Source organism: Callorhinus ursinus, unplaced genomic scaffold (genome assembly GCF_003265705.2).
Source record: "Callorhinus ursinus isolate GAN/ISIS: 27379988/994484 unplaced genomic scaffold, GSC_fseal_2.0 scaffold20, whole genome shotgun sequence".
NCBI classification, from domain to species: domain Eukaryota; kingdom Metazoa; phylum Chordata; class Mammalia; order Carnivora; family Otariidae; genus Callorhinus; species Callorhinus ursinus.
This window is the reverse complement of record NW_027397082.1, coordinates 9,400,385-9,472,473: the sequence shown is the minus strand read 5'-3', so window position 1 is coordinate 9,472,473 and position 72,089 is coordinate 9,400,385. Positions and strand designations below refer to the sequence as shown.

Here is a 72,089-nt window from a genome sequence, read left to right as displayed (position 1 = left end):
ATTTGGTCCTTCAGTAAATATTCTGAAGTGCCTCCAATGCACCAGTCAGTGTCAAGTACTATAAGGGAACAAGAAGGAAATGACTTTGCTTTACAAAATAATAATAATAATAATAATAATAATAATAATAATAATAATAATAATAAACCATTTACAGATAACCCTTGCTGAGAGAGGAACAAACAGGGCGGTGGCCCAGACTTTGACCCAAAGTGAGTTAGTTTACCAATTTGCGGCTCAGCTCCCTCATCTGTGGTCTGAAGGTGTTCATCTTCCCCGTGTACCTCACCTTGAACAGGAGTAAGAGCCGAGGATATCAGGGAGGTGACGGAAGGAGGGCAGCATGGGATTTGTGATGCACCACTGACACACTGATGATGGTAAAGAGCATGATGGTGATGATAAAGAAGCTGGAGAAGGTGGCAGTCAATAAGATGAACACAAAAGTATCGTCTGGTCATGACGATTCCTCATGATCCATTCCATCATTGAACAAATAGATATTGGGAGCAGACTCCATGTTGGACACCATTCTTGCATTAAGGATACAGTAATAAGCAAAACAAAGTAACTGCCTTATTTTTTTATTGAGAGAAAAACTACACATAGATGAGTTTTAGGTAGTGAGACAAAAGTAAAATGAAGGGACAGAAAAGTATGAGCTGGCACTGACCATGGTGAGGACGATCTGGTCATCTGAAACCCCTAGCAAAATTTATAAACCTGTGAAGACTTCAAATCTGACAGGTAGGGTCCAGAAGGCCCCCTTCATTTTTATCCTCTGGTCCAAGCTTTGTCCCTCTAGGCAATGCATGGTGGGTGCCTTGCCGTGGTGTGGCATTTGTGTAGGCTCTGAGCCGGGTGCGAAGATCTTATGGATGAGAGTCCATGAAGCCTATCCTGAGCCCAAATGACTGAACGGTCTGAGCAAACAAAGACCTGGGTTGTTTCTTCCCCATAAAACATGTTTCTGAAGCTTGTCTTCCCTGCCTCCAAGAGTGATTTCTGTGTAAGTTTCAGAAGTCTGGCGCCTACTTCAGGCTGGCAACATCAATTTTCCTCATAAGAAATAACAACATTGTCATAATTGTCTTTGGCTTTAAAGCTTATGTTATTGTCCTGAGAAAACCCAAGTTGAAGGTGGGTGGAGAAAGGCTATTAAAGCCCTGGGTTCTTTCTGCACATACAAAGAGCATACAATGACTTCACTTGCCCCAGTTTTGGCAGCCAGGATCTGAATCAGCTTGGATAAGTTGGACCCTGAAGTAAACACCTGAATATCATGGGCGCAGAGAACAGAGAAACAGAGAAACTGCAGGAAAGCCCAGATACAATGAGCACATTCTGCAACATTTTAAAATTTGGTGTATGTCAAAGAAAAGGCTTCCTTGGACTGGAAGGTCACCAAAAGCAGGGGCTATGTTTTAGTCACATTTATATTCCTGACTTTTAGTACAGTTCCTGGCAAAGTAAACCAGCAAGCATTTAGTTGTTTGAATGTGGGATGGACTGAAAGTGAGCAACTGGGAGAATAAATGTACAGAAACTGGTGTGGACCAGAAGTGAAAGGAACAGACAAATGTGAAATCTAATCCAGCCTTCATCTTTACCAGCTGGAAGATCCTGGGCATGGTCTTGACCTTAAGCTTCATTTTTCTCATCTGGGAAGTGAGGATAATTATCATATTTACCTGGGAGAGCTATTGTGAGCATTATGGAGTGAGAAGCAGCATATAAAGTTCTTAAAGCTGTGCCTGAAATGTAGACGTGCTCAACCAGTGGTCAATATTATTTTTAAAGATTTTATTTATTTGACAGAGAGAGACACAGCGAGAGAGGGAACACAAGCAGGGGGAGCGGGAGAGGGAGAAGCAGGCTTCCAGCGGAGGAGGGAGCCCAATGTGGGGCTCGATCCCAAGACCCTGGGATCATGACCCAAGCCGAAGGCAGATGCTTAACGACTGAGCCACCCAGGTGCCCTCAATGGTCAGTATTAATAATCATAATAGTCACCATGATCATGATTATTGTCAGGAGAACAGTATTTTTCAGGACAAAAAAATGCATAATACAGATGTATTTTTGTAAAATGGCTAACCACGTAATTACTTAGCAAGGTTTTTGATCCCTCTACATTGTGTATCAGTCTCACCATCCCTGAAATATAAAGTGGTACACCTATATTTATTGATTACGTAATGTGTTCGAGGTGTTTGATGCTATGGGAGACATAAAGAATTTTAAAATGTGGGCTCTATCCTCAAGTTGCTTGTACTGCTTACGGAGTTAGAGAGACAGACATAAGACACAAACAAACAAACAAAAAAAAACCAAACAAGCTATGACATCAAGCAACCCAAGCTAAGTATGATAGGGGATCAGAGAAAGCAAGGATTACTCAGAGGTAGAATAATTAAAGATACTAGAGAAAATACAGCTCAATTCCACCTTTTTAAGAAGCTGATGTCCTTAAACTGGAAGATGGGTAGACAAAGCAATGAAAATGAAAATTAATAATAAACATTTTAATTAAAAAAACTTAGAAATTCTAAAATATCATTCTAAATAAACTTTAGATTATAGAGGAAATGAGCACTGCAGTTATAAACTTTTAGAGAATAGCTATTCTAAAAACTCCACATATCAAATTTATGAGATGTGGTCAAAACTGCACTCAAAGGAAATTACATTGTCATAAATACTTTTATTTTTATATACCAAAGAATAAATATAGAGGAAATAATTATTAAATTCAAAAGTTAGGAAATTAAAAAAATTCATAAGTAGGAGAAAAAAATAAAAAAGATGAATGAATTAGAAATTGAAGAGAGAATTGTTAATAAACAAAAATAAGGTGGTTCTATATAATAATCATATAACTTGAAGAAACGTATGCATCTTGAGGAAAAAGGAGAGAGAGAGAATAAGAGTGAGATGGTAAGGGGACAGGGTTATCTTCCTTTAGAAATAAAAGAGTTCATAACAGGCAAGATGGTGGAGGAGTAGGAGGCCTGGATTTTGTCTGGTCTCAGGAATTCAGCTGGATAGGGATCAAACCATTCTGAACACCTACGAACTCAACAGGAGATCGAAGAAGAGAATAGCAACAACTCTCTGAACAGAAAAGCGACCACATTCTAGAAGGTAGGATGTGCAGAGAAGTGAATCCGAGGCAATATTCGGGAGGATAGACGGCAGGGGAGGGGGCCTCTGTCGGCCACTCCTGGCAAGTGATAGAGCCGTGGAGCACAAAATCGGAACTTTTAGAAGTCGGCTCCACAGAGGGACATCACTCCAGTGGCTAAGCGGGGAGTGGAACCCTCGCGGGACAGTGTGGTCTCAGGACCCTCGGGGTCACAGAAAGATTGGGGATGCCTGAGTGCAGCAGAGCTCCCAGGTATCAGAGCGGGGAAGCCAGCTGCAGAGACGGAGCCAAGGCGCGGGCTCTCAGCTCAGGGTTGCTATAAACTGTGATCCGCAGCCCAGTCGGGCCACTGCTCCTCCAGCAGGGACCCAACAAGCAGCAGAGCTGGGGAGACTCGCCTTCCTCCCTGGGGAGGAGCGGCGCTGGAGCGCACCGCAGGGATCTGCTGGGTTTGGAGACTCCACATGGGGTTGGGTGCCAGAGATAGAAACACTCGGTCACAGGCCGGGTGAGCACGGAGTATGGCCGGAGACTGGGGAGATGGGAGTGACTGCTTTTCTCTGGGGGTGCACTGAGGAGTGGGGCCCTGAGTTCTTGGCTCCTCTGGGGAGGAGACTGGGAGGCCACCATTTTCACTCTCATCCTCCAAAGCTGTACCAAGAGCTTGCAGGGAAAAGCTCCCGAGAGCAAACCCGAGCAGATTACTTAGCCCAGACCCACAAGGGCGGGGCAGTTCTGCCTCCAGCAAAGACATTTGAGAACCATGGCAACAGGCCCCCCCCAGAAGATCAGCACGAACAGCCACCCAAGACCAAGTTTACCTATGAAGGAGAATGGCAGAACTCCAGCGCTAGGGGAATACTGCACATAGAATTCATGACTTTTTAACCATGATTCATTAGTCTTTCAAAGTTAATTTTTTAATGTTTCTTTTTATTTTTTCTTTTTCCCTTTTTCAACCAACATCTTATCAATCCCTTTTTTAAAAAACAATTTTATTTTTCATTTTTAGAGTCATATTCTATCCCTTCATGGTAGTCACCCTTATTTTTGGCATATATATATAAGTTGTTCTCTCTTTAAAATTTTGAGATACAGTTTCTTCTAACATATCAAAATACACCCTAAATCTCTAGTGTATGGCTTTGTTCTAGTCTCCTGCCAGATCACATTCTCTCCCCTTTTTTTTCTTTCTTTTTTTTTAATCCTCTTCTTTCTGTTTTCAAGCACCTTATCAATACCTTTTTAAAATTTTTTTATAATTTTCATCTTTACAGTAATATTCCATCCCTTCATTGTATCAACCCTTATTTTGTACATATATAAGTCTTTCTTCCTTTAAAATTTTAGGAGGCACTTTCTTCTAACAGACCAAAATACACCCAAAATCTAGTGTGTGGCACTGATCTATGCACTAGCCCGATCATATTTGATCATATTCTGTTTTTTTCTTTTGTTTTGTTCTGTTTTTGTTTGTTTTTATCTTTTTCTTTTTCCTTTTTTTCTCTTTTTTTTTCTTTCTTTCCCTTTCTTTTCCCCTGGTTTCAGGTCTTTTCTGATATGTTTTGAGTATATTTTCTGGGGACGTTGTTACCCTGTTAGCATTTTGTTCTCTCATTCATCTATTCCCCTCTGGACAAAATGACAAGATGAAAAAAAGCACCTCAACAAAAAGAACAAGAGGTAGTACCGCCAGCCAGGGACCTACTCAATATGGACATTAGTGCAATGTCGGACCTAGAGTTCAGAATCATGATTTTAAAGATACTAGCTGGGCTTGAAAAAAGCATGGAGGTTATTAGAAAAATCCTTCCTGGAGAAATAAAAGAACTAAAATCCAACCAAGTCGAAATCAAAAAGGCTATTAATGAGGTTCAAACAAAAATGAGGGCACTAACTGCTTGGATAAATGAAGCAGAAGAGAGAATTAGCGATATAGAAGACCAAACGATGGAAAATAAAGAAGCTGAGAAAAAGAGAGGTAAAAAACTACTGGATCACGAGGGCAGAATTCGAGAGATAAGCGATACGATAAGACAAAACAACATTAGAATAATTGGGATCCCAGAAGAAGAAGAAAGAGAGAGAGGGGCAGAAGGTATATTGGAGCAAATAATAGCAGAGAACTTCCCTAATGTGGGGAAGGAAACAGGCATGAAAATCCAGGAGGCACAGAAAACCCCTCTCAGAATCAATACAAATCGGTAAACACCCCGACATCTAATAGTAAAACTTACGAGTCTCAGAGACAAAGAGAAAATCTTGAAAGCAGCTCGGGAGAAGAGATATGTAACCTACAATGGTAGAAACATTAGGTTGCCAACAGACCTATCCTCAGAGACCTGGCAGGCCAGAAAGGACTGGCAGGATATCTTCAGAGCACTAAATGAGAAAAATGCAGCCAAGAATACTATATCCAGCTAGGCTGTCATTGAAAATAGAAGGAGAGATAAAAAACTTACAGGACACACAAAAACTAAAGGAATTTGCAAACACGAAACCAGCCCTACAAGAAATCTTGAAAGGGGTCCTCTAAGCAAAGAGAGAGCCTAAAAGCAGCATAGACCAGAAAGGAACACAGACAATATACAGTCACAGTCACATACAGGCAATACAATGGCACTAAATTCATACCTTTCAATAGATACCCTGAATGTAAATGGGCTAAATGCCCCAATCAAAAGACACAGGCTATCATATTGGATTAAAAAACAAGACCCGTTGATATGCTGTCTCCAAGAGACTCATTTGAGACACAAAGACACCCCCAGATTGAAAGTGAGGGGGTGGAAAACCATTTACCATGCTAATGGACACCAAAAGAAAGCTGGGGTGGCAATCCTTATATCAGACAAATTAGATTTTAAAACAAAGACTGTAATAAGAGATGAAGAAGGACACTATATCCTACTTAAAGGGTCTATCCAACAAGAAGATCTAACAATTGTAAATATCTATGCCCCTAACATGGGAACAGCCAATTATATAAGGCAATTAAAAACAAAAGCAAAGAAACACACTGACAACAATACAATAATAGTGGGGGACTTTAGCACCCCCCTGACTGAAATGGACAGATCATCTAAGCAAAAGATCAACAAGGAAATAAAGACCTTAAATGACACACTGGACCAATGGACTTCACAGACATATTCAGAACATTCCATCCCAAAGCAACAGAATACACATTCTTCTCTAGTGCCCATGGAACATTCTCCAGAATTGATCACATCCTAGGTCACAAATCAGGTCTCAACCACTACCAAGAGATTGGGATTATTCCCTGCATATGTTCAGACCACAATGCTTTGAAAATGGAGCTCAATCACAAGAGGAAAGTCGGAAAGAATTCAAATACATGGAGGCTAAAGAGCATCCTACTAAAGAATGAATGGGTCAACCAGGAAATTAAAGAAGAATTAAAAAAATTCATGGAAACCAATGAAAATGAAAACACAACTGTTCAACATCTTTGGGATACAGCAAAGGCAGTCCTAAGAGGAAACTATATAGCAATACAAGCATTTCTCAAGAAACAAGAAAGGTCTCAAATACACAAACTAACCATACACCTAAAGGAGCTAGAGAAAAAACAGCAAATAAAGCCTAAACCCAGCAGGAGAAGAGAAATAATAAAGATCAGAGCAGAAATCAAGGAAATAGAAACCAAAAGAACAGTAGAACGGATCAACGAAACTAGGAGCTGGTTCTTTGAGAGAATTAACAAGATTGATAAACCCCTGGCCAGACTGATCAAAAAGAAAAGAGAAATGACCCAAATCAACAAAATCATGAATGAAAGAGGAGAGATCACAAAACAACACCAAAGACATACAAACAATTATAAGAACATATTATGAGCAACTCTATGCCAGCAAATTAGATAACCTGGAAGAAATGGATGCATTTCTAGAGATGTATCAACTACCAAAATTGAACCAGAAAGAAATAGAAAACCTGAACAGACCTATAGCCACTAAGGAAATTGAAGCAGTCATCAAAAATCTCCCAACAAACAAAAGCCCAGGGCCAGATGGCTTCCCAGGGGAATTCTACCAAACATTTCAAGAAGAATTAATACTTATTCTCCTGAAACTGTCCCAAAAAATAGAAATGGAAGGAAAACTTCCAAACTCATTTTATGAGGCCACCATTACCTTGATCCCAAAAGCAGACAAAGACCCCATCAAAAAGGAGAATTACAGACCAATATCCTTGATGAACATGGATGCAAAAATTCTCACCAAAATACTAGCCAATAGGATCCAACAGTACATTAAAAGGATTATTCACCACGACCAAGTGGGATTTATCCCTGGGCTGCAAGGTTGGTTCAACATCCGCAAATCAATCAACGTGATACAATATATTAACAAAAGAGAGAACAAGAATCCTATGATCCTCTCAATAGATGCAGAAAAAGCATTTGACAAAGTACAGCATCCTTTCTTGATCAAAACTCTTCGGAGTATAGATAGAGGGTACATACCTCAATATCTTAAAAGCCATCTATGAAAAACCTACAGTGAATATCATTCTCAATGGGGAAAAGCTGAGAGCTTTTCCCCTAAGGTCAGGAACGCGCCAGGGATGTCCACTCTCACCACTGCTATTCAACATAGTATTAGAAGTCCTAGCCACAGCAATCAGACAACAAAAAGAAATCAAAGGCATCCAAATTGGCAAGGAGGAAGTCAAACTCTCACTCTTTGCAGATGATATGATACTGTATGTGGAAAACCCAAAAGACTCCACCCCAAAACTGCTAGAACTCATACAGGAATTCAGTAAAGTGGCAGGATATCAAATCAATGCACAAAAATCAGTGGCATTCCTATACACCAACAACAAGACAGAAGAGAGAGAAATTAAGGAGTCGATCCCATTTACAATTGCACCCAAAACCATAAGATACCTAGGAATAAATCTAAGCAAAGAGGCAAAGGATCTGTACTCAGAAAACTATAAAATACTCATGAAAGAAATTGAAGACACAAAGAAATGGAAAAACGTTCCATGCTCATGGATTGAAAGAACAAACTTTATGAAGATGTCAATGCTACCTAGAGCAATCTACACATTCAATGCAATCCCCATCAAAATACCATCCACTTTTCTCAAAGAAATGGAACAAATAATTCTAAAATTTGTATGGAACCAGAAGAGACCCCGAGTAGCCAGAGGAATGTTGGAAAAGAAAAGCAAAGCTGGCGGCATCACAATTCCGGACTTCCAGCTCTGTTACAAAGCTGTCATCATCAAGACAGTATGGTACTGGCACAAAAACAGACACATAGATCAATGGAACAGAATAGAGAGCCCAGAAATGGACCTTCAACTCTATGGTCAACTCATCTTCAACAAAGCAGGAAAGAATGTCCAATGGAAAAAAGACAGTCTCTTCCACAAATGGTGTTGGGAAAATTGGACAGCCACATGCAGAAGAATGAAACTGGACCATTTCCTTACACGACATACAAAAATAGACTCCAAATGGTTGAAAGACCTAAATGTGAGACAGGAGTCCATCAAAATCCCAAAGGAGAACACAGGCAGCAACCTCTTCGACCTCAGCCGCGGCAACTTCTTCCTAGAAACATCGCCAAAGGCAAGGGAAGCCAGGGCAAAAATGAACTATTGGGATTTCATCAAGATAAAATTTTTTGCACAGCAAAAGAAACAGTCCACACAACCAAAAGACAACTCACAGAATGGGAGAAGATATTTGCAAATGACATATCAGATAAAGGGCTAGTATCCAAAATCTGTAAAGAACTTATCAAACTCAACACCCAAAGAACAAATGATCCAATCAAGAAATGAGCAGAAGACATGAACAGACATTGTTCCAAAGAAGACATCCAAATGGCCAACAGACACATGAAAAAGTGCGCAACATTGCTCGGAATCAGGAAAATCCAAATCAAAACCTCAGTGAGATACCACCTCACACCAGTCAGAATGGCAAAAATTAACAAGTCAGGAAACGACAGATGTTGGTGGGGATGCAGAGAAAGGGGAACCCTCCTATACTGTTGGTGGGAATGCAAGCTGGTGCAACCACTCTGGAAAACAGTATGGAGGTTCCTCAAGAAGTTGAAAATAGAGCTACCATATGATCCAGCAATTGCACTACTGGGTATTTACCACAAAGATACAAATGTAGGGATCCGAAGTGGTACATACATCCCAATGTTTATAGCAGCAATGTCCACAATAGCCAAACTGTGGAAAGAGCCAAGATGTCCATCGACAGATGAATGGATAAAGAAGTGGTATATATACACAATGGAATATTATGCAGCCATCAAAAGGAATGAGATCTTGCCATTTGCAACGACATGGATGGAACTGGAGGGTGTTATGCTGAGTGAAATAAGTCATTCAGAGAAAGACATGTATCATATGACCTCACTGATATGAGGAATTCTTAATCTCAGGAAAGAAACTGAGGGTTGCTGGAGTGGGTGTGGGGTAGGAGGGATGGGGTGGCTGGGTGATAGTCATTGGGGTGCGAATGTGCTATGGTGAGCTCTGTGAATTGTGCAAGATTGTTGAATCACAGATCTGTACTTCTGAAACAAATAATGCAACATATGTTAAGAAAAAAGAAAAAGAAGAAGATAGCAGGAGGGGAAGAATGAAGGGGAGTAAGTCGGAGGGGGAGACGAACCATGAGAGACGATGGACTGTGAAAAACAAACTGAGGGTTCTAGAGGGGATGGGGGTGGGGGGATGGGTTAGCCTGGTAATGGGTATTAAAGAGGGCACGTTCTGCATGGAGCACTGGGTGTTATGCACAAACAATGAATCATGGAACACTACATCACAAACTAATGATGTTAATGTATGGTGATTAACATAACAATAAAAATTTAAAGAAAAAATTTCATAACATGTGGAGAAAATCTAAAATTATTTTTAAATGCCATTAAAATATTTGAATAAAACTGATAAAGTTTGTAGAGGATATAAATGATCAAAATTGACTTTATTAGAAAAAAGGAATTGGACAATAATCAGGGGAGCTTTTCTCTCACTTTCTCCAATTAAAAACAAAAGAAAACACCTCTATGATGTTTCATATAGCTACATGAATTTAACAGATGGATCCTTGAAGGAACAGACAATACCCATGTTCTTTTAACAATTTCATAAAAAAAAAAAGATGGAAAGAGGGGTGCATGGGTGGCTCAGTTGTTAAGGGTCTGCCTTCGGCTCAGGTCATGATCCCAGGGTCCTGGATCGAGGCCCGCATCGGGCTCCCTGCTTGGCGGGAAGCCTGGTTCTCCCTCTCCCACTCCCCCTGCTTGTGTTCCCTCTCTCGCTGAGTCTCTCTGTAAAAAAAAAAAAAAAAAAGGATGGAAAGATTCACAATATGTGGTGATTTTTTTTGAAGCTGGTATAACCCTAATAATCAAAATTGGATAAATATAACAAAAAAGGCACATCAGACTTTTTCCATTGCTGTTGTATCCAACCAACTCTCCTGGACCCTGGCCAATCAGATTAGCCCATCATATCTTCTGGAAGAAGTGAAATAATGTATGAATACAGAGGCAAGAAGAAAGAAGTTTTTGAGGTATGGGGGGAGGGTTAGGAGGCTCATTTGAATTGAACTATCTTCATCTAATCAGAACTCAAGAGAACAACTGAAAAAGTATTAGAATTAGTAAAAGCTTAGGAAACTGATTAGTTACAAACATACAAAACAGTTATCTTTCTTTATAACCAATTTTTAAAATATAATGGAAAAGTTTCCCAATAAAAATACAAAACAGTTTGGGATAAATGTAATAAAGAATACTTGGAACTTATATGAAAGAGACTATAAATATTTTCTTAAGGTTACATAAGGAAGTTTGAATACATGGAAAATTATACCTTGGTTCCTTGGTAAGAAGATCGAATATTATTATGTCAAGTGTACCCCCAAAAATTTATAGATTTTAATGCAGATCAATCAAAATCCCAACATGGTTATTTTCTTAAGATTATTCTTTTTATATTTAAGTAATCTCTACACCTAATGTGGGGCTCGAACTCACAACCCTGAGATCAAGAGTCACATAATCCACCAATTAAGCCAGCCAGGCACCCCAGCAACATGGTTATTTCTGAGTTGTCAAAGTGGTTATGAAGTTTATCTGAAAAAGACAAATAGATTAAGATAGCCAAGAAAATTTGAAAAAGAAAAGTGACAATGTTGTACTTGATGTATAATTTTTATTTTAATATATTGGAGTTAAATTTTACTATGTTAGTAGTTAAATGTATTTTTAAGTTAAAATGAGTTTTAAATGCCTGGAAAGATATTAAGCTAACATGATAATTATGAATACTTCTAGGTTGAGGTAGATATTTGCTTTTATTTTCTTCTCTCTACTTTCTCCATATTTTCTAAATTTTCAATTGTGGATATGTATTACTCTTATTATCAGAATAAAACTTAATTTCATTTTTTAAAAGATTTTATTTATTTATTTGACAGAGAGAGACACAGTGAGAGAGGGAACACAAGCAGGGGGAGTGGGAGAGGGAGAAACAGGCTTCCCTTGGAGCGGGGAGCCCGATGCGGGGCTCAATCCCAGGACCCTGGGATCAGGACCTGAGCGGAAGGCAGACGCTTAACGACTGAGCCACCCAGGCGCCCCCTTAATTTCATTTTTTAAAAAGATTTTATTTATTTATTTGACAGAGAAAGACACAGCGAGAGAGGGAATACAAGCAGGGGGAGTGGGCGAGGGAGAGGCAGTCTTCCCTTGGAGCAGGGAGCCCGATGCGGGGCTTGATCTCAGGACCCTGGGATCATGACCTGAGCTGAAGGCAGACGCTTAACAACTGAGCCACTCAGGCGCCCCCCCCTTGATTTCATTTTTAAAGGATCTATAGAACGCAGATAGAGAAGGGAGGCAGTCTAGCTTGTGGCAAATCTATGAAGAACTAGATGGGATATAAATATTAGCTCCATGGGATTGCATGGAATTTATATTCTTTTTTTTTTTTAAAGAATTTATCTATTTATTTGAGAAAGAGATAGAGATAGAGAGAGCACAAGTGGGGGGAGAAGCAGACTCCCTGTTGAGCAAGGATTCCACTCCCCCCACCTCCCCACCCCCCCCCCCCCCCCCCCGATGCTGGTCTTCATCCTAGGACCCTGGGATCATGACCTGAGCCAAAGGCAGATGCTTCACTGATTGAGCCACCCAGGCACCCAGAATGTACATTCTTAATTTGAATGTGTTTTATGTTTTTATGTTTTCTATTTGAATGTTTTTTTGGATATTTATAAATTAAGGATGGGCATTAGGGATGGGCATTTTTCTTCTGTCTCTTTCACTGCTGTATCTCCAGCATCTAGAACACTGTCTGATCCATTTTATGTACTCAAAAAATAATTAATAATCATTAAATGAATATATGTTAGGTGTGGTTGATATCTTAGTTTGGGTTCTTCCCAAACCAGGAGACAAGGACTTGGGTACAGGTAGGTAGTTTATTTGGGAGCTAAGTCCAAGAAGCAGGAGGGAGGGAGTAGGTAGAGTGAAATAGGAAAGTAAGGACAATCTAAGAATGAATTATCTAAAGTACACCTGTAAGTAACACAGGCCCAGTTCCTCTGGTACCCAATAAGAAACATATAGACATTTACATTTACCTGCTGGCTCCCATCACACATTGAGATCTGCACTGAGGGCACTGATTTATCTGAACTATAAATAGACTTCTGCAAGGTTGTAAGATCTCAAGGCAAAAGAAAAGAAAAAGAAAGAAAGAAAGAAAGAAAGAAAGAGAAAGAAAGAAAGAAAGAAAGAAAGAAAGAAAGAAAGAAAGAAAGAAAGAAAGAAAGAAAGAAGAGAAAGAAAGAAAAAAGAAGGGAAGGGAGAAAGAGAGAGAAGGGAAGGAGGGAGGGAAGGAAGGGAAGGAAGGGAAGGAGGGAAGGAGGGAAGGAGGGAAGGAAGGAAGGAAGGAAGGAAGGAAGGAAGGAAAAGAGAAAGAGAAAGAAAGAAAACCGAATCTCTTGAGCTTGAGGCAAGTCAGTCTTCATGAGGTGAGACTTAGTTCCCAGGAACTAGTCATCAGAGCAGAGGTTAGAATCAGAGGTGGACCAAGAGGTGGACTTGAGGTACCAGGTGTCTGCCACAGTTGATGAAGAGTATGATGAAGTCATATTGGAAAGGTAAGGCAGGTTGGCCTTTATTATATAGCAAAAGGAATGAGAAACAAACTCATGCTAGTCCCATTTAGAGAAAGCCAAGGAGAGAAAAACCAAAGTAAGTGGGAATAATAATGCTTTCTTTTACAACCAAATGGTTTTAACTACAACTTTGGGCATAGAGATCATACTTTAATGTCATCATTGTTCCCCATAGTTGTTTCCCCTATGTAACTTCCCTAAAGTAATTGACTTTAGCCCCTAACAGTGATATCCCACCCCGCTCAATGAACTTGCATTGTCCAACCAAAGGCTACTCATCTGAAAGAATAATTTCCCTCTCTTTTTAGAACCATTTTTTTTGTCCAACTATTTCCCAAACAGGCTAAACTTTGTTGATCTCTCTTGCTAAAGTGTTAAAAATCTCCGAACCTTTCTCTTTTAATTCATAATGTTCTTTTGGAGCCCTCTCATGCCCTTTTGAATAAAGGCTTATATTAATCATTCTCTGGTTGATCTTCCTCCAAAGAGTTTGGTGTAGTCAATTGGCTCAGGCTGAACTTATGCACAGGCTTGGTCATTCAGATAAGAATAGAGGGTATCAAAGACTCTTTGATGTCTCCCCTCCCTGGAGTTCCATGGCTGGTAAAATAAGTAAGTCCCATTCCTGATGAACAAGCACTCGGCTTCCTTTGCATTGAAGTGCTATGTAAGCTGTTATTTTAATTTTTTATTGTCTTTGGTATGGTCCTCTTTTTTTTATTTTATTATGTTATGTTAATCACTATACATTACATCATTAGTTTTTGATGTAGTGTTCCATGATTCATTGTTTGCGTATAACACCCAGTGCTCAATTCAGTATGTGCCCTCTTTAATACCTATCACCAGGCTAACCCATCCCCCTACCCCTCTCCCCTCTAGAACTCTCAGTTTGTTTCTCAGAGTCCATAGTCTCTCATGGTCCATCTCCATGGAATCTCTGATTCCCCCCCCTTCATTTTTCCCTTCCTGCTATCTTCTTTTTTTTTTTTAAACATATAATGTATTATTTGTTTCAGAGGTACAGGTCTGTGATTCAACAGTCTTACACAGTTCACAGTGCTCACCATAGCACACACCCTCCCCAATGTCTATCACCCAGCCACCCCATCCCTCCCACCCCCACCACTCCAGCAACCCTCAGTTTGTTTCCTGAGATTAAGAATTCCTCGTATCAGTGAGATCATATGATGCATGTCTTTCTCTGTTTGACTTATTTTGCTCAGCATGATACCCTCCAGTTCCATCCACGTTCTTGCAAATGGCAAGATTTCATTCTTTTTGATGGCTGCATAATATTCCATTGTATTATTTTGTTTTTGTTTTGTTTGTTTTTGTTTTAGTTTTTTTTTTTGTTTTTGGTATAGTCTTCTTGACTTGATTTATCTCACTGTAAAGTAAGCAGCCATCTTGCAGATTGATGGTATTAGGGACTGGGGTTGTAGGAAAGTGAAGAGACACACAGACGCACATATCTATTTGTATTTACTTGGGGAAATCAATAATAAATAAATAAACACAAACAGACACACAGACACACAGACACACACACACAGTTTGCCCTAGTGGTTTACAAAGTACCCTCTTATTTCTTAGAATTATTTAACTGTAACTTTAGAAACATCCAAATCACTCAGAACTCTGTTCTCAAATATGTGGATGATCTGTTATGTTCTCCACATTAAAAGTCTAACAGAATTGATCTCCTCTATTTGCTGACAGTGGTAGCATATGAGGGACACAATCTCTAAGGATTATATTCCATTTTGTCAAGCCCGAATACATTATTAGGCCATGACGTAATGCAAAATGGAAAGACTCTTTCCTCTCAATGACTGTAAGGTATTTGTGACTTTCCTGGGCCAATTATCAGCAGAAAACTTAAATAATTATTTGGTGTTACATGATAATTAGGAATTTGATTTGTAACATTTCCAAATTGGCTTCCCTTCTGTATAATTCAGTGAAGGATGATATACAAGATGAGTCCTTGTGCTGAAAAACACCTTTGAAACTATCTGCTGTAACACAAAAGACTCCTTTGGAGGCCTGCTAGCCTTGGTCTCACTAATTATCATTAACCTTTCTATTTGTACATTAAAGATCGAGATAAACCTTGGGGGTTTGACACAACAGTACAATGGACATCAGCGATCCATGTCACTTATTATTATCTATGTACCAGGAAACAAAGCCTGGTGCAGTGGCAGCAACCACAAATTTAACCGAAGCCTCTGCTGACTTAGGAGATACACTTAGCCACATGATCCCTCATGTTTCAGACCTTACTCTTGACTGAAAATACCCAGAATTTTTCTGCTTCCAGAATGATATCTTATTAGAGCCATCCCAAATCCATATATATTTCTCTCCATCATTGCAACACTCAACCCAACCACCCTCCTTCTATTCTCAAAGGAGATATAGTTTCATGACTGCCAAGCTCTTGCTCAGGAGTTTTTCTTGCCTTGCCTGACCTCCTTGAAACCCATTTAGAAAACAAAGACTCATAACTGTTTGTAAATGATCCTATTTAAGAACTCAAAAAGAAGGTTATAAAACTGGATATGCAGTCATAACCCATTCAAACTTGCTTGTATCCAATCCTTTCCCAGAAGATGATTCTGTACAAGTTGATGAACTTGTAGACCTTACTAGGGTCTGCCAGTTAACTAAAGACAAGAGGGTTTCTGTCTATATAGATAGTAGATATGCCTTGGGGGTAATTAATGATTTAGATATGATTTAGAAGCAACATGGCTTCTTAAATTCCCGTGTGTGATTATGGATATGCTTATGCCAATGTCTGTCTATCTATGTAGAGGGTTAAAGCTTCAATGCCGAAAGTAAAATAGTGTATCCATAAACAATATCAGATGGGGCTTCCTTCAATGACCAAGGACTTTCATAGCCCATGGACTGCAAAGTAAACTGCTGGCTGCACTGTCTCTGCTTGCTTTATATACTGAGAGGTTGAGGTATAAGAGAGGGGGCTGCATTATAATTAAAATCCTCTAATAATTGAAGTCTGCCCAATGAAAGAGGAGTTAGATTTATTCTGGAGCCTACAGAAGGCAGATCAGAAAGAGCTTATTGAAATTACCATGGAATGGAATTTGATTGATATAAAGAAAAAGCAAATAATTAACACTGATCAAACTTGAACACACTGTGATGGCAAGGGCCAACATTTCTGGGAACATTTCACCAGAAATTATATGTTCACCCCTAGAGAATGTTATAGAAGGGCATTCCTGCAAGTAACAGACATAGAACCAAATGTTCATAGCGTCCCTTCCAACTCTGAGACTGTAGGTTTCTACAAGGATCTAACCTAGGGACTCAACATGACTCTGTAAGTAGAAAATCTGGTTCTCGGCTCATGTGCATCTATTCTCATCTCTGCAGTTCAGTAATTTCAGATTAGTATCATGGGAATATTTATCAGATGGAACTCAGTAAATACCACAAATCTGAGCTTTTCTGTTTCAAAGAGTAGGTTTATCAGAATAACATTGGTTATCAGGGCAGGTGTAGTCTTATGGAAATCAATCTTCAAGTTGAAGATTGTCTGATAAAATGGCTGAGAGAGTGGTGATGTTTCTTTCTCCCCCAACTTGACAAAAGAAAAACACATCTCACACTATTCTAACTCTTACCAAGAACCATTGCCCCAGGGAGTAGAAACCTCTAGGGCACTAAACAAAGACACATTTTGAAACACTGTTATTGGTGTGGAGAAAGTGAATGACTAATAATTTAGAAATCCATCCTTTTATAAGATAGTTTCTAATAAACTTTGTTTTCAATAAAATTAAGGGACAGTTCAACCTGATCTATCAATAAATAGAGCATTAATAATTATTGTTAATGATAAATCTCTGTGATTTTTTGTATGTAACTCAGAAAGAGGGCAAAGAATTGAGTGGCATTGTTATAACAAATCTTAAATATGGCTTGTCATTATTAACATTTTAAAGACAAAGAGAGAGAAATAGAATGTTGAATCCTGCTTCATTCAAACAATGTTATTTGTTTAAAAATATTTTTCAGAATTTACAATATATTTGTTGTTTTGATTAATGTACAAAATAATAGTTTTAATGATATCTCACACACACACAAAAGTTAATGCTTACAACCTTATGCTCACAGGCAATAAAAAGTTACATATCCATTTATATGTAATACTTTTGATGCAGAAAAGCATAATAGGGTTTTCTATAAAACAGTTTCAGGCTTAAAATACATTACATTAGGATAAAATTCTGGTGGGAAGTGGAATGAAATTTAAATTCAAGGAGAAAAGGAACTGATGTAAAATTTTCAACTGTTAAAGAACTTATTCTTGTGTGTATGTGTGTGTTTTACACTGAGGATAGTGAATATCACATTGCTAAAGTAGTAAGAGTCCTCTGGATACATTTAAGATAACAGGGTAACAATTTTATTTTAAACTGTTAATACCGACCACACATGGGAAATGATATCCTTGTCAGTTTGGTGAGTGAGATGGTGGATGGGCATGTCTGCCCCGCTTCTGTAATAAATCACACAGCGCAGGGGACCATGATGAAAGCCATCCCTACCAACTTAGCAACACTTCTATGTGTTTGTACCTCACTTGGTGCAAAGGAGCCTCTCAGTAAGTCCTGGCTTGATGGATCAGTCTAGCTAAGGACCTCAGAGAGATGGAGTCCTTAGTTCAAAACACAATTGGAATACTCAGTGGCTGCAGCCAAAAATGTTGTCAGCCAGCCACGGGGTTCTTGTCTTCTTCCCTCTCTGCTGCAGCCTGGCAGGAAAAAGGCTTGAATGACACAGGAAGCAACAATTCAGATAATGCAGTATGAGAAAGCCTCAGAATTTTTCTGAATCCTGAACCTACGAGAATGAGATTCAACGCAGGGACTGGTATATTTGGTGTAGCTGGGGCTACTTAAGTGGCACTGGTATTTCTTCTGGAGAACTCGGAATGAGAGACCTGGATTTTCCAAGGCAAACCTTAGAAAACATATGGTGGGTTCAAGGTGTGGGGATGAGGGAAATCTCTTTGACTTGTTTCTCTTAATTTCCACTCTTATCCTAACTTCTCTCTGTAAAAAATAAAAAGAAAGGGTCATTTGCAGAAAAGAAGAGGAGCATTCTTGGTTTAATTTCTGTCTTCTTTCTGTTAGAAACTAGAATTTTGGTTTGCTTATCCTGGCCTTAATGTTTAGAGCAAGTTCCCACGAGGAGAAGACTGTGATTGTACAGGGCAGCCTGCAACCAGATGGGGAGTCTAATTCTGGGGGTTCGGTATCCATAAGTCTATGTGGCTACCTATCTGAGCCATGTCCTGCAATGCAGATTCATTGGCAATACAGCTGAGAGTTTGCTTTCCAACTATCTGCTTTTGTCACCTCTGACAGGGAAAGGGGGTCCCTAAAACCTCCAAATAAGGGTTCACCTATGGAATTAAAGTAAGAGGTAAACGTGGCTGGTCCAAAGATCATTTTTATCAGGACCTGGAAAGGATGCAGTTATCATCAAGATTTCCATACAAGAGAGGTCAATAAGATTAGAATGGGGAGAAAGAATGGAAAAATTTTGAAATGCTAAGCAGTGGAAGGCTTTCCCCCCACCTGTCTCTTTGTTTATCCACATGTTCCCCATCTCTGCAGGCCGGCAGTGTGGCATATGTTTTAAAACCTGACCTGACCTATCATGAGTCTTCCACTGTGAAATGGGACAAGATGACTGAGATCACAGGGTTGTTGGAACATAGTGGGGATTCCTCTCATCTGTTTATATACAAATACATGGCTTTAAGGACATAAATACAAATTACTGCTGATTGAGAAAACCTGGCCCATTGGCAACTGACTTTTTGAATTCACTGTTGTTCATCTCCCAGACTGGTAGGTTTGTGCCTCTAGTGATGTGGTCCAAAGCATGCATGTCTATCATCCTCTTTGAAATGTGTCCACCACTGTGGATACAGGAACTCTTATGAGCACACACCCCAGAGGATAAGTTCTAGCAGAACTTTAGACAGCTTTAGATCAGGAACTCTTTAGAGGCAGAAGCCATGACCTGATAAACGTGATACTTAGTGTCAGGAATCAGAACTCATGTGAGGGACTTCAGATTACTCCTGGTAGATTTGGATTGTTCATTTTTCATTTGTTCATTCACTCATTCACTCAACAAGTATTTACTGAGTGCCCACCATGCACCATGTGCTTATTATAAATTGTGGAAATAGTCATAAATTTCTCCCATCTTTGTATCTGCTTTCCCATCCTATAGCCCCTTTGCAATGTGACTTTGAAGCTTCTTCCATGAAAAGAAAAGAGAGTATTTCTCCACTCCTTTAATCTGGGCTTGGGTATTAGGCTTGATTTGGCCAATGGGGATATTAGCATGCAATGATGCAATCAGGGCCTTGAAAAGTGCTTGACCATTGGAGTTTACCCTCCCTGGTTGCTCTTGGGAACTCTTTGACCATCACCCTATGAATGAGTCCAGGCTTATCTGCCAGATGAAGAGCACACAGCTATCTCCATTCCTCTTGCTGACAATGAGCCAACCCCCAGATCTATGAGTGGACAAGTGACCATATGCTAACAGCAAACGCATAAATGAATCCAGTGGACACCATGATGAGCAGAGAAAAACTGTCTCATCAAAGTCGCTTCCAAATTGTTGTCCCACAGAATCATAAGTAAATAAATACATGGTTTGTTGTTTTAGGTCACTAAGTTTCAGAGATGGTTTGTTACACAGCAAGAGCTAACTGACCCAGTGCTGGAAATTCAACAGTAAATAAAGCAGAAAATGTCCTTGCTTTCATAAAATAACCTTTCCCTTGGGGGGGGGGGATGATAGATGATAGATAGATAGATAGATAGATAGATAGATAGATAGATAGAGAGTGGGAGGGAGGGAGGGAGGGAGGGAAGGAAGGAAGGAAGGAAGGAAGGAAGGAAGGAAGGAAGGAAGGAAGGAAGGAAATATCAGATATGGTAAGACAGAGAATTGAAATGGGGCAACGTAACAGCAAATGTCTGGAGAACTGCTTAAGATTGAGTAGTCAGGAAGGCATTTCTGAAAAAGTGATATTTAAGCTGAGATCTAAATGGCACAAAGGAGCAAGTCAAGACTCGAGGTAAGATATTTCTAGTCTGGTTTCTTTGAACAATCATGTTAGACAGAGACCTGATTTCCGGCATATATTGGGATGGTTTCTAGGTGAGTATAAGGCAATGGCTTTCAAGACAACTTCCTGGGACATTTTAGAATTTTCAAATCTGAAAATGCATGGTATCTTCGGTCTGCTGGGACAGAAGGGTCAGAGATGAGCAGAGAGGACACAATTCTCTTAGATGTGAGTGAATATCTTGCAAGAGAAGTCCCCAAAATCTTTGTGAAAAGTTTGTGCACTTGTTACTGGGACCTGGGGAATTTTCAAACTGACAAGTTTTTCCTGGCTGTAAAAGAAACTCCAAATATATACAGGAGGGGGGCCAAAGCATGTCATGAAAAGACAGCAAGATGGATGATGTGGACACTGCACAAGGTTCCTTTGCTCAGCATATGTGTTTTGAGAACTAAATTGAAACAGTTTCTTTCCTATAGCTCCAACATGCAGGATTTCAACCAAGTGCCCATTAATTCTCAGTCTGCCTCGTAACAGTGGCCCAGGCTATGAAGATGATACCCACCCTGTGTCCATGGACCTAAGGGGAAAGGTTAAAAGGAAAAATATGCAAGGAGAAATAGGGGTGCAGTGGAAAGAGTGTTGGGGTGCCTACCATATAGCTCCACACCAAGAAAGCAGATCAGGAAGCTTGTTCTAAAGAACAAGAATAATATTTATCAAAACGAATGACACCGACCTTCAGGTAGAATCCCAAATTGTAGCCTAGTTAATATATAGAACCCTCTGTGTGCCACTGATAAAAGAGAATCATGGAATAATGGTGGGAAATACTGAAAAAGCAAATACATGTATACATACAAATGCACAAATGAATTTTTTAGCAAGTCGATCAGTCTCTTCAGACATCTGTTGTATAGGACAAAATTAGAGTAAAATTTGCCATAATATAAAGGAAGGAGGAAAAGAAGGAAGAAAACGGAAACACAGAGAAGGAAGAGAAAGGGAAGGGAAGGGTAAGAAGCTACCAAGTTCAAGTTAAATGAGTATGCATGCGTGTTTTAAGGTTGGAGTGAAAAATAAAGACAGCAAACCATCAAGTTCTATTGGAGACAGACTGCTGTTCCAGGCTGGAAGACTTTTTGGATAATAACATCCAAAAGTTTTAGTAGTAAGCCCTTGCTTCTCCAGCAAGGGAAGGGTGGGCATGTGGGACGGTTGCCCTTTGATGCTGATGTCACCTTTACTTGACTGCAATTCCTGCTCATTCTTAAATGCCTAGAAAGGTCAGCCTTGAGAAGAAAACAAAATCAGCACTTTACCCCCATCAATTGTTTTAGGTTATTTTCACCTAAATTTGTTTAAAGTTAAAGTTGCATTAATTTGAAAGGCTTGGCACTGATGTGAACTTTAACATTCCTAGTTGTTAACTAGAGAGCCCTGCCAAAGTCAAACTTTTTTTCAAAGCAAAAGTCAAAGCGGTCAGTGTAAGAATATAGACAGACTAGGCACATAGTCTAGTCTTACTGAGAAATCTTTAAAATTGTTTCATGGTTTTGGCTGAGATGTACTGTCATGTGGAATTTGTGCAGTTAAAAACCTGAAAAGGGACAAAAAAACAAAAAAACAAAAAACAACAACAACAAAAACCACCATTCCTTCCTGCAGTTGGTTTTGAAGGATGTCAGGAAAGACCAGGGAGCGATGTCAGCTCTTACCACCATCAGTACAGAGAAGTGAAGGAAGCTCATCAAGGTCAGCAGCAGCTGAGTGGTGAGGAGGACACTGCACCAAGGCTTCCTGCCTTGAGTGTAAGCTCTTTCCAGTAGGCCCCTGCCCCCACCATGAGGAGGAAAGCTCTCTATATCCATGGCCTCAAGAAGAAGGCACTACCATGTGAATATCTAAGGACAAATTTCTTTTAAGGGTGATGGTTGCCTGTGGTCATGACAATGCTTTTCCAAGTTGAAAAAATGATGTCACCACAAGAAACAGCTCTTGTTTTCTTACCATTTGGAAGTCATGCTTGCTTAGGACTGATTTTTTAATGACCACATTAGCCTCTTATAACCATGATCATCAGACTCATTCTGCCCATGGAGTGGAGGCTCTGGCCAGCTGGGTGCCCTGAGTGAATACCAAGGACCCCAGGCCCACTGTGCAGTGTGGGGCCGTCTCCATGCAGACAGCATTAGCATGGACTAATGATCCTTCCCTGATACCCATCCACTGCCACATCCTCCTCCCTTCTCTTCTGTGGGAGACATGCAAATAACAACAGGCTATACTGAGATGGAGTGGAATTAGCAGGAGAGACTCAGCTTCCCTAAAAAGATGACAGTTCTACCAAGCCGCCCATCATACCAGCTTCAAAAGGTGCTGAGAAAGTCCCCTTTCCCCCAGTGATACAGGGGCTTGCACAGAGTGGGAGCTCAGTTATTATCTGTTGACTGAAGAGCTGGCTGGGAGGACTAAGAGCTTACAAACTAGGTAACTTCCCAGAGGGTCATGGAAAGGGGCTGGTTTGATGGATTCTGCAGGCAGGAATGAGGCACTGGCCCTGCATGCAAGTGGGTGTTATGTCCAGAGCAATGTACCGTGTATTTACTTCAATAAGACTCATTTGTTCAACAGTAAAATGGGAATACTGATATAACTACTTCACATGGGAATTTGGGGGGAGTAAGGGTTTAATGAGACAATGGATATGAAAATATCTTGCATATTTTCAGCACTCAGTGAGTGTTATTTCCAATTAATCAATGGCACATTGAGGCTCAGAACTGTGAATTAAGTTCCCCAGGATCACACAGCTAGCAAGAGGCACAGTCAAAATGGAATCCAGTTCTTCTGAATCCAGCACCCTTTCCACTAAAGCTCATTCCTTCTACCCCTCCAAGAACAGAAAGTATCAGAAATCTCCTGGGTACTTGTTTCTTTTGTAACCAGACACAGGGATATAGCTATTTCAAGATTAGGAGATAAAATACCTAAATGCTCTGAGATGGGAGGTTTGAGAAGAGGTAGAGCGGGGGTGGTGATGAGCCCAAGTTCTAGAGCTTGACTGGGTGGACACATGGGCCCTACCACTTCCAGCTCCGTGTGACATTCAGCAAATCACTTAATGTCTCTAAATCTCATTGTCCTTGAGGCTTTTTCTGTAAAATGGGGATGATGATAATAGTATTTACCTTATCATTGTAAAGATTAAAATATAAGATCTGTATGAAACACTTAGCATAGCACCTAGTTCACAGCAATAAGTCAGTAAATGCTATCTGTCATTACAGTCAAGGCTATGATTTCCAGCATATTCCAGCTGTGGGATGGGGCTGGTGATCGAATTCAGCTGATTACAGCAAGGTCTGGGATCAACCCAACTTTGCCTCTCATCCCTCCACTCAAGGCACACACACTATTATTTTTGTTTTTATCAAACTTGCAGAGCCAGTATCGGGGGATCCAATAACCAGGCCAGTGGGAAAGGGGTCATGAGTGAGGGTGGGACCATGATAGGCAGTCACCTGGAACTACGGCCAGGAACACATACTCACGCATGCATGTGCGTGCGCACACACGCACACACGCACACACGCACACACACACACACACACAGGAGTCTGGGCTGAAGAAGGCAAGGAACGTCTGAAATCAAAAAGTATGTATGGGAGCTAAGGCCAAGGTGGGGGAAAGACTCCACATATTTTTCTAGCTATCACCCTACTCCCTTCTGCCCATTAGAGCCAAACTTTTCAAAATTGTTGTCTACATTTGCTGTCTTTATTTCCTTATCTCCCAGCCACTCCTCCATCCACTTCAATCTGACCCCATCTGATACCAGTGCATCTCAGGCAATCTCCTTGTTTATAGTTTTAATTATGTTCTCTCTACCAATGACTCAAATTTATCTTTCTGATTCAGAGTTCTCTCCTAAACTGAAGACCTATATATCTGACTGACCACCTAATGCCTTTATTTCAAACTCAAAGTTGCTCCAATTTAAAAAAGGGTCTGAAACTGAACATGATTTTCTTACCCAAACCTGGCCTTCTTTTGATGTTCTCCGTAACACTGAAAGGTACTATAATTCATCCAGTTGTGCAAAGCCGAAATTCAGGGTCATTCTTCACTCTTCCACATCAATCTATCAACAATTCCTACGGAATTTATATTCCAATATCTTTCTAATCTAAACATTTATCTCTACCTCCAATGTCAATATTCAGTCTAAGTCTTTTTGCCTGAACATCTTTAATAGCCTTTTTTGAAATTTACTTTTTTTTAAATTTTTTATTTAAATTTAATTTAGTTAACATATAGTGTATCATTAGTTTCAGGGGTAGAATCTATTAATGGCCTTTTATTGATTTCCCTTAATCCCCTCTTGCCCTCCTTCTAATTCATTCTCCCCTTCTCTGAGACCAGAGTACTCTCTCCAGACCATCACTCTGATTACATGAGCCACTCAGCTCCTCCCCCCAACACTCAACACTTCAGTGGCTTCCCATGCTTCTAGGATAAAGTCATACACATGACCCAGAAGACTCTGCATGATCTTGCCCAACTCTGCGGTCTCATACTCTATCACCTTTCTTTGTAGTCTCTGCATTCTGGCCTCAAAGGTATTCTGTGCTGTTCTCTTTCCTGGAATGCTCTGTCCTCCCTCTACCTTCCCCCAGTTTACATCTGTTCATTCTTCAGGTTTTGCGGAAGTCTTTTCCAACTCTCTCAGGCAAGGTCAAGTGTGCCTGCTAAATGTTCTCATATGCCATTACATACATCTTCTTTAGTGTACTTAGCCAGTTTAAGTTTTCAGATATTTGTATGATTTATTAACTGGGTCTGCCTTTCTTCCAGATAATGGGAGCATATTTGTTCTGCTTATGATCTTCTCTCCAGTTCCCATCCCAGGGTTTGCACATCGTAGAGGTTTAATAAATACTGTTGAATGAAGGGAAAATGAGGTAGGATGATGAGAAGCTCCATGACTGTTAGAGAACCAGAGCTGAGAGAACCAAAGCTCCCTTTTGGGGTGTTGGCAGTATGGTACCAGACATCTCCATGTTCAAGGGTATAAAGTTGGGGAAAATTATAGTCGTTTCTAGGAAGAAGTGGATCAAACTGATAGCACCATCTTTGTTCCCAGCGGCCAAAACATCCCTACATGACACAAGCCAGGAAGCATGGCTGAGCATCTGAAGGGGTTAAAAAAAGAAAATTTGGAAGGGAATGCACGCAGATAGACGAAGCACAGGGGGAAGGCAAGAAAACACCAGAATGCATCTTGAGACATTCTCTTCCCAAAAGCCTTTTCCATACTGATTGAGTCTTCTCCCTGCAGCTTCTCTCTGACCTCACCCTTGTCAGTTTGAGTTTCTCCAGGGTTAGTTCCCTACAGTATCTGAGTCACTGTATTTTCATTTTGGTTTGATTTGGTTTTTGTCTTTGATACAAATGTCCTCCTTTTTCTTAAAAATACAAAAGATATCAGAAAATGGTCAAGGAGTTCTTTTGTTCTTTTCTTTCCTGGAGGGACAGACAAGAAACAACAATTGTCTTGTGGAACACAAGTTATGGGATTTGCCGCTAGATTTGCCTCTTGGGGAGGGAGGTATATCGACTGAAGGAGCAAATATTTGCCAAGAACTGGAAGAAACTCATACAGAAAAGCCAGAAAGTGTGGTGGTTCTGAGACACACAGCCTGGGTCTCATCCCAACCCTCACCTCCAGCCCTTTACTTGTTATGTGACCTTGGGCAGGTAAGTGAACTGCTTTGTGGCTCCAATTCATCTTTGTAAATGGAGCTGATACTGTTCTTATTGTATAGCATTGTGAGGATGAAGTGAGATTATGCATAAGACAATAAATGTTAGTTTTTAATCTTGTACAACATTATATTATAACATGCATTTGGGGAAGGTGTTATTCCTTAATGGGGCAGAATGTAATTTTAATATCTTTGAGGGAGATCAAATATTGGCAGTTACTGAATTCATCCTTTGGTGACTTTATGGTTTTCGGGGACAAGCTGGGAAGATCAATATCCATCTCTATGGGGTGTGTGAAGCCATACTTCTTTAATCAAGAATATTTTTTACAATGCCAAAAAGGATAGGTGGCAGTATCATTGGGATATAGATGATGTCATAGGATAAACATGGCAGCCCTTCCTGCAGAATCAACTTTAGTTCATGGTATGTAATTTGAAACACTTTAAATAAAATGCATAGATTCGAGAATTAAATGTGAAATTCTCATTTTTAAAAAAAGACAAAGGCTTCAAGGAAATTTCAAGGTAACTGGGGAGAACTTAGAGTTATGTTTCCAGACCTCCAAAGATAGAGTCTCATTCTTCTTTACTATTGAGGATATTTGGTGGAAAATTTTAGTTGGATCTACTTAAAAAATAGAAAGAGGATCATTAGGAATAAGAAAACTATCATCTGAGAAAGGAATTCAAGATGTTCAATTCTTTCAAAAATTGCTTTTCTCTTTGTGTTTTCATTTGGAGTCTTCCAAAGGAATTGAGAAAGAACAAGAGAAAAAAGTAAAGAAAAAAAATCAATTGCTTTAAATGATCCAACTAACTAGGGCTCAGTGCGTCTGGGCAACTTTACAGAAAATATTTAAAAAATGGGTTTCTGGCCCAAGAACGACTTAAACAAATCCAACAAATGCAAATGAGGAGCACAAGTTCTCTTCTGCTCTGTAGTACTTAGATTCAAGAAATGTGAAGAATCCAAGACAGTGGTTCTCTTATAGGTGAGACACACCAAAGACAGTGCAGGGAACGAACACAGAACAGGGACTGAAGACCCAGTTTTACATTTTAACCTCAAGGACAATGGGATGGAGGCAATTTGTTTAACTTCTTTTGGCTGCGTCATCTGTAAATTGAGAGGTTACACTCACTGTCTCTGAATCTCAGGGTTAGAAAGAACCTCAGGGGTCATTTAACCCAATCTTTCCTTGATGTGATGCTTGAATAGTTTCAGAGATGAGAAGACATCTGCTATCTCTAAATGTCATCACTGGATGAAGAGCTCAGAGCTTGGAGTCAGAAGACTTGATAGTCCAAGCTCTATTAAGAAATTGACCATATATCTAGGTATAGACTCCCTCACTTGGCTGAATTTCATGCTCCTATTCCACAAAGCAAGGAAGATGAATTAAATAATTTCTGATATGGCATTTATGAAATTTCAGTGACATCAAATCCCTAATATGCAAAGATTATTCCTTTTTTTCTCCACTCTGCTCAGGACTATGTAAGAGAATACAACTACTGTGTCACTCTGCCACCCACCTTAACTGGGGGACTAGCCAAGAGGTGCTTGTCTGGGAATAAAGAGGTGAAGCCTAAATCTTGCAAGAAAGGAGTGGGAAGAGAGGACCAAGTAAGAGGAAAAAAGACAGAATAGACTCTCTGCTAGCTGGAAGAGTAGTAAGTTAGGACAGGAGGATGAAGCCAACTCTGTCTAGATTGGGAAAGAAGAAGTAGAGAGGGGCTAGGAATGGTGCATCTAGGAGTATGCCAAGGGTGAAGGTCCCTGTATAGAGTGGGGAGGAAGATTGAGAGATAATAAATCAGAATGTATAATCAACTCTCTTCCTCAATATTGTGGACCCAGATACCCTGCACAGCTTTTCTCCCATATATCATTTGGGCTAAAATCCATAACTTCAGATTCCCTGAATATTTTATGGTGACACATCATGAAGATCACTGACACCAGGAATGTGACCTTGAAGGATCCTCCGTGCTTTGATCACTGTCCCTCAAACATAGAGTCTTGGGGGGAACCTCCAAGGTAGTCTGGTTCTCACTCCAATTTCCACTTACTATTCCTGTGATGGCTGATTTTATGTATTAACTTTATTAGGCCACAAGATACCAGATATTTGGTTAAACATTATTTCTGAGTGTGTCTGTGAGGGTGTTTCTGGGTGAGATTAGCATTTGAATCAGTGCCCTGAGTAAAGTATCTTGTCCTCTCCAGGGTTGGTGGGTATCATCCTATCCAGTGAGGGCCTAAATAGAACAAAAAGGTGGAGAAAAAATGGATATGCTCTCTCTGCCTGCCTGCTGAGTTGGACTTTCTCCTGCCCTCAGACTGGTGTTTACACCATCAGGTCCGCTGATTCTCAGGTCTTCTGACGCAGCCTGGAACTAGACCATCAGGAAACCTGATTGTCTAGTCTCCAGCTGGCAGATGGTGGTTTGTGGAATTTCTTAGACTCCATAATCACATAAGTCAATCAAATCATTTTTATAAAATGATTTATCGTAAGGATGTATATATCCACCCTCCCTCTCAGATTATATAATACATGTGATATAACATTACATATAATATATCCTATTGGTTCTGCTTCTTGGGAGGACCCTGACTAATAAAGTTCTCTTCATCCTTGGGCTTCTCTGAACATTCATCTCCCTCAAACCCACAGAAAGGAAGCTAAAGTTGCACAAAGAGATAAAGGGCTCTTGCTTTGGGCTCTGACTGTAGAGTGGCTGCTCCAGCAATCAGGTGCTGCTGTTAGGACTAAAAGTCAATTAGAGTCAGATTGGGAGGAAAGAGTGGTCAGGAACCAAAGCTCTCTTGGGAAAACTAGCCTTACAATCAATATTCAATGCAGTGGAGACCAAATTACCCATGGGTGCAATCTGTCTAAATGTCATCAGTATCCTAAAACTGGTAAGGATTTGGCAGTATCAGTACAGATCAAGCTGGATTTTCCCATGATATTGTAGAATGGCTGCATTAATTGCTATGATTAATAGCCTTCATGTTTCATGCCTTTGGAAATGCCCTCATACACTGACTCTCAGTTTGGCCACGTCACTTGCTTTGACTGACGAAACTGTAGCAAACAAAGCAAAGCAGAAATTTGTGGAAGCACTTACACAGTTTTTGCTTTCACCTTTGATTCTCCACAGTTTCTATAAGGACGTGCCTGAGCCAGCCAGCTGGAGGGACACATGGAGAGAGGCCCCAGTCACCACAGCCATCTACAATGAGGCTATCTAAGATCCACCATAGCCAATCAAGCCCAGACATGTGAGGGAGCCTCGCTGAGACCAGAAGGGCAGTCTAACTCAGCATAAACTAAATTGCTATCCAATGAACTCACCTTCTCTTCCCACAGTTGATTTCCTCACACATAACCAATAGATGATTATTTTTTAAGCCACCGAGTATTAAAATGTACTATTATAGTAATAGATAATCAACATAGGACTATTTATTTTATTCGATATGTGAGAAATAAAACTGATTCTTCAATTAGGCCAAATCTGAAATAAGATGCTTTAGAAAACACCACCAGCATTCAGCATTAAAAAGGTACTTCCTGCCTCCCTCCTTCATGCCTTTTTTTAAAAGATTTTTTTAATGTATTTTAGGGAGAAAGGAGGGGGCAAGAGGCAGAGGGAGAGGAAGAGAGATAATCTCAAGCAGGCTCCCCATTGAGCATGGAGGTCAATGCGGGGCTTGATCTCAAGACCCTGAGATGACCTGAGCCAAAATCAAGAATCGGATGCTCAACAGTCTGAGACCCCCTCCCCCCACCCCCGGTGTCCCCCTCATGCTTTTGAAGTCAAACTTTGAATCCCTTGCCATGGACTTAATGTTCATATGTTGAAGCCCTAATTCTCAATGTGATGATATTTGGAGGTAATTAAGTTTAGAGGAGGTCATAAGGGTGGAGTCCCCACAATGGGATTAGTGCCCTTATGGGAGGAGAAGGAAACCAGAACTCTCTCTCCACCATGTTGAGGATACAGCAAGGAGGTGGCCCTCTGCAAACCAGGAAGAGAGTCCTCACCAATCACTATGCTGCCTGTACCGTGATCTTAGACTTCATAGACTCTGGAACTGTGAAAAATATTTATTGTCCAAGCCACCCAGTCAATGATATTTTGCTGTGCCAGCCCAAAGTGACTAAGACACCCCTTATGCATTTGTTCTGTCCTTCACAAAATATAAAAAACCACACTGAAAGGTCAGTAACAGGGCAGTGAGGGTGTTTCTTGCTTGCCTAGTATCTTATCTCAAGATCCTTAGGTGGCCAGACTGTCAGACTGTCAGTCAAATTATATAAACTTCTGGAGTATGTCAAAGTGAGCCTTTAGCTCTCAACATTAAATAATAACAATAATCTCTCCAAATAGATGGTCTTTCCTGTCAGCACAAAACCTAGCCTAAGCTAGAAACAAGGAGTGCCAAAAAAAAAAAAAAATACATTTCTACAGAAAAATTAAGCTATAATCAGCTGTCCCAAGACTGATTTCAGATATTCTTTCTTCTTTTATCTACCCCTTTTACATGGTAGGTCATTGGCATCTCATAAGTCAGCTCCTCACTAGTCCTAGAAATAGAGGAGATGGCTGGAAAAGACCCCACGGCTCTCCTGCTAAAGACAACCTCTGGGTCCTCTGTCCTTCAGCATAGACTTCAAAGATATATTTTTATATTTCCCTTTGGTAGTTGCCCAACATGCTCTGAGTTTCCTGGCCTTGGATGGCCAAGGACATTTGACATGAAAATCTGTCTTCTACCTCCCTGCATGGGACTTCCTGGCTGCTCAGCTTCTTGCCTCCTCCAGCTCCATCCACCTTGGCCATCTGTCTTTCAAGCTGTGGGTGGACTTGGCCAGGTAGACAGGCACACCCAGTTCTCTAGCCACAGAGTTTCCTGTAGAGGGAAATCCTGAGTGAGGCAGAGCCCTGAATTTGAACTCTTTCAGAGGAAGGTGCAACTATCTCATTGTTCTACATCCATCAGTCAGAGATTTGGTCACTGTAAATGTCTTTCAAGTTGGGCACAAGTTCAGTATGGGTCCAGCAGCTGGGCTGATGAAGTGCTGAGCTGCTGAGTTTCTCCCAAACATCCCTTATCAAGGTCAGAATTAAATACAAGTTAGGGGGAAGACCTGATTTACAAAGAAGAGAAATCAAGAACAGGTTATTAGGGAGGCAAAGGGGTCATCACACAGGACAAAGTCCAAAAGGAAGGGATTGCTCAAAAGTGTCAAATGCTACAGGAATGAAGAAAGACTCCCAGATGAGCAAAGGGAAGCACTAGGCAAGGGCATAGCTCCCAGGGTTTGGTTTATTCTCTTGGCATTAGTCTCAGAGTTTGGGATGAGTCCAACTTCAACAGAAGTTAGAGAGGTTCCACATTACTTTTTGGCTGAGCTGTCATTGGTTATTTCCCAGATAAAGAAACTCTTGTTAACTGCTTAAGTGGAAGGACAAGACATTCAAATTTCTCTCTTCCAAGCAGCCTTTTCTTTTTAACAGGTCCTGTATGGAAACTGACACCCTAAACCAAAAGAACCCATATAAAGGGTGGTGGAGGGAGTCCCATCCCTTAGAAGACTGGTATGTGAACTTTTTCTTTTGTTCCAACTTAAGATTAATTGTGTGGCCCCAGGCAAGACATGTTCCTGCTCTTGGATCAACTTTCCCAACTGTAACATAAAAAGATTGCACCTTTTTACTGTCCTTTCCTTCGCTGGTGGTCAGTGGTTCTTATTCTTTCCTGATTCAAATCTAATTACTCTTGTAGAAGGGATTTTGCAGGGGGCCACGCATAGACAGTTGAATGCTATTCTCTCTCTGTCACAGTTCTGTCTACACTCAAAGAGTGCAGTCCTACCAGGTCAATCCTAGGAGGCCAACTGGTTCCTGTGTTAAAAATGTTCTGACTTCAGTGTGACTTCCGCACCAGTAACAAGGAAAGAATACTGAAGCGGGAGGGTGCTAGCTGCTTGCCAAGCAAACAAAAGAGGTTGTATTTTATTTTATCTGGCAAGGTTCAGTAACAGAAAATGCTAAGTGGGGGTTCCAAATGAAAACTGCCTCCTTCATTTATGTGAATTTATAACTGTCTATATCAGCAAAGAAAATTACTGAATAGGATTATTTATCTGCTAACTTGTTAATGACATGAAACACGCAGGTCTTTAACCATTTACCTTGAAAGGCACACTTAGTCAAAAAGCAGCTATTTATCCTGGGGAAACATTGGCGATGATTCTTATAATGGTGATTTGATGTGATAAAACTATTGTCTGGGGGTAGCTAGCAGGCAAGAAGCCATTCAGCAGAGTTACAAAACTAATCTTTACTGGATTTGTCATAAACAAAGGATGAGATGTTCATGCAAGAAGTCATGATCCATCCTGGGCTATAAGCCACTGTTACCCCCTCCCAGCCTGCTGAGGAAATTCAATACATTTAAACTAGTCGGCGAACAGACCAGAGTCTCTGAAATTGATTAAATCGAAGATTTGTTTATTATGCTCCCTGTGACTTAGACAGGACCTCATAGAGGAAGGAAAAGAAGAAAAAGCTAAAACAAAAACAAAAACAAAAAAACTATTTGGTATTCCAAGTGGATGTGCTGGTTTCTGCTTCTTGGTCTCTGTGGATTTCAATGAACCATCCTGGGCCAACTATTTTGCACCTGGGATCTGGGCTGAGTTGCAAAGGAGGTTATGGGCTCTCTTGGCACTGAAGGATAAACCTAGAATAGATCCACTTGATAACTGGCTGGGAGTGAAGGGTCTCTGAGTCCTTCTCCCCAGGGATAAGTTGCAAACTGTGTGAACTCTTTATTTCTCTAATTGAGACCCAAGCAACAGATCTGTATCTCTGTTGATTGGTTCAATTATAGAAACACACACACATGTAGACAAGCCCATGTGGACATTTTCAATTGAATTTAATTAGCAGTTTCAGGAAAGAGACTTTAAAATTTTAATTAGGAAGTCCAATCCAAAACTGTTTACATTGTTTTTGAGCAGATACAGGTTAGCCCTGTGGATGTTATTGGTTGCAGCAGGCCTGGGAAACCACTCCAAAGAAAAAATTTCCTCACATGTGGGTTCTAACCATATGTGTTGTCTACATTTGCATACCTTCATCCATGTCCAGCACCCTAGGTGCTCCCTTTTTTATTCACAAATGCACACACAGACACACATATATACACACACACTCTATCCTCTCAACTTTTCTCCCTTTTCCACTGAACATGTGGTTTCTTTGTTGCTTCTTCTTTTTTTTTTTTTTAAGATTTATTGACTGATTTGAGAGAGAGCGTGAGCGTGAGTGGGAGGGAGGGGCAGAGGGAGAAGGAGAGAGGGAATCTCAAATAGATGTGGGCTTGATCTCATGACCCTGAGATCATGACCTGAGCTGAAATCAAGAGTCAGACCTCAACTGACTGAGCCACCCAGGTGCCCCTCTTTGGTGCTTCTTAACTAGAGAAAATGTTAATGGTAGCTCTTGCCTGTTCTTTCTCCCCTCACACATTGCTACACACCATAACCCAACCACACCTAATTTTCAAGGTGGCTTTTTAAATGCAATCTATTGTTCATGAAAACATTAAAAGTCGTTTTCTCTAGATGGTACAATCTTATGTGTTTATTTTTGCTTTCTTTGTGTACTTTTTTTGCACGGTGTACACTCTTATAATTGCATGTGACATTTTTACAATAAGAATGAACTTCTATTGGGGCACCTGGGTGGCTCAGTCGTTAAGCGTCTGCCTTCGGCTCAGGTCATGATCCCAGGGTCCTGGGATCGAGCCCCGCATCGGGCTCCCTGCTCGGCGGGAAGCCTGCTTCTCCCTCTCCCACTCCCCCTGCTTTTGTTCCCTCTCTTGCTGTGTCTCTCTCTGTCAAATAAATAAAATCTTAAAAAAAAATGAACTTCTATTTTAAAAGAGGAAACAAAGGCAATGTGTACACAAGAGTGCGTAATGATTGCAGCTTTTGTAAGAATTATCTGTTCAACAATAAGAATCAAAAGGAGGAATACACTTGAAAATAATTCTGTTTACTTTCTGATTATAACATGATTTAATAGTCAATACAAAAAAAAAACCTCTCAGACACATGTATTTAGAGGCCATTGGAACCTTGGAGCCTTCGGCAAGAAGAGTGGAGAGGGTCCTATGGCCACAGGGATGGGTTAAGCATGGCAAGTCACTAGAGAGAATGTGGTTTGCCCTCTTTCAGGGCATTGCTTCTAAAGGCTTCTCAGGACATGACATATAGTTCATGTCAAGAATATGGCCATGGCTATTAAACTGAGTAAATAGACTTTCTGTACTTCCAAAAGCATGAGCACAATGCTGCTCTACCCAGTCACATGATTCAAACCTGGGTTGCATTTTATCTTTGGCATCGTACGAACTGATGCTAACCCTCAATCTGGGATAAAGATGTCCTAGATAGAATCTGCACTGGAGATTTTAGAAAAGCAGAAGCTTTAGAAAAGCAGAAGTTTTCTCTCCCCATATTGTCTAATCTTTCTCTAAAGAACAGAATAGCAAGCACATGCCCGAGGATTAATTGTTGTAAATCTCCATCACAGTGAAAAAGAGGAATCCTGAGACTTGGCCAGCTGTTAAAAAGACATTAACAGTAACTTCTCAAAACTGCTTTTGATTTAGGGCTGTACTCATTTCTAACACATTCATAAAGGGCAGGAGAAGGAAAGGAAATCAAGAAAAGATGAAAGGAAAGGAGGGGCGTCTGGGTGGCTCAGTCGTTAAGCATCTGCCTTTGGCTCAGATCATGATCCCAGGGTCCTGGAATCTAGACCCGCATCTGGCTCCCTGCTCAGTGGGAAGCCTGCTTCTCCCTCTCCCACTCCCCCTGCTTGTGTTCCCTCTCTCGCTGTCTCTCCCTCTGTCAAATAAATAAATAAAATCTTAAAAAAAAAAAAAAGAAAGGAAGGGAAGGGGATGGGAAGAAAATATACACAGGGTTTTTTCAAATTGCAACTGACACTCTGTCAATGAGTTTGCTAAAGCTACCTTATACTTTATCTTCCTTTCTTATTAGGGTTATCTAAGCCCATTAAATAGTTACAATGTACAAATTAATCTGAGAGGGAGACATAAAATTAAATATGTAACCTAAGGGGATATTTGAGTACCAGGATTCTTTTTCCAGCTATGACACAGATCCCTGAATGTGCTGGAAGACACTAGAAGGCCAGAATGTGGGCAGCAGAGAAAAAACCCTAAGCCCTGTGGACTGTTTACTTAGAATGAAAACATTTGTAGCTTCATTATGTTGTACATAAAAGTGAGAAGAATGATACAGACATTCTATGAGTTGAGAAAGAAATTTTTAATACTGGCACACTTGAGATGCTATTGCAATTTGATGATTCTGCTCTATGGGGTAGTATGTTTCAGATTGAAACTGGAAAGTTACTTTTTCAGGAAAAAGACATTAGAACCACATATGCATTTACTCCAACTCTGCAGCAAGCACTGAAATAAGAAGGTAAACCTCCCCTCAGAGCACTCAGAGTGCTCTCAGCAAAGCAGAGAGAGACACACAGTTCCCAGTGCCTTGCAAAGAGCAGGAGAAGACATCTCCAGGATGACAAGTGTTTTTATCAAGCATGTTGTAGGGAATAAAAACCTCCTTAACAATAGCACTGAAAAAGGCCATACTCAAATTTTGGGCAAGTGTATAAATATAAACAAGTAAATGAAATTGATCAAACAACAACAGCTTTCCTCCCCCAATTTGAAAACCCTTTCCTTTTGTATCACCAGTATTGATGAATGACACTATAATCCAGAAGACCGGGAATAATTTTGATGCCCATTTTCATAATATACACAGCACCTAGAGAGAATATCAATAAGGAAATAGCAGACCTAAACAATACTGAGACATATACAGAACACACCACCTAACAACAGCAAAATTCATGTTCTTCTCAAGCACACATGGAACATTCTACAGGATAGATCACACATGAGGTCACAAAACTAATCTTAACAAATTTAATAAAATTAAAATCTTCCCAAGTTCTTCTTTTTTGACCATAACAGAATAAAACTAAAACCACCATAAGAAAAACAGGAACATTTGCAAACACATGGAAATTAAACAACACACTTTTCAATAACCATTGGGTTAAAGAAGAAACAAAAAGGGAAAAATATCTTGAGACAAACAAAAACAAAAATTTGAGGACAGAAAACAGTAGAAAAATTGATGAAACTGAGATGGTTTTTTGAAAAGATAAGCAAAATTGAAAAACTCTTAGCTATACTAACCAAGAAAAAAGAGAGAAGACTCAAATAAATAAAAGCATAAATGAAAGAAGAAATATTACAGCTGATACCATGAAGCAGGGGGGGTTGGGAGCCATAAGAGACTATCATGAACAATTATACACCAATGAATTGAACAACCTAGAAGGGACAAACTTCTAGAAACATACAACCTACCAAGACTGAATCAAAAGAAAGAAAAAGCCTGAACAGACCAATTGCAAATAAGGAGATAAAATCAGTAATCAAAAACCTCCTAAGAAAGAAAAGCCCAGAATCAGATGGCCTCACATATGAATTCTGTGAAACATTCAAAGAAGAAATACCAGTAATTCTTAAACTCTTCCAAAATATGAAAGAAGAAGGAATACTTCCAAACTCATTTTATGAGGCTAGCATCAGGCCGATACCAAAGCCAGAAAAAGGCACCAGAAGAAAGAAAATTACAGGCCATTATCCTTGACTAACATAGAAGCAAAGATCCTCAATAAAACCAAATTCAACAGCACATTAAAAGGATCATATACCATGACCAAATGGGATTTATCACTGGGATACAAGAATGATTCAACATACACCATAACAATCAATCAATGTGACATTAACATAATGGAAGACAAAAAATTATATGATCATCTCAATAAATGCAGAAAAAACCATTTGACAATATTCAACATCCATTCATGATAAAAACTTTCAACAAAATAAGCTTAATAGGAAATTTCCTCAACACAAATAAGATCATTGGATGGAACTGGAGGGGATTATGCTAAGTGAAATAAGTCAAGCAGAGAAAGACAGTCATAATATGGTCTCAAATCATATGTGGAACATAAGAAATAGCACAGAGGACCACAGGGGAAGGGAGGGAAAACTGAATGGGAAGAAATCAGAGAGGGAGACAACCATGAGAGACTCTCGACTTGGGGAAACAAACTGAGGGTTACAGAAGGAAGGGGTGTGGGAGGATGGGGTAGCTGGATGATGAGTATTAAGGAGGGCATGTGTTGTGATGAGCACTGGGTGTTACACATAGCTAATGAATCGTGGAACACTACATCAAATCTAATGATGTACTGTATGTTGGCTAACTGAACATAATAATAATAAAAAAAGATCATATATGAAAAGCCCACAGCTAACATCATACTCAATGGTGAAAAACTGAAAGCTTTTCCTCTATGATCTGGAACAAGAGAAGGATGTCTACTTCCACCACTTCTATTCAACGTAGTACTGGAAGTCCCAGACAGAGAAATTAGATGAGAAAAAGAAATGAAAGGTATATAAGACAGGGGTGCCTGGGTGGCTCAGTCACTAAGCGTCTGCCTTCGGCTCAGGTCATGATCCTGGGGTCCTGGGATGGAGCCCCGCATCGGGCTCCCTGCTCCGCTGGAAGCCTGCTTCTCCCTCTCCCACTCCCCCTGCTTGTGTTCCCTCTCTCACTGTGTCTCTCTCTGTCAAATAAATTAAAAAAAAAAAAAACTTAAAAAAAAAAGAAATGAAAGGTATATAAGCCAGAAAGAAGTGAAATTATTTTTCTTAGGCCATGACATGATCTTGTGTGTAGAAATCCCTAAAGACTCCCCCAAAATTGTTGGAATGAATTCAGTAAATTTGCAGCCTACAAAATTAACATGCAAATCAGCTCTATTTTTATATACTAACAGTAAACTATCTGAAAAGGAAATCAAGAAAATAACCCCCAAAATAATAAAATACATAGGAATAAACTTAACCAAGATGGTGAAAGATTTGTACACTGAAAACTATAAAACACTGATGAAAGAAATTTTAAGAGACATACATAAATAGAAATATACCCTACGCTCATGGATAGAAAGAATTAATATTATTAAAAGTCACACTACCCAAAGCAATCTACAGATTCAATGAAATCCCTATAAAAATCCCAATGGCATTTTTTTTAAGAAATAGAAAAAAACAATCCTACAATTCATATGAAACACAAATGATCCTGAATAGCCAAACCAATTTTGAGTAAGAAGGACAAAGCTGGAGGCATTATACGTCCTGATTTCTGTATTTATTACAAAGCGACAGTAATTAAAACAATATGGTACTGACATAAACTCAGACATCTAGATCAATGGAACAGAATAGAGGGCCCAGAAATAAACTTAGACATATATTGTCAACTTATCTTTGACAAAGGTGCCAAGAATACACGATAGGGAATGAATGGGCTCTTTAATAAATGGTGTTGAGAAAACTGGATATCCATATTCAAAAAAATGAAATTTAACCTTTATACCATATACAAAAATAAATTCAAATGGACTAAAGACTTAAATGTAAGACAGAAACTGTAAAATTTCTAGAAGGAAACAGAAAAAAAAGCTTCTGAACGTTGGCCTTGTCAATGATTTCTTTGATAATGACACAAAATCACAGGAAATAAAAGCAAAAATAGACATGTGGGACTACATCACAGGTATTTGAAAAAGTGCTCAACAATTCTAATCATCAGGGAAATGCCAATCAAAACCACAATGAGATATTACATCATACATGTTAGGCAGGCTATTATCAAAATAAACAAAGGAAACAACAACAGCAAAAACAAATGATGGTGCTCACCGGTGAGGAGAAAAAGGAACCCTTGTATAGAGTTAGTAGGAAATTGGTGTAGCCACTATAGAAAACAGTATGGAGGTTCATCAAAAAATTAACATTTTTAAAAATAATAGAACATATCTTCTAGCAATCTCATTTATGGGTAGCTCTCCAAAGAAATTGAAATCAGGATCTGGAAGAGATATCTGCTTTTCTACATTCACTGCATTACTATTCAAACTAGCCAAGACATGGAAGCATCTACATGTCCATTAATGGATAAATGGCTAATGTGGTGTTTACACACAATGGAATATTATTAAACCTTTTAAAAGAAGCAAATCTATTTGGGGCACTATGGATGAACGTGGAGGACATTGTTAAAGGAAATAAACCAGACAGAAAGACAAATACTACATGATACCACTTACGTGAGGAATCTAAAATTGTCCAAGTCATAGGAGCAGACAGCAGAAGGGTGCTTGCCATGGGGTGCTAGAAGGGGGCAATGAGGAGGTCCTCATCAGAGAATACAAAGTTTGTTATACAAGTAAGTCCTAGAAATCTACTACACCTCCTAGTGCCAATAGTTAACAATACTGTATTACATACTTAAAATTTTGCGAAGATTGGCGCATGGGTGGCTCAGTTAAGTGACCGACCCTTGATTTTGGCTCAGCTCATGATCTCAGGGTCGTCGTGAGACGGAGCCCCGTGTTGGGCTCCACGCTCGGCAGGAAGTCTGCTCGAGATCCTTTCTCCCTCTGCCCCTCCCCCTGCTCTCCCTCCTCTCTCTCTCTCTCAGGTAAATAATCTTTAAAAAATTTTTTTTTGATGAGAGTAGAACTTAAGTGTTCTTATCACACACACAAAAATGAAAAAATAGAGTGTGAGGAAAACTTTTATAGTTTTATAGGATATGTTTGGGACACTGATGATGGTGATGGTTTTACTAATGTATACTGACTCCAAATTCATCAAATCATATACATTGACTATAGACAGCTTTTTACTACTGCACAGCTATGTTTCCCTGACTTAATCCGCATCCATAGTTATGTGAACTCCCAGATTCCGTAAAAGCCCTATCAATTCCTTCTGGGTGTTTTGACAGTGGTGAGTTGCTACCATGTAGTGGCCACTATGTTCTCCTCACTCCTGAGATCATGCCTATTGTTGCTTCCAAAGCTCCAATGTTAGAACAGGTATACAAGGCAGAGCAGCTTACTCTTTAAAGGCACCGTCCATTCCTGGCTCCTGTTCCCTCCGAAGGTCCTCTCAAGGGTTTTGTGAATTACCTCCTGAGCTAGGCAGTGGGATCATTCACCAACTCCTCTGCTTAAGATTGCCTAAGGAGAAAAAAAGCATTTGCGACTAAGGAAGCTCCAGCAAACTCTTAAAAACTTCTTTTATTGCAGGTAATTGTGTTTGCTTCCTTGTCATTCTCTGACAGAAAAATAAATAGAAGTGTTATTATCCCCAAAGGACCTGCTCAAATCTTCCCAACTAGTAATGAGGTAGTGAATTCTCTGCACTATGATTTAAAGGCGAAAGGAAGAAAGTTCCTTGCAGGAAGATGAAAAGGAAATTGGTGAGACAGGACCACATTCAGGAATGGGGAAAGCTAAACATAAGTGCTGGAGGACATTACGGAACTGAAGAAAACAAGAAGCATGTGAGATTCCTGCCCGCCTTTGGCTGCACTGTTACAGATCTGATGAGAGAATGACCTGTGGCTCATTGGGAAAGTATGCCTGCCACACTTTCTGTGTAGGCTCTCGGTAGTAGGCATCTGAGTTAGCTAGAATTTTGTACTTTATTTTCAGCTGTGGTCTTGATAGCTGGGGAAGACCTGGTCTTAAGAAGAAAGGAATTTTAAACCTGAACTGGGATATACGGTCAACAAGCCTGGAGGTGTCTTCCTGGCTCGTAACAATTCCTCCTTTTCTGGAAACTGCTTGAATATACAAGGAAAGGTACCATGGCCATGTCTATCATGGAATGGTCCCTGTATAGAACAATGATGAAGAGGACAGTGTCTGTACTCTGACTTTTTGAGTTCAAAACCGGGCTCTTCTCACCAGCTATGACCTTGGCAAGTGTCTCATCTGTCTCTGTCTTACTTTCTCCTATGTGAAATGGAGATTTTGGTAATACCTGCTTTTGAGCTACTTTGAGGATTAAATAAGATATATTTCTGAAGCACTAAGAGCACTGCCTTGTCCACAGTAGACATTCCTTCTATGTGTTGTTACCTCCTGCCATGGAGACTGATCCAGGGGCACATAGCTCACCCAAGGCAGCCCACTCAAAAATCTAACTACTTAGAACTATAAACCAGAAATGGAAATCAAATCATGAACTCTGAGCCACATTCATGGTAGCTTGAGAAAATGCCCCTGAACCCCTGCTCCTGGGTTCCTGGTCTTTCCAATCTTGCCTGTTCATCCCCAGTTTTCTGTGAAATGATTCAATATGTGTTCAGTAAAAGGACTCAGTTTGCATCCCAGGAAAGGAGTGCAGGATGTCTGAAAAATGGTGGGTACTGATGCCTGAGCTGGTAATTGGAGACAGGATGACAAGGAGACAAGAAAATAAGATGAATCTAGAATCGGAAAGACGAGGACACATTTGTGAGGCTTTTGCTCCTATATAGCAAGGTACCTTTTAGTTCTTCTAACAATCCCTACTCTCCCATTCCTCAGTGTCTTTGCACACACGCTGTCCCTTCTTCTGCTCATCCCATTCTCTCCCTTCTACCCATCCTAAAGATGCCAGCCTGGGTGTTATTTCCTAGGGGAAGACTTTAAACCACTGTGCTAGGTCAGTTTCCATCCCTTGACCACCATGCTAACTGAACTCTTGCAAAACTATCCTGTACTACTACTGTGCACCTATTATATTTATAATTGTATAATTGTAAGATGCTCGGTTAATCTCTGAACTATCCCACTACCCTGTAAGCTGCTGAGAACAAGAAAACATCTGACCTGCTCATTGCTATTCCCAGCATTCGGCACAGAGCCTGAAACAAAACCAAGGCTCAAAAGAGATTTGTTGAATGAATAAATGAGTGAACAAAGTAAAACCCAGTACAAAATCTTCCTACAATCATTCTGGTTTCCAGAAAGATTGTGTTGTTCCCTCATTCATACTCCCAGAGTGCTTTGCAGATATGTTGATTGTTCTAACTATATCATGTCCTAGTTAGGGTGGGTTGTGACTAAGTTGTGAGCTCTTGGATGGCAGGGTTTATAACCAAGTTCTCATTTTATTCCTACTGCCACTGTGCCTGGCACATGACAGGTACTCGATTCAGATTTGTTAAAATGAAAGAAAATTTAATTCCCTCACACAAGGCCAAAACAACCAGCAGTCAATCCATGACTTGTTCCATTAGAAAAAAAAACTGGCTGTTTTCCTGAATTGCATGCTCATTTGAGTCAAGGTGATGTATCTGCTGTAACCTTAGAGTAGACTTACAGCAGCCTTTTAACACTTCAATAAACCTTTAAGTCTATCAGTTCCTTGGGCCTCAGCCAGAGTCCTGTGAGTTAGCCAGGTAGGTATTATGAGGTCTATTTCACATAAGGAGATTGAGCATTAGGACGGTGACATTTGCCTGAAATCAACACTTGGGAAAGAGTAAGGTAGGGTGCCATGCGGGTCTCTAGACTCTTTCTGAGTCAAGAACTCCTATTCCAAAATCAGGATCTCTGATACTGTGGTTATCGATTTTTAGGGAGGAGTAGCTCCTGATTTCTTTGAAGACTCAAAATTACTGAGTGCCTGTACCCAAAGGGGCTAAGCACAGGTAAAGGTGACAGAGATGTCCCTGGAAGGGAATAAAGAGGTAAGAAAGCTGAGAGTGGGGGGTTGAAGAGAAAGCCTTTGGAGGGGGGTGGGCAACTGAGAAGGGCAGAAAAGGAGGTGTCTCCAACCCCTGATGTAATCCTGCCAGCCTCAGAAGGAGGAAGTGGGGACCCACAATGGGGATGAGGGACCTTGATCACAGCTTGATCATCCAGGCAGCTACGGTAGTGAGAATGCACTCAATCAGCATTTTCCTGATCTATTTCCTCTAGGACGTGCTTTATGTTATAATGCATTGTTGAGGGGATACCAATGGGCCTCATGAGATATAATTCATGCTTAGATCAAAGTAGACATCAAAAAATGATCGTGCAAATGAATTGCTGCACACATTTAATGGAAATTATCTTTGATTTATGTTTCAATTTAAAATTTTATTATTAAACAAAAAATTGACAAATTGAAGAAATCAAATGCTTTTTATTTTATTAAAAACACAAAGAACTGCATCTGACAAATACATGCTGAAATGATAAATCAAGAGACATGGCAAAGATTACTGATCACCCATCACCTCAGTGGTTCTTGAAATTGGCCTAAGCATCATGAGCTAATGGAAACTCGGTCCCTCCTACCTCAGGGGATTTCATCAGCTTCCTTGGTTTGCTTCACTGTTCCTTCATAGCAGATTTGGTAGATTATCACAGAGGAAGAATAGCTTTATTTTTTTAAAGATTATTTTTTTTAGAATATGTATTATATATGTATGCATGCATATGCGTGTGTGCATGTGTGTACACATCTACACAGACACATCCAGACACTAACATGTCTTATATTTCGGGAACCCAGTCTGAGATGTAGCCTAGAAAACCCTTTCTGTCAATCATTTCCATCCACATTCTATTCAAATTCCAGTCTTCACAGTAGATGTTGATGTGCTGGTGACTGACCACTGGACCCACTCACTTGGCCTGTTGCCATGGAGAATGACACAGTGCGAGGCTCCCAGCTATGAGTGCCCTGTCCTGACATACCAGGGGCCTGACAAAGGCCTATAACGGGGGTGGCCCTTTTATCAGACAGTAAGCAAATGGTCTATACCAAAGGAATTTATTGAACTGAATTTTTTAAAGGGATTGTTTCCAGCAAGGGAGAGTGAGGTTCTCAGATACTGAAAATAGTGGGAGGCTTGAAGGGGAGGGTCCTGGGTTTCCATCCCAGTGAAAATTGGAGCCATAAAAGAAGGGTCTCAACAAGAGCTGTTGTCAAAAGAACATGGTCATTATAAAACCTCAGCTAGGCTTCAGCAGGAATAGGAATTAGCACCCCAGCCTCTCTAGGATTGCCAGATAAAATACAGGATTCACAGTTAGATATGAGTTGCAGATAAATAACAAATAATTTTGTAGTATAAGTATGTCCTAAATACTTCAAAGTCTTTCATGGCTACCTACAACTTAAATTTTCCTAGGATCCTATATTCCCCCCGCCACCGGCTTTATTGAGATAGAATTGACAAATAAAAGTACATATATTTAAAGCATACAACATGCTGATTATACACACACACACGTATATATACAAAATATAAATTTTTTAAAGCTTTTTTTATTTATTTGACAGAGAGAGAGAGACAGCGAGAGAGGGAACACAAGCAGGGGGAGTGGGAGAGGGAGAAGCAGGCTTCCCGCTGAGCAGGGAGCCCGATGCGGGGCTCGATCCCAAGACCCTGGGATCATGACCTGAGCCGAAGGCAGACGCTTAACGACTGAGCCACCCAGGTGCCCCAAAATATAAATTTTTATATTTAGATATTTATCTATCTACATATATATAGAAATGATTACCACAATCAGGTTAATTAACACATCCATCACTTCACACGGTTTCCTTTTGGATGCGTGATAAGAAGGCCTAAGATCTGCTCTCTTAGCAAATTTCAAGTATGTAATACATTACCATGAACTATAGTCATCATGATGTACCTAATATCCTCAGAACTTATTTATGTGATATGATCCAATAATCCCACTTCTGGATATATATCCAAAGGAAAGAAAATCAATTTCTCAAAGAGATATTTCTCAAAGAGATATGCACGACCATGTTTATTGTGGCATTATTCACAATAGTTAAGATGTGGAAACAAACCAAGTGTCTGCTAATAAATGAAAGGATAGAGAAGATATGGTACATACAGTGGTATATATGTACAACAGAATGTTATTCAACCATGAGAAAGAAGGAAATCCTGCCATTTGCCACAACACGGATGGAACTGGAGGAAATTATGCTACGTGGCATAAGCCAGACAGAGAAAGACAAATACTACATGATCTCACTATATGTAGAATCTAAAAAACAAACAAGCAAATAATAATTTTTTAAGGCATCTTAAAAACCTTTCAGAATGGCTGAAATTAACAACACAAGAAACAGCAGATGAGGTGAGGATGCAGAGAAAGGGGAACCCTCTTACACTGTTGGTGGGAATGCAAGCTGGTGCAGCCACTCTGGAAAACAGTTTGGAGGTTCCTCAAACAGTTGAAAATAGAATTGTCCATGACTCAGCAATGACACTACTAGGAATTAACCCAAAGAATACAAATATACTGATTTGAAGAGGCACATGCACCCTGATGTTTATAGCAGCATTATCAACTATAGTCAAATTATGGAAAGATCCCAAATGTCCATCAACTGATGAATGGATAAAAAAGAAGTGGTTAGGGCGCCTGGGTGGCTCAGTTGGTTAAGCGACTGCCTTCGGCTCAGGTCATGATCCTGGAGTCCCGAGATCGAGTCCCACATCGGGCTCCCTGCTCAGCAGGGAGTCTGCTTCTCCCTCTGACCCTCTTCCCTCTCGTGCTCTCTCTCATTCTCTCTCTCTCAAATAAATAAATAAAATCTTTAAAAAAAAAGAAGTGGTTATATATATATATAACTCAGCCCCCAAAAAGAATGAAATCTTGCCATTTGCAGCAACATGGATGGAACTACAGTGTATTATGCCAAGCGAAACAAATCAGTCAGAGAAAGACTAATACCATATGATTTCACTTATATGTGGAATTTAAGAAACAAGACAGATGACCATAGGGAAGGGGAAAAATAAGAGAGGGAAGCAAACCACAAGAGACTCTTACCTATAAAGAACAAACTGAGGGTTGCTGGAGGGAAGGTGGGTGGGGGATGGGCTAAATTGGTGATGGGGCACTTTGTGATGAGCACTGGGTGTTACATGTAAGTGATGAATCCCTATATTCTATATCTGAAACCAATATTTCACTATATGTTAACTAGAATTTAAATAAAAATCTGCAATAAAAATAAAATAAAAGAGTCAAACTCATAGAAAGAGATAGTAGAATGATAGTTACCAGGAGCTGGGGGTTGGGGGAAATGGGGAGATGCTGTGATCCTGTATTTTTATTTGCAAAATCTGGCAACCCCACACCTCTTACTGTCCTTTCTCACCCCCACAATCTAGGGCCAGTGGCTTCTACTGTCTGTACTCAGTTAGAAGCCAGAGAGCAAGGGAATCCTTGTGGCCCGGTCGCCATAGGTCAGCCTCACTGAGGCCACAGGGTGAGGCAGAGAAGGAAGACAAGATCTGGGGGTTGGATGGTAAATGAAGAATAGCCAGAAATAATCAATGGCTACCTTCTGTCATTCTAAACTCCTCCTTTGTGGTGGAGTGGGGTTTTCTCTGGAAAAACGAAGAATGTGCTCCTTATTTTCTCGCTTTGGGTACCTGCAAGCCATTGGTTTCCAATCTTTTACTCTAAAAAAAAAAAATATTCCAGGGGTGCCTGGGTGGCTCAGTCGGTTAAGCAGCCGACTCTTGATTTCAGCTCAGGTCATGATCTCAGGGTCCTGAGATTGAGCCTCCCCCCGACTCCTCCTGGGCTCTGTGCTGGGCATGGAGCCTGCCTAAGATTCTCTTCCTCTCCCTCTGCCCCTCCCCCAACTTGCATTGCTCTCTCTCTCTCTCTCTCTCTCTCTCTCTCTCTCAAATAAATAAATAAATCTTAAAAAAAAATTCCATAGAATCTCCATGCACAAAACACATGGAAAGTGGGCAGCTAAGGCAGCAGCAGAGGTGATAAGCCTGACACCCTGCCTGCCCCCACCCGGTGCCTTTACCACGACCCCCACTCACACAAACGCAGCTATCTCTAGGTCCTGAGGTACAGCTATGGGGCCTTAAACCTGACCGAAGCCTGTCAGAGAACTCCCACTGGAAAGCTGCAAAAAAGCAAATACAGGACTATCTTTTGTGTAAAAAAGAAGTAAGGAAAGAGGGTGGCAACACTGAGGAAAGGACAAAAGTGCAAATAAAAGAGCTATAGAGAAGGCAGAATCCACTGCGCTCAGTGACCCATCAGAGATGTGGACGATGAGAGGAGGTATTAGGTGAATTGGAAAGTGTTTTCACACCAAAGGCCAATTCTGGGCGTGGGCAGTGTTGGGCTAGAGTTCTGGATGAAAGGCACCTAAGGTCACATCCAAGGTCAGGGGGAAATGGTGGCAGGAGAAGTGATTTCTGCTTCGGTTGAGAAGGGGGGATGGGAGGACTCTCAGGGTAAATGGTGGTGCCACTGCCCGAGATTAAAAGCACAGGCGGAGGAACAGGTGTAGGACTGGAAAGACTAGTGTGTTATTTCAACTATGCTGAATTGCAAAAGGTTACCAGTTACTTTGGAATTCCTAGTACCTAGTGGGGACTTAGTATAGATGCTGGAGGAGTCTTTTTGAATTCTAATGATAACTTAAGGGCTACTTAATATATAGATTATTTACCCAGTAGACCTCAGGGACTCCCTCAATATATGCACTAGGGGGCATCTTCTGGATTTAAGCATGGAGCTTTAATCAGAAGAGCCCCATTAGGTTTAATGGGATTTACATAGCTAGAAGGCCTGTGGATACTACAATGGAAAAGGCTCTCAACCTTCTTTTGCATTTAATAATAAGCAATAACGAATATGCTCTTCCCCATGGGAGTCAAGCACAGGCACGAATACCTGCTGCAAAGCCCAATTCTGTGCTTTGGGTGTCAGTCCCATGCTATCGCTGGCGCCCTAATTCATCAGTGCCTGAGAGCCTGTCTAGCTCAGGACCCACACTGGGTGACTTATAATTAAAACAATTGCAATTTCTTTTCAAAATTTAATTCCAAATATAATTTCTCATTTGCTTCACAAGGGTATGGCACTCACAGCAGCCTATCTGTGGGGAAATTAAAGAAAAGCAAGGGAATATGCACCACACGGTGCTTATATTAAAATAATCATTCATACTTTTCTGGCAACACTTTTTAATAAGTGTCAAATCTTTATTACTTTCTTTGGCATTTGCATCCACATTAATCACGTCACGTTCATACGGTATTTTTTTCTGGAGGATGTAAAAATCAACAGAGGGGCTTCCCCAAGCTAATCAATTAGTCCAAATCCACTCCCGGGTTTCTGACTTGAGGAAGTTATACTGGCTCACGAGGTATGTGAGAAAGCCGACTTATGATGGTCTCAGGGGCAAGGAAGAGCTAGAGTGGCCACAGGTTTTCCTAATGCCTTGGCTGCTGGGATCAGGCCCTTCCTGGGGCCAGCTTTCCGACAGAGGAAATCCACACGTCAGCCCTTCTCCACAGCCACAAAGTGGTGCTGGGTGGATGGGCTAGAGCTCTCTGAGCCCTCCTTTTAGAGTAGAGAAGGTCTAATAGTGGGATGATATAGACCCTTGCTGGTCCTTCTTCCTATAAATTTTAGAAAGAGCACTCCTAATAAAGGCAAGGCTGGAAAGATAAAAGCTGCTGGTATGGCAGAAAGCATAAGCCTGGGAGAGAAGTGATGAGAATTCTAGTCTGAGCTCTTCTAGAAATGGTTGTGAAATTCCCCTCTCTCAGTCTGAGTCTTCGGGCTGTAAAGATGGGCTCACCTGCATGGTGTCTGAGGCTCTACCAACTGTCAAGGTGATGAGTGACATCATCAAACATCTTCAACCCAGGAGGAAACTCCTAGCATGGAATTTGGAGGATATGGTGGCCTCAGCCTTAAGCTTGACCCAGAGAGGAAGTGACAGGGGCTGAAATTTAGCAATGCTATCCCTACCTTTAGGGTTGAAACCTCTAATACTAACACTGTTGATATAGCAGCAGTGAGGAGTCTGGGGTTCCTTTGGCTTTCACTCATTAAAGAAGAAAGACATACAACAGGAAACTAGCCTGGATTTTAACTCACGAGTCTGGAGCGCCCAGCATCTGGTGTGGAAATTTTACTCACTCCTTGTGGAAAAGATAGAGGCTGGTTCAACTGACATATCACTATTGTACCCACATTGATCCTTGAAATCACAGAACAGAAAGAACCTGAGGAATGGAACTGATATTTGCAAAATTGTGAAACTGGCACACCTTGTCTTTTCTTCCTCCAGCTTCCTTTTCTGTATGAAGTTCCCCCTGGGAGTTCCCCCAAGTCTCTCTCCCAGTGCTCAGTGTTCTCCTCCTTTTTGTTCTCCTGTATCCTCTGTCTACAGGATCTCCTCTCAAGCAGCATCCATTGCCAGTCATTTGTATCTTAGTGTGAATCTGCATAATCACTTCCTTCTTCAAATGGGGAGAGGAGACAACCTGGATTTTGAGGAAACAGGCACAGAAGCAGAGACTTCTAATTGTCACCCCAAATCCATTAGCTCCTGAGTCTCCTCCACACCAGTAGTACCCCAATTATCAGTTGAGGGCATGGCTACTGAGAATAAAGATTTTATTTTCCAGCCTCCCTTGCTGTTAGATGTGTTAGGTAATTACATCATGGCCAGTGGAATGTGATGGGGTTATATGTGTACCTTACAGGGCATCCTTAAAGGGAGGAGGTAGGCCTCTTCCTTGCATCTACTTTTTTGATCCTGCTTGCTGGAACATGGTCATGGAGGTAAGCCATCTCAGACCAGGAGGCAAGGGCAACTGTGGGTGGCAGAACAACAGGACAGAGGAGCCTGGGTCTCTGGATAACCGCAGGAGACGAAATCATCCTACCAGCTCTGAACTACCTACTCAGGAATGATTATGTCATGGAGAAATATTGTCTAAGCCACTTATTTATTTATTTTTTTACCCTTATAACATGTAACCAAACCTATATGGTAACTAAAACCAAGGGCAAATGATTAGCTATCATGGAAATGGCAGTATCCTCTCTTGAATTTCAAATTCACCACTGATCACCTGTGTGACCTTGGACAATTTTCTTCCCCTCTCTGAAACATATTTTTTCCTGGGGCCCTTTCTGCAAAATAAAATAAGAATTCCTATCTCATTTGTAGTGAAGAATAAATTAAATGCATATAAAAGTGCTTTTGTATACTCTAAGGCACTTGTAGCCCTATAATATTGATCATTGGTAGGCAGGGCTCTTTAGTTTATGACAGGAACCCATCCCCACCAACTCTAAGGTAAGAGGGGTTTACCTTAACGACATAATAGGAGAGAACATAGACATCCAAGAAAGGGCAATGAAGGGTGGCTGAATTTTCAGGATAGTTGGAACTGCAAAAGTCAGAAATAGATACTACACTCAATGTCTCCCAGGAACCACTTGATCTCCCCCATACCTCAGCTTCCTCAACACCTCAACATATTGTGACCCTTCATCTTCGGTATCCACCACCATCTGACTAGAGTCAGATGGGTCCTTGACTCTTAAATTCAGATTCCCCACTGGGCATCTGACTGGTTGAAGCCATTGGCTGGGTTTAGGTCAGATGTGCACTTTGATCCAATCACTTGCCAGGGGTGCAAGGTCATGCAGTATGGAGGGCTAACCTTTCTAGAAGCCACGATGGATTAACTTCTCTAGAGTGATAATAGGTAGAGCTATCAGGATGCCTTCTGGCACACGATGGAGATAATGATCAAAATTATGTTAACTATTCCGGCAGGAGGAAGGGTATAAACAAAAGTTTAATTTTTATTTGAAAAAAGTTGTGAGTTCTCCAGGTATTTCACCCTTCCTATCAAAGATGGCATAACATCAGTTTCACACGGACCAACACAGTTGAAAACTCATCTCCTTAGCAGTCAGCATCCCCCTGCTCACCCACATCATGGACTGTCTGGACATTCACATTACCATCACAGAGTCCTTTATTTTTAATGACCTAAAATTGAAGGTTCCTTTCAAATGGGACACTGATGGATGTGAAGGGCATGGCATCTTGCCAGCACAATCTGGTAGCCAGAGCCCTGGACACATTTTTGTCCTCACAGAGGCTCTAGCTTCCTTGTAACTTCCATCTCTTTCATGTGGCCTGCCTTCTAAGTAATTGACCTACACCTTTCCATTTGCAAAATCAAGAACAAAGAAAAAGCTTATCCGAAGACCTTAATGAGAGCAAGAAAAGACATTCTTTTAAGCTTTAGAGTCCTGCCCTTCTGCTGGAAGAAATAGCATCTGATACCCAGCCAAGATCTTGTGCTCTCTTTGTGCTTCTGAGCTTTGAGTAGAAAAAATACTTTTAGAAAGTAAATGTGCAAGCGAGTCCATTTATTTCTGATTGAGCCAGATGGAGAGGAAGAGTTAAATATAAAATGTTCTAAGTTCTAGCTTCCTTAATTTCACTTTTATTCCTCCTAATGAGGCAAACATCTTCTAGAGGACTCAGATTCACCTAAGCCAATTTGCATTCAATTTTCTATCACTTACAACAGAAAAAAATCTTAACAGAAACAACAACAAAAAATCACAGAACTAATTTTTTGTTGTCCATTTTTCCTTTCCTTTTCAAACTGTTTTATTTAGGAATGATTGCAAATAATAAGCTGTATATATGGAAAGTATAAAATTTGATAAGGTTTGCTGTATGTATACACCCAGGGAGCCATGTATACAATTAAAATAATGAATACATTCACTCAAAAGTTTACTCCTATCTCTTCATAATCCCTTCCTCTCATTTCTTCCCCCTTCCACCCTCTCCCTGGCAACCACTGATCTACTTTCTATCATAGCTTGCATTTTTTTAGGATTTTATAGAAATGCAATCATACAGTATGTACTTTTTATGCCTGGCTTCTCTCACTTAGCATAATTATCTTGAAATTCATCCATACTGAGCATCTATCCATAGCTCATTCATATTAATTACTGAGTAGTACTCCACTGCATGTATATGACACAGTTTGTTTACCTGTTAGCCTGTTGATAGGTATTTGGATTGTTTCCAATTGAGGCTATTGCAAATAAAGTTGCTATGAGCATTCAGGTGCAAGCCTTTAAATGGACATATACTTTCATTACTCTTGGGTTAAATATCCAGAAGCAGAATGGATTGGATTCTGCGGTACAGGATTAATCATCTGAAATGTTGCAATGCTGTTTGCCAAAGCGGTTGTACCATTTTAATTCCCATCAGCGGCGTATGAGAGTTTCTCTTCCTCTCCATCCTCACCGACATCTGATGTGCTTAGTGTTTTCAATTTTGGACAATCTAATAAACCTGTAGTGCTATTACAAAGTAGTTGCAATTTGCATTTCCCTAATGACCACAGATAGTGAGATTCTTTTTACATGCTTATTTTCCCAACCTGTTATCCTCTAAGGTGAAGAAGTGTCTATTCAAATTTTTTGCTTATTTTTTTGAAGATTTTATTTTTAAGTACTCTCTCCACCCAACGTGGGGCTTGAACTTACAACCCCAAGGTCAAGAGCCACATGCTCTACTGTCTGAGCCAGCCAGGTGCCCCCCCTTTTCTTTGTCTATTTTTAACCTGAGTGTGTTTCTCCCTGAAATTGGAATATTCTAGAATTCTATATACATGCCAGATATAAGTACTTACTCAAATATAGGATTTGCAAATAGTTTCTCCATATCAACAGTAATGTGTCTAAGAGCCGAAGTTCCTATGACAAAGTCCAGATGATCATTTATTTTCTTTTGTAAATTACTCTCTTGGTGGTTTATCTAGGACAACTTTACCTACCCCAGTATCACAAAGAATTGCTCCTATATTTTCCTATTTTTCCTTCTTTTTTAGACCTTGAAAAAACCATGAAATGACTCTTCACCAGTCCTCTCGGCCACTTCTACAATGGTGAGGTGGAGTGAGTTGAATCAGAGTCAGGAAAAACTCTAGTGGCCTTTCCTCTGATGAGTTTCCATTTTCACCATTTTGTCATAGGGGAACAGCTTTTCTGAAAGTCCAAATGGCACCCAGTAGGCAGAAAAGGGGAGAATTAGCTCTGATCAAGAAATGTTCCTGGCACTTACATTTCAAACCGAGATGTCAACAGCTCATCCCTCAGAGCTCAGCTATTCACTGCAGTCAGGTTGAAAAAAACAGGGGAGAAGCCATGAGCAGAATTCACCTAAAATGCCACACCGGTTTTCAGAAATAATGCCTCGTCAGCTCTCTCAGGCAACATTCACGTCATAATTATCCTGACTCTCCTTGTTTGTGACACGAGATGGTTGATTTTCTTGAGCTTACCTTGAGTTCCAACCTGTCAGGGGCAGGATACAGAGAGCGCTGAGCAATTATCCCACTCAGGCTCTGGACAACCTGCACCAAAACTACTGGGAAAAATGCAAACCTTGGCACAACCCTCCCCCTACTACCAACCCTGCTCCTGACCTTGACCTCAAGGTCAAATTACCAGGTACATTAAACAAAGTAGTCACAGATGAGCCCTCAAATACCTGAGAATGTGCTGGGATCCTCTCTTGAGGCAGCTTCTGGAAAGTTCTCAGGGTGAACCAGTGGTTCTCAACCCTCTGTTGGCATAGAATCACCTGGAGAGCTTAAAAAATGCAAATGTCTGAGCCCCACCCCTGAGATCCTGTAGCAATCATCTGTGGTAAAGCCAGTCTTTTTTTTTTTTTTTTTTTTTTTGCTTTGCTTTGCTTTCTTCTTCTCCTTAGCTCCTTCTTTTTCCCTTCTCCTTTCTTTTTTTTAAGCTCCCAAGGTAAGTCTAATATGCAGCCAAGAACAAGAGCCACCTGGTCACAGAGCAGGGGCAGCAACATCCCAGCCATTGTGCTTGGCAGGCAATGGAAATGAAGGAAGCAGGCTAGTTGAGGGCTCTAGAAGCAAAACCTCAGCTCCATCTAAAGAGTGGGACTGCTACCCAGCTAGTCAACTCCTGCCATATGGGAACAAAATCCATATTTGCCAATTCCTCTGATAGTTCACAAAAAGTTAGAAATAATTCTTTGAATATGACATCTCCTGATTTTTAAGTGTTTGAAAATGACACAAAATGAGTAAATCACTGTGCACAGAACAGAACACAGCTATGGGTGGCTATGGGACAGAGACTGTCAGTTTGTGACTTCTGCTCACAAAGTTTCTCAGCCATGTGGACTATATAAGGATGTCTTCCCATGGTTACCACTCCTCAGGGGCCAGTTCAGAAGGAGCGCACAGGTTTGTGGGTAGTCCACACTTTCCTTCATAGAATTTCTATGCAGGGATGAACGCAACTGTGTTCCTTGACTTGGGTATGCCGGATTTCCTGACTTGCTTGAGGCCAGTTGGAGAAGTCAGTCTCATAATTAATATTTGCATGTTTATCTCCCAGTAAATTTGTTTTTGTCTTAGACAAATGATGTGTGTAAGAATATGATTTTTATAAATGACACTTGAGTGGTTTTTTTCCCATCAAGTTCACTAACAGTCATATCCAATCCAATCCAATCCCTCTACCACATGTACAATGGTGGTTCTCAAACTTTAATAAGCATAAAAATCACCTGGGGCCCATGTTAAAATGCAGAGCTTCAGGCCTAGAGTGTCCATTTAGTTTATTGTCAAAGCAGAAACGCTTCTGAGAATAAAATAACTTTGAGCTAGTGGGTATAAACCAGTTTACACAATCAGTAGCCCCCAGACCTCACTTGTGCAAATTCTGATTCAGTGGTCAGTGCAGGAGCTGGGGACTCACCAACTTTAATAAAGCAGCCCCAGATAAACTGGATGCAGGTGGTTTGGACTATACTTTGAACAACACTTAGTAGTAGGAAGGAAAGATGGTAGAAAAATACTCATTTGGGAGATGGAAACACCAAGTCTAGAGGAGGACTCATGGAGACCCAGTTGTGTGATGCTCAATACATTATAAGGTAAGCAATCAGCCAGCAAGGAAAGTAGGAGACACATACTAATTGCTAATCTCACATTTTCCTTTTTCGAGATTCTCCACAAAAGTAATTTGTTAGCTCTACTTGATTACATAGTACTTGACTGTCTTCAAGTAAATGCCTAAAGGCAACTGGTAATTAATGAGTGCGTATAAGCATTGTGATGAGCAATAAACACATGCCGCAGACACACATTTTTATGAAGATATGCTAATGAATCTTCGTACCCTAGACTGAAAGCATAACCCCAGGAGGGTTTTCTTTTTATTTATTTCTTTTAGCCAACAACCAAGTGAAAGGTAATGAGCTCACTTGGGTCTGGCTTTTCATGCAGTGGAGCTGTCCAATCACTTGGGAACCTCAATGAGTGATGCTGTTTCCAGTAGCAAGGAGTTGCTAATTCCAGTAGCAAGCAGAGGATTTGCATTTTATTTCTGTGAGCCACAACTGTGTGTATCTGTGCAACCTGAACTGGTCAGGAAGTGACTTTCTTGTTTGATTTTGTTTTTAATGGACACTCATCTGATGAATTTAAGTCCAAGAATTCCAGGATGTTGAAGGCCATTGGGCCTCTAAGGTACACAAACATGTTCTACTCCATTTTTGGATGAGGCAGCATAGTGTGTTTATTGTTTAGAGCATGCTGCCTGGGTTTGAGTCCTGGCTCAGCCAGTTATGGTTTCTGTGTCCTAGAGTTTAATGGCTCTGGCCTCAGTTTCTCCATTTCTCAAGTGAGGATAATAATAATACCTATTTCCCAGGGTTATTCATGACTAATAAAGGAGCTAATATTTGTGAAGCACCTAGCAGGGTGCCTGGCCTGCAGCAAGAGCTAGGAAGCTGAACACTGAGGTTCAGTGGGCCTAGCTGCCCTTGGAGCATAGCCCCAACACGTGAAAGTTGCATTCAGGGGCCTGTTGGTCAACCTTGGCCCTGAAGTTTCCATCTGTGAACCAACCTGCTTTGTCTCCACATGTTTCATCAAAACTGCCCTGAAGGAGGGTGAGCATGTAACCATGACCATGCTCTGGACTTCCAAAGGTCCATGACTTGTCCTTACTAGAGGGAACTTTGATCTCTCTCCCTCTCCTATACCAGACTTCAACCACATACCTTCTTCCCTACATCTCCACCCTTATCTTCGGGAGAGATTAAAAATCTGTGCAAGGTTCTTTTATCTCCCCTCCAGACATTCTGTGCTTAAAATCCTAGCCACTTTTATTTTCAGCTTCAAGTAGATATTTGAGGCAGAAAATGCCCCAGCATTTTCAGATTAGTGTTTCAGATTACATTTAGGAGGTAATTTGTACTCATGCTTTTGTGAACAAAAATCTGTGCCAACATTCTAGAAAACATGTGAAAGTGTACTCCTGAGAGAGGCTCAAAGCTCCAGAGAAATCATTACGGGGCCTTCTACATGACAGGACTTCCCAGTTTACCAAGTTCTTATACATCTGTGATTTCATTCGCATCTTTTAACAACCCTGAGAAGTAGTCATGACTAAGAGGAGGACTGTTACTCTGCAGATGACAAGGCTATAGAGAAGAGAGATGCAAGCATGTGACATTCTTGCAAGAGCATGGTCTCTCACCTCCTAAACCTGTGCACTTTCCACAAATAACCACATGCTACGTTTACATCTTGCTTTCGTATACACTTTACAAAGTACTAGTATGAGGACAGTATCATTGTATCTACAGAAAAGTCCCATGAATCGGATAGGGAAGCACTTTAGTCAGCGTAGAGTGGGCTATGCTTTGGTAACAAATAAGCCCTGATATCTCAGACACTTAACCCAACAAAGATTGATTATATGTTCACATCATGATCTGATGCAGGTCCAGGTGGCTCTCTATGGTGATTTGCCTCCAAATGGTAACCAGTACCCTTTCCTATTATCATTCTCCATTTAAATAATATGGCCCTTAGAAGTCACCAGAGAAGGGTAACATAATGTCATCAGTTTCCTGGAGGGCTTTGTCGCTAGGCCATCACTTCTACCCACATCCTATTTGCCTGAACCCAGTCATGACCTCAGCCTAACTAACTGCAAAGGAAAGCTAGTCTTCTTGTATACCCAGGAAGAATAAATGAGATGGGTTTTGATAAATACAAAGCATCCTTTTGGCCATTCCAAAATAAGCCAGCCCTTATCCTAGGCTGTCTACGAGGGGTTGGCAAGTAAAACGTCATGGTCAAAATCTTTGACAGTGTGCCAACTGTATGGCAGCAATGAAAAATCTGCAGATAAAAGGCTGAATTATTTCAGAGGTGAAGCTTTCCACAAGCTGAAGAATGTGGCTCTCTATCACAACAGGTTACCAGACCAGAGGAGAGGAGGGAAGAATGATTTGTGCATCAGTGGGACTCCAATGGAAATATTACTATTTATTCCCTCATTCTTCTTGTATCCCCATGTCTATCTGCAAATGATTTCAGCAGGTTTCTAATATTAAAGCACATCAAAAAAGAAACAAGAACAAAACTGCACACATAGAATGAAAAGTAGTTAAATATTTAGAGCAGAATTCTAACTATACCAAATACTTTGGATTGATTAATCATTACAAGTGAATAATAATTTTCTCTCTGAGCACTAGAAGCTAAAGTAGAAAGAATAGAGAGGTTAGGAAAATAGCATTTTGAGCACATTCAATGTCCCAGTGATTGTGTGAAGCCTTGTACACACACATCAGCTTATTTGACCACACATTAGCTTGTGATCATCAGCAGCCACCACATCTTGAATTCCTTTTCAGTGAGATGACAGAGAACGTCTCAAGTACAGTCAGTGGTCAAGGCTAGGCTGCAACTCAGCTCTGATGGCAAAGTCTGTGCTCTTACCATAACCTAACATTTCTCTTTGTCACATAAAAAAAGCATGTAATTAAATACACACACACACACACACACACACACACCAGAAGATGTATCTACTCTATATTTCCTAAAAGAAAAAAGTGGCATCCGAACGAGCTCCAAGTCAGCAAATACAAACGTTTCCTCCCTGTTTCAAGTCACTTTGAGGTTAGGGTAGAGCTCACCTCTGACCATATCAAAGGGGCCTGCACCATGCCTATGGCAAGGAGAGGATTTGAAAGCAAGGGATGGACCCAGGGCAGGTAAACAAAGGTTCCAATTTCTGTGTAAGTTCACACAGCAAAGGCAGTGCCAGAGTCTTCCATCCAATCCGTTTATTAGATTGGATTACATTAGGTTCTGAAGGCCAAAGCACTGAAAGAGAGTGAGTTTTCATTTTTGCTAAAGGACCAGAAACAAAGAGAGAGGAGAACCTGTAGGCTACCTATTTGTTCTCTTCACCATCTCTGATTGACCCATGGGCAGTTATTTGGCTTATTAAACTTGCTAATGGCATTCCCGCTTCTCAGCAGAGCTACACTATGTGTCACCTCCCTAGTTAACCACTGTTTCCATCCATGCCTGCTGCATACACCCAAGGCTAACAGTATATCCTTTCCTAAAGCCAGAGACCAGGCCTACGGTCTGGGGTTTGGCATTTGATGAAACCATGCTCTTCCTACTTTGCAGCCACCTGGAAGTAAGGGGCTGGCCTAGAATGTCTGGGAAGTATAGAGCGGAAAGAAACACTCACCACAAGTGGCCACTGAGTGGCTCTGCCCTGAATTACAACATAAGCAGCCTTCACCCTTCATGGTATACAGATTTCAGCCACTGAGGTTTAGTTCAATTGGCGTCCATTCCCTAACCGCACAGATCAATTTCCGGTTACCACAGTGTAGTAATTAGGAGTCACTGAATACAGTAGAAACTTTGCTGTCGGCTCTTTTAGTCCACAAATCACCTTGAAAATAACAGATATGCCCCATAGTCAGTGACCAATCAAGTCATGTCTTTCAAAGTCTGGTGGTAACCGGTCACTGTGCACGGGTTTTCAGTTTGTACACAGTCAGCAAACCTTGGAATTGTGTTGCCTCCTGGTCTCTCTTGGTGATAAACTCATGGGACATTTTACAGAACTGGGTCATCAAAAGAGGGGGATGGCCAACAAAGAAGAAGGAAAGGAAACAAAAGTGAAAATAAAATTCAAATCAGAAGCAAAATTCCGGGGCGCCTGGGTGGCTCAGTCGGGTGAGCATCTAACTCTTGATTTCCACTCAGGTCAAGATCTCAGGGTCCTGAGATTGAGCCCCGTGTGGGGCTCCACACTCAGCATGGAGTCTGCTTGAGATTCTCGCCCTCTTCCTCTCCCCCTGCTTGCACTCTCTCTCTCTCAAACCAGTAAGTATCTTAAAAAAAAAAAAAGAAGAAGAAGAACCAAAATTCTAACTGAATGTAAACGAGTAACAACAGCTGACCCTGGAATGCTGAGTGCCGCCCCTGGGAGCCTCCAGCCAGCCAGTCAGAAGAACTTAGGGAAGGTGACTTAGCCACATAAATGAGGAAAAGGAGGAAAATATCCCAGAGAAATTGACACCTTCAAAAAACTTCACATGAAAGGAACTCTTAGAGCTATTTCACAACCTTTTTCCTTTCACAAGGTGCAAAGGAAAAAAAAAAAAAACGGAAGCAAATCCAAACTTAGAAAGGAGCATGACAATTCGCCAAAGCACAGAGAGGATGTTCATTTGGGTATTATAAGTGATGTGATAAGAAGGCGGGCATGGTTCAAACTACTCTTTATCACTTTTTTATAAGAAATAAAACACTTTGATTCTCCCTATTTTTAATGGTTTAAATAACACTGCATTAATATCAGTTTCACTCTTTTTTTCCCTTTCCCCATACATTTATAAGTGACAGTAAGAGCGCTTTCTAATGTTTTGATAGAAATTTTTAAAGGTCACAGAACAATAGTAAACGTTCCTATTAACTGAGATCGTTTTGCACGGTCATTTTTACAGATGCACGCTACCAAGCAAAGCGAGGACTTCCTGTATTCCCCGGATCTTTCAGTGAGGAGTTCTGCTCAAATAAGACATAATACAAAAATAATGGCGACTGACAGGTGCTCATAGCATGCAAGAGAAAGTGTGATCTTTCTTCATTCAACTAACCTCCAATGAGGGTTCCAGGGGCCCGTACACAGTCCTAGAAATGAAGGAGGCAGATTAAAAAGGCATTTGGTATTTTCCCGGAAAGAGCTTCTGGGATGTCTAAGTGGCATATAACTGGAAGGACAGAGGTTATTCAAAAGGAAGACCTATATATCTAAATGGAATAGCTAAGCAGGTATTTGGAGTCTCCTCTCTGAGTCTCAGAAGAAATCCAGCCTAAAGATAAATAAGTAGGAGTCATTGCCCTACTGGTTATAGTGAAGGTCATAAGCCCTACCTGGGAGTCTACCCAAGAGTGAGGCAGACACTACCTGTTGAATCCTCATTTCTTTTTAGCAATAGAACCCAGATTTTTTTGTCTGTCTTCTCAGTCCCTGTAGTTAGGTGTTAAAGATGGGGCCTCCTCCCAGCGACAGAGTATAAATCTGATTAGTCTAAGTCTGTGAAGGTTATTCCATTCTGCAAGGTTTGGGCCTGGGCCTGGGATGCAGTTCTGGCCGTTAAGAAGCGAGGGCTGGGGGGCTTCTGGGACAGTGCCCCTCAGTGGGGAAAAGAGAGTGAGACACAAAAGTGTCTATCTCTGTTAGCCAGCTTGTATGGTGTGATACCGGGAACTCAAAGCCAACTGCAACAACAAGAGGACAAGCCTAAGAATCAAGCCAGCCTGCTGAGGGGCACAGGAAAAAGAGGGGGGTGACGTGAGCTGTTGAATTAACCAAGAACTGACTGATACAGGAATTCCTTGACATGGGAGGCAAACGTCCTTAAGATGTCAGCTATCACTCACAGCTGAAACATCTTAATACGTCAGACAGGAGCCTGAGAAATGACAGAGTTGAGGGGAGTAAGGGAAGGAGACAGAAGGAGTTGGGGAGGAGAGAGTAGACACGTGAAGTTCTAAGGAAGAGACCGAGGACAGGGACTCTTGGTTCCCTTTGAACTCTCTGATCCAAAGATGTTTTTTTCAACTTTACTGAAGTATAATTGACACATAAAATTATAAGATATTTCCTGTGTACATCTGATCCAAGATTTTAAAGCAGACAATCTGCCTTCTCTTACAGGTGTTAATTCATTTCCAAATATATATGCGAGACAAAGAGGACTTAAGAGTCAAGTGGGTGGGGGAAGAAAAATCACTATTACTGTCTTAACCAGAGGGAATTTGATACTTATTTTTTCTTTAGAAACCTTGGTTACATCTTTCAAGGCTCTCAAGCTGGTGACACGTATAAAATGAAGATGAGCATCTTAGCAGGTGGTAGAACGTGAACGAGCATGGGCAACCGGCAACCACAGAAGCGAGACAACCTAGAGCTTCAGTAATGCTAAAATTATCCACCACCCGGGAGATTATTATTAACAGAAAGGTACCAACAAAGGGCTAAATGGAACTGTTGAAAACAAGCCCAATCTTGTTTCTGCTTTTCAAATGAAATAGGATGTGGCATCTATATTTAAGCAAGAAATGTCTGTGGGGAGATTTTGTTGTATGTTATTGGATTGGGCTGTCAAGGAAGCATCCTCAACTCAATAGTCTTAAAAATTAAATAAAGGGTCCTTGTATAATGAATGCTTTGTAATCATGATGAGGCAGATACCTAAAGGCCCGGATGGTATGAATTACTGTTAGGGACTTGGAATTAGAGTTCGGTCAAGAAAGTCAATTTTCTTCTCTCATCTTCCAACTACCAGAGATTGAATTCATTACATAGAGATCAAGAGCTTCAGCTTTAGGGCGCCTGGGTGGCTCAGTCGTTAAGCGTCTGTCTGCCTTCGGCTCAGGTCATGATCCCAGGGTCCTGGGATCGAGCCCCGCATCGGGCTCCCTGCTCCGCGGGAAGCCTGCTTCTCCCTCTCCCACTCCCCTGCTTGTGTTCCTGCTCTCGCTATGTCTCTCTCTGTCAAATAAATAAATAAAATCTTTAAAAAAAAAAAAAGAGCTTCGGCTTTGGAGTCAGACAAACCTGGATAATATCAGCCCCGCCCATTACTAATGGTATGAGCTTAAGAATGCCACAAAGTCTGTGAGCTTCAGTTTCCTCATGGGAAAAAAAAGGAGCTATAATAATATAAGGTTATTATATGTAAGGCTATTATAAATATTTAATGAGATAGTTCTTATAATAACCTAAGTCAAAATGGTGGCTATAACTAATATGCATTAAACATTTACTTTGTGGTAGACATTTCATTAAGAGAAATGACAGAGAGAGACAAGAGTTGGGTTCATCAGCAATGCCAAGTTGTGATGAGAAAATTCATGCTTCTGTTGAAAATATGGGAAATATGGTTTTAATCTTAGATCAAAGTGAGTTTTAATATAATAAAGAGAGGTTTTAATAAGAAAGACTAGTCAATTCCTTAGACAAGGTGTTTACCTTATATCGGGTAATTTGAGTAACCTTCATAAGACCTGCCTGCCTAAACTTACTCCCTTATTTTTTGTTTGAAGTTCCATTATGTCTTTCTGTTAAGTTTTACCCTCTCCCTCCAATATTCCATAACTTCTGTAAATCAGCCTAACATCTCTTCCTTCCTTTGAAGAACTAAATGTTTTCTGACTCCGGGTAGTTCTGGTGGGGCTTCAGTTCACAATTCTCTAATATCCTGGCTATAAAGGGAGAGGGAAGATGGGCAGGAGTGTCACATACCCAGCTTTGGTGGATTAATATAACTAGTTACAGTTAACTATAACTAGATGGGCAGGTGACTGTGGTATTTTATGATTGGATGTTCAGAAATGACAGCTTTCTGTCCCCTGGATTACAGGCTATGAGCATGTGACCCCCTCCCCCCAGAACTGTTGGCATCCAAGTTACATCTACTGGGAGGAAATAAATCTGCGGAAGAAAACAAAATCAATAAAGAGAAGCAGAAGGAAAAGCAGAGCTGAGAGACAGGAAGCCCCAAGGATATTGTTTGGGTCCCCAGATTCAGTCACACCTCAAGTTAGCATCTCCTCCATCCCTCCCAGCCATGGAAATCAACGAATTCTCCTTTTTGTTCAAGCTACTTTGATTAGAGTTATGTCACCTTTAATCAAAAGAGCCCTGATTAATATAGAGCTCATCTAAAGCAAGTACACAGTCATTTAACTAAAAGAAAAAACCTAAAATTTTGTAGTGGAAAAACATGATGGGAAGTTGTACAATGAAGATGCTTGAAAGCTGCTGATTTCAAACACAGTTCTACCTCCACATATCCTCTGAGGGTACCTTTGAGATTTCATAGGGAAACTACCCTATGCGTGTGTATCTCTCTCTGCTGCCAAAGACTTGTGACTTCCTGAAAACAACTTTCTTCTACTCCAGGCCAGTTGGCCCCTACAGAGTCATTTGCTGTGGCCACAGCTCCAAAAGTCCTGTTGGGGGTTCAGAGTGATTCAAGAAAAGTGTAGGAGGAGGGTCTAAATGGGGGAGGATAGGAGTTGCAGCCAGTTGGAGACAACTCAGAAGAAACAGTCACTCATGCTCAAGACTGTCCAGGGGAGGAAAATAGAAGATATAAGATACCAGGGACAGTTTTGAGTCTACTGATGTCCAGACAGCTGGTTCCAAAGTAAAATCTGCCTTTAGGCTTTCCATGCATTTATTGAACACAACGTTTGATGGCTTTGGAGAACCAAAAATAAAATAGCTCTGGTCTCAAAGAGTCAGAAAGATGGCAGACATCTGGGATGAATTCCTTCTGTCCCCCAGAGCTCAATCAGTTTTCTAAACTTACTTGACCACTGAACCCTTTGTTTCCTGAACATGTTTTGTTTTTGTCACTTCGGACAACAGCGTTAATATTGTATGGTGGTATTAGGATTATATTATCTGGTTTAGTAATAGCTCTCATTTATTGAACACCTGATACACACCAGGCATTACACTAAGCACTTAGCCTGACAGACTTCATTCTATTCTCACTTAGTAGGAATCCTTATTCTACCCATAAGGTAACTGAGCCTCACAATGGGTAAGCAACTTGCCCTAAGGTTCTTACTATTCAAAATGCTTCTCTGTGAGCTCTTTGTTATCAGTCAGCAAAGGAAGAAGCAAATTACATTAGAATGAAATCAACTCATTGGGAAAGTCTTACTTTGGCAAAACAAAGAGTCAGCAGAACTAACTGGCGTGCCTAGTGGGGTAGCTGATTTACATTCTGGCCCAAGCTCCTAACCTCCTCACCATGGGTAACAGTCTGTGCACTGATGGTGGTCTGTAAAGTACGCTTTGTGTAGCACTGCTCCAGGTCACAGAACTGTGTGGGGAGAGAAACCAGGATTCCAACAGAGCATGTCTGACTTCAAAGCCTCTTCTCTAAAAACTGCTGAGATCCACTGTCTCCTGTAATGCAGTTCTGCTGCCATCAACCAAATTACCCAGGTTCCAGGCCATACTGGTTGGATTTCCCACGCTACTGGATAAATGTACTCCCTTCCCACCCCCCCAAAATTTTAAGATTTATTTATTCATTTTAAGAGAGAATGCACATTGGGTGGGGGGAGAGGTAGAAAGGCAGAGAGAGAGAGGAGAGAGAGAATCTCAAGCAGACCTCCCCACTAAGCGTGGAACCCGACTCAGGGCTTGATCCCACAATGCTGAGATCATGATCTGAGCCAAAATCAAGAGTCAGATGCTTAACCAACTGAGCCACCCAAGCATCACTTAAAAAATGTTTATATTTTCTTCCAGAGCTGAACAAACCCATTAATCCAAACAGGAACCATACAGCCTTCAGGACAAGTACATTATGACCTAGTAGCTGGGCTGATGCATTTGGGAAGCAGGGAGCATCTAAGCCACATGCTGACTTATGCCACTCTTGCCACAGAGTCCCTTTCTAGACTTGATTCACTGTAGCTTATAATTAGGAATTGTCACTTTCATGACTGAATGAGTGAAAGTTATGTAGGGACCCAGCAAAGGCTGAAATAAAGAGATTTCACAAAAAGACATATGGCATGCTATGATGATTTAAGTGACAAAATGCCAGGGGTGTCTGTTTTTCTCTCCATCCCTGGGTCTTGTCTGTATTTGTATTTCTTTTTGAAGCAGACATTTTCCCTTCTCTGACTCCACAGGGACAGCTATTGTGTCTAATAGAGAAATAGTTCATTTTATTTTTTAAAGATTTATTTATTTATTTGAGAGAGACAGTGCACACAAGCAGGGGGAGAGCCAGAGGGAGAGGGAGGAGCAGACTCCCCACTGAACTGGAAGCCCAACGTGGGGCTTGATCACAGAACCCAGAGATCATGACCTGAGCTGAAGGCGATGCTTAACCATCTGAGCCACCCACGCACCCCAAGAAATAGTTCATGTTAGTCCAGCTCATCTACTTGTTCTTTTCATCTGAACATTTATTGAATCCTTGTGTGTGTCAGGCCCTATAGTGAGTACTAAAAAAAGGAGGGGGGATTTTGAAGCATCACAGAATTTCAAATAAAGCAATTTTGCTGTCTTAGATCCAATCCATGGAAAATGAGAAGGAAATACAGATATCATGATCCCACCAGGCCTACAGCTGAAGTCTGAGGCAGTTTGGAGTCAGTCTCCAGCATAATAATAGTAACAGGTAACATTGATTGATGTGCCAAGTATTGTGTGACACACTTCACTCATGTTATTATATTTGATCCTTATAACAACTTCAAAAGGTAGAGCTTATGATTAGATTAGCTCCCTTTTAGAGATGGGGAAACTGAGGCACAGAGTAGTTGAATAACTTGTCCAAGGTTACATAGTTAGTGAATGTTCTGTCGTGGCCCAAGCCAATGAAGCCTGGCTTTAGAGTCCTTGTTCTTCATTTCAAACCTCTTTGAGATGGCCTGGTGGGGATTCCTTTCTACCAGATCAGTTTCTATTTCAATTAGTTCATCAAGGGCAAGCACCTGCTGAATTCAAGCCATGTATCTTTCTAGGCTCAGAGGTGGGAAAACAAGGAGGTCTAGGCCCCACTTATCTCTGCTGGCCTTTACACTCTGGCTAGGCCGATGGGACACAGGCAGAATACCATCTATAGACAAGACGGCGTTTGCTACAACAGTACTGTATCATACTGCTGGGCCAAACTCCATGATTCATGCCATTTGCAAACAGACTGGAAAGCAAATCTAGAGTACTGGTTCCCAAACTTGGGAGCACCTGGTCAATTTTTTTTTTTAAGATTTTATTTATTTATTTGATAGAGAGAGATGAGAGATAGAGAGCACGAGAGGGAAGAGGGTCAGAGGGAGAAGCAGATTCCCCGCTGAGCAGGGAGCCCGATGCAGGACTCGATCCCAGGACTCCAGGATCATGACCTGAGCCGAAGGCAGTCGCTTAACCAACTGAGCCACCCAGGCGCCCCTGGTCAATTTTTAAAACATTGATATCTACCCCCCAGAAATTCTAATTTCATTGGTCTGAAAAGCTGCATGGGCATCAGGGTCTTAAAATCTACCTAGGTGATTTTCATGTGCAGCCAAGTGTGAGAATGATTGATCTCCTATTTATTTTGTGGTTAGAGTAAAAACCAGAGGGATCGCTTCTCATTTTATACACAGATGCCATGTTATCACCTATTTCCACACAATGTGCTTTCATAGAACTCATTTAAACCTCACAAAAACATAGCTGTTGTTATGCCCATTTTACAGGTGAGGACACTGAGAAGCAGAGAGGAAGGCACCTCGCCTGAGGTGTAAGTCACAAACCAAGCCTTCCACCTGGGACTCTGCTTCTGAAGACTGTTCTCTTAACCACTAGTCTAGTATGCTTCCTTCTAAGAAGTGAGAACAACTCTTGAAAGAGGTCCATAGGAGCTCTACTCTGAAGGACAGAAGCAAGGACAAGAAGAACAAGGCGGAGCCATGTGGGAGATGGGCAGTCAGCAAAGCCTGATGCCTCTGGGCATTTAGGACAATAGACTAGAAGAGTTAACTTAGGAAAGTCGGCTTTTTGGCACGAAGACTCACTGTAAACACACTGTTCTCAGGCTTGAGCAGGCATTTAGGATCTCCTGGGGAGCTTGTTAAAAAGAGATGATTGGACTCCACTCTCCAAGTTTTTGATTCAGGAGGTCTAAGGTGGGTCCTGAAGATGTTCATTTCTAACAAATTGCCAGGGGAAGCTGATTATGCTGGGCCAGGGACCACACTTTGAGAACTATAGAATGCTATAAAATGGGCCCTTCTGTAAAATGGGACAGACTTGCATTTGAAGATTTCCAGCAATTACCTTCTGGAAATAGAGTCTGGATTTTAAGGTCACAGAACCTGGAAAAGAACATTCTGGGTGTCACAAGCAGTTTCTTCACTTTAGGGTAGAAGATGGAATTTGGGGAAGATCTTCTCTTTCTTTGTGGAGGAACTGGTTTAGTGGGCCTTTTTACTCATGTGTCCACCCATTTTTTTTCCCCCCTGGGGAAAAGCAGCATCCGAAGAGTAATCCAAATGCAGATACTTCTGGGGTGTTATTCTTAACATTTCAGTCAACAGGGTAATAGGCTATCTTCACTGTGGACCAGGCACATCTTGGTTCTCACAGTTTCTGTTCTTCCTCTGGTAAGGTCAGAAAGGAGAGGTAGGGGACCTAGCATTTGTGAAAGGCTCGGTAGAGTAAAGGTGAGGAATTCTTACATGGTGGTAAGTAAAGTACAAAAATGGAGGTCCCTGGGGACTCAAGGGGCAGCACTATCTGATATCTGGTACTGGGTTTTCGGGATAACCCTACTGCTACATCTCTGGCATGTACTATATGTCAGGAAATGTTCTGTCTTCTCTATACATATCAATCCACTTAAGTCTCATAGCAGCCCTACGAGGCAAATTCTATTATCATCCCCATTTTACAGATGAGGAACTGAGGCAGGGGATGTAACTTACCCAAGATCACACAGTTATTACATAGCAGAGCTGGAACTTGAACCCAGTGATCTGGTTCCAGAGTCTGTGCTCTTAACCAGCCCCTCTAGATGATAAATGACAATGGCTAACTTTTACTACATGCTTACTCTGGGGCAGCCTGATATTTCAGGGGCATTATCTCATGTCCTCCTGATAATTACTATGAAATAAGTTATATTGTTATTGTGCTCATTATACAGAAGAGGATACTTAGTACTAAATGCCACAGCCTGCCATTACCTGAGCTTTGGAAGAATTAAGGCTGGAGCTGGGCCCATCCTTCCAGATGAGTGGTAAAGGGAGAGCAGAGTGGATGGAAGGAACCATTTTCAGGTACCATTTTGAGATCCACCAGGAAACCTAAAGCAGCCTCTTGAAGGGAGTTGCAATTAGACTGAGTCTGTGGGCATCAGCAGCATTCCCTGAGGCTCTCTGGGAGGGCTCCATCCTGGAAGTCAAACTGGTTTGAGACTGGACCGTGTTCATTGTGTATTATAGGTAAGGTCTGAAAAGCTGCATGGGTATCAGGGTCTTAATTTGGGATCTGGGGAATTTGGACTCATTCATTCAGCCAATATTTTTTGAAACTCCCCTAGGTCCCAAGCACTGTACTAGGAATTTGGGATTTGTTAAGGAACTAAACAGACAAAGGGGAGGCATCCTAAAGAATTATGTGTTTTAATGAGCAGCTTCTTGGCAGCAAAGCAGAGATGAAAGATCCCTACCAGCAGGGATATTAAAAGAAGGGTTAGGAGACCTGATTTCTCATGTGCCCTACACTAAAGCTCTCCACCATTCACTCTCTGGGCCTCAGTTTGTCTCTTCTTTATACTGGACAGCATGCCTTCTTCACCCATGTTGTGGGAATAGAGTAAGATACCAAACAGATGATCAGAAAGAAATCATGCTGTACCTACAAACTGCAAACTCTCCCTCTGGTTTAAACCCACTTTCCTGAAAACTTTTATATAATTGTCAATAGCACATTGCTCAAGAGCGGGTGAGGACATGCTGTCTGCTATTCTTTATTTGAGCTCCAGGACTCCTGCTCTCCAGAGGGGCTTGGCAGATGATTAACAAGTCATCTGATGAATATGCAACATTATTCTGTCTTAATAAGTCCCGCAGCTGCTGCGAACTTGACAAGGAAAACAAAGCCATAGAAATACATGATGGTTAAAAAACTGCCTTCCCACTTCCCACAGCCTCCCCAGATAGGATCTCCCAGCACAAATGGGCCTGGGTTTTTCCAGAGATACACAGTTTCCTGCTGGTGGGGTGCCCCCACCCAGTCAGGGGTGCCCATTCTGAAAGCATCCTCTTGCCCCTCATCATTTACCTCCTCTTCCATCAGTTTCACAATTCTCGATATCAGTAGATACATGCACATGCATGCAGGCACCATTTTTTCCATCAGATCAGAAGTAGAGAACACTTACTTAGGGACAGGCACAATGGACGGAGCTGGGATCCTAAGATAGACCTGAGTGAAAATCCTGACTTCCCCACTTACTAGCTAGACAGTCTTCGCCATTCCTTTAACCTTTTAGAGTTCCAGTCTCTTCATTAGTAAGATGGGCATAATAGCATCTACCTCATGGTGTTGTGATAAGGATTATTAGCAGAGAACTCAAAATACAGTAGGTATTTAATAAGCAATAGTGATTATGTTAATATCATCATATCAGCACTTCACATGGGATTAAAGCCCCCCCCAGAGTTTTTGCAGACATGTTTTGATTTTCTCATCCAGCATCCATTCCTCCCCTTTCTGGTACTAGCTTTCCTATGATCATGTTCCCTGGTATGGGGTGTGAGGATGGAACTGACTAGCTCCTGGCCGTAGTAATTAGGTTTTGGAAAGGTATATGACCCAGGCCAAGCCAAAGAGCTGCAATCCTCTGGCTTTAATTGGAACTGTTAGAAAAAAAAAAAAAAGGAGTTCTCACTTTGTCTGGACCTAAACTCAGGAAAACAGAAACCTGGAATTGCTAGAGGCATGAGACAGGATGGCAGAGAACAATGAAACACACTCTGCTGACAACATGTTGGGACCCTGCAACCAGCTCTATTAGAAGCCCTAGAACTCTCAGTTACACGAAGCAACACACTTGCGGTGATTAAGCCGCTTTGACTTACGATTTTGGCAGGTTTGGTCACATGCAAAGTAAATAGTTCTGACTTTGTGCATTTTACTGTATGTAAACGATAACACTAAAAATGTGGTTTTAGTGAGACAGGAGTCCATCAAAATCCTAAAGGAGAACACAGGCAGCAACCTCTTCGACCTCAGCCGCAACAACTTCTTCCTAGAAACATTGCCAAAAGCAAGGGAAGCAAGGGCAAAAATGAACTATTGGGATTTCATCAAGATAAAAAGCTTTTGCACAGCAAAAGAAACAGTCCACAAAACCAAAAGACAACCGACAGAATGGGAGAAAATATTTGCAAATGACATATCAGATAAAGGGCTAGTATCCAAAATCTATAAAGAACTTATCAAACTCAACACCCAAAGAACAAATAATCCAATCAAGAAATGGGCAGAAGACATGAACAGACATTTTTCCAAAGAAGACATCCAAATGGCCAACAGACACATGAAAAAGTGCTCAACATCGCTCAGCATCAGGGAAATCCAAATCAAAACCTCCATGAGATACCACCTCACACCAGTCAGAATGGCTAAAATTAACAAGTCAGGAAACGACAGATGTTGGCGGGGATGCGGAGAAAGGGGCACCCTCCTACACTGTTGGTGGGAATGCAAGCTGGTGCAGGCACTCTGGAAAACAGTATGGAGGTTCCTCAAACAGTTGAAAATAGAGCTACCATACGATCCAGCAATTGCACTACTGGGTATTTACCACAAAGATACAAATGTAGGGATCCGAAGGGGTACGTGCACCCCAGTGTTTATAGCAGCAATGTCCACAATAGCCAAACTGTGGAAAGAGCCAAGATGTCCATTGACAGATGAATGGATAAAGAAGAGGTGGTATATATACACAATGGAATATTATGCAGCCATCAAAAGGAGTGAGATCTTGCCATTTGCAATGACGTGGATGGAACTGGAGGGTGTTATGCTGAGTGAAATAAGTCAATCAGAGAAAGACATGTATCATATGACCTCACTGATATGAGGAATTCTTAATCTCAGGAAACAACCTGAGGGTTGCTAGAGTGGTGGGGGGTGGGAGGGATGGGGTGGCTGGGTGATAGACATTGGGTAGGGCATGTGCTATGGTGAGCGCTGTGAATTGTGCAAGACTGCTGAATCACAGATCTGTCCTTCTGAAACAAATAATGCAACATATGTTAAGAAAAAAGATAAAGAGGAAGATAGCAGGAGGGGAAGAATGAAGGGGAGTAAATCGGAGGGGGAGACGAACCATGAGAGACCATGGACTCTGAAAAACAAACTGAGGGTTCTAGAGGGGAGGAGGGTGGGAGGATGGATTAGCCTGGTGATGGGTATTAAAGAGGGCACATTCTGCGTGGAGCAATGGGTGTTATGCACAAACAATGAATCATGGAACACTACATCAAAAACTAATGATGTAATGTATGGTGATTAACATAACAATAAAAAAATTTAAAAAAATAAAAATGTGGTTTTACATCAACATTTTTTCTGAGTTCCATATAGTTCAACATATCTTCCCAGGAACAATTCTCATTGCCATTTCCATCAAGACATCTCTATGTAAATCATTTTTGGCCTATAAATGTGGTCCAAGTGCTAAAAGCACCAGGTTCACACTACCTCCTACACAGTAGCTGTGGTTTGACACAGTCTTGCATATTCAGTAAAGATGTTAATTGATGCATGTTCTTCTAACAAAGCGAGGAGGTTTTTAATGTCTTAAGATACATAGATTACAATTCACAGCATTTGTAGGCACTGATGTTTGGTTTCTGTTTTCAAGATTGTTATTTTAAAATATGGGCATCTTCCAGGAAACATTAAGGTCTTGTTTACATGCAAACTATAGTTTAATTCTGCAAATCGAAAGAGTTTTATGGAACTCTTTGAGGGGAACGTAGATGGTAATAACCA

The 72,089-nt window shown here is 40.9% G+C and overlaps 1 long non-coding RNA gene across 1 annotated transcript; it reads left to right on the top strand.

Moving 5' to 3' along the window:
- The first annotated feature begins 31,779 nt into the window (after nucleotides 1-31,779).
- Nucleotides 31,780-61,676, top strand: LOC141374682 (uncharacterized). The gene is made up of 3 exons (XR_012381765.1): nucleotides 31,780-31,871; nucleotides 59,998-60,101; nucleotides 61,338-61,676. It is a non-coding gene; the product is annotated as an uncharacterized lncRNA (long non-coding RNA).
- The last annotated feature ends 10,413 nt before the right edge of the window (nucleotides 61,677-72,089 follow it).